Genomic DNA, 54,535 nt, shown 5'->3' on the forward strand with positions numbered 1-54,535 from the left:
CTCCAGAGAGGGACATCCATTCAGTGGCAGCAGCAACCCAAATCCAGCCAGCGGCAACCTCAGCTCCAGAGGACCGGACAGCACCGACTGCCCACCAAACCCAGTCTCACATCAAAGTCATCCAAAACCAGCTTGGTCTGAGTGCTTGGTCAAAGACTTCTGGCATCAGGCATCGTCAAAAAAGCAAATTTTTGTTGGTTGCCGTTATTGTTTAACGGCAACCAGCGGCGTCGGCGGGAAATTGTTGGTACAACAACGGTACTGGAAAAACCTAACCAAATCTATCCAGGATCGACATGGAAAAAAGGAGGGAATATGGATTCAAAGCAGGAATTTGTGACAGAAAAATGCTATGATTCTTACTCTTTGTGAGTGGACAGCTTACTTATTAGCATAGCCTTCGACTTAGCAAGCTAGCTCGCTAATATTCCTGTGTATTGGCAAGTTTGCTCATGAACATAGCCAACCTAGTTAGCAACCTAACTTGCTAAAAATGCAGTAGCTTATAAGGTTTTTGTTCAATGCTACTGATGTGTTCCAACCAGTTTGATGTACTTTGTCAGACAAAAATGTCAAGAGATAATTTGACTTGGCAATGGCACTAAAGGTGTCATTAAAATCATTACCATCATCTTGGGGGTTATAAATATCCATTGCAAATTTTAGGGCAATCTGGCCAGTAGTTGAATAAAATATCATCAAAAAGAAATCATACTCTTCTATAAATTTATTTCTGAGTTTCAGTATATTTGTCCTATAAGCAGTAAGCTATATGCCTGTTGACCACACAGAATGCCAAATCAAAATATCAAAGTTCTGTATTTGACCTTGTCAAACCACTACCTACCATTCCTAACAGAGCATGGCCTCATTCCCAGCCCTTCCACCAGTGTCCTGAAGCCAACCCTCTCTCACGAGTTTTCCATCAAATCCCACATTTTCCCCCCAAAAGCTCACATCCCCTTCCCTCCACAATTAATTCACTCATTTATCCTCTGTGCCAGTCAAGGTCAATGCCTGTGATATCTTAATTAAAGAAGAAAAGGAAGAAGAAAGTTTTCTGTCTTCAAATGAAGCCTCAAATTTGTGAGCTGTTCAATCAGATCTTTTAAACTCACTTAACCCCTGATTAATCCCCAGTGCTCTTCAGTTGGCCAAGCTTCCCGCTAATGAAATTAAGAGCAAAGGAAGCCCCCATAACAGATTCAGCGCACATCGCTGGGACAGACTTGACAAGCATCTGTGGAATCACACAGGCAGCATGAAGCAGAGGGTCCATGGATGTGATGGAAGCTCTACGGTTCTCAGGATGTCTGTCTGTGCTACTGTCTTTCAAGGGTCCTCATTTACCAACACTGAACAGGAACAGAAAAGGAGACCATCTGTACTATCCCAGTTTATATACTGGTTCTCATAACTAGAAAAATTAAAGTGTGTCAATTTGAGCCACCATCAACCAATTAAAAGAAAGACTGATGTCATGGAACAAATGGGCAAACTGACAACATGAAGAGTAAATACACTAATAGCCTCACAATCACAAGATTTCATTTAAAGCACTTAGGCTACTAATCCCAGTGGGCACTGGTAAAATGACAGAAAGATGTTGGATTTTTACATCGCACAGATGTTAAATTTTAGCTGACATGAAAATTGGGTTGGCTGTATTTAAATGTCTGATGTCAAAATTTTACATTGTGTAACAATATGACATTTTGCAAACGCTGGGTTTTGTTCTCTATACCTTACGACTAAATGCTGGTATTCTTCATCAAGATGATGATGATATGAGACATTTGGAAGACATTGGATTTGGGGTACAACAACACCAACTTAGAGTCAACATAACATCAACATTATCTGTCACCAGTATTCTAAATCAAATTAACGTTGGCATCAAATGTTGTCTTGACATTGAATTTTGGTCACCAATGTCTTAACCTAAATTCAACCAAATATCAATGTCTAATGACATTGGTGGCCAGCTGGGATAGGTTTTATACAGTCATTAAAGTATGTCTGAATAACTGACAGTTATACCATTATACCAGTTAAAACATGTAGAAGCCAACAGTGACAATGTTTACGTTCACAAAATATTCCAATTTTGGCCGTTATTACAAAAAAGCAATATTCTGTCTCAGCTGTGTACATGGCTGATGAAAATATTCCACTTCCTGTTTACACGCAGCACACTCCAAACACGTCAAAATGTGGAAAAGTGGAATAGATGTACCTTTTGCCAGGATTTCCTCAGTTTCCTACTATTGGCAGAGTTGGTCGGGCATGGTGTTATATGTGTGTGCATCCAAATACCTGTTGATATACAAGTCTTCCATAATGTTAAAAAGTAGGTGTGTTTCTCCTTTAGACCAGAAATGTGGGTTTTTCTTTTCTGGCATGCATCTGTACTGCAGTTTTGGAGTAGAGATGCAGCTGTTGGTGAGTTAGTTTATGTACAATGTATCCATAACAACGCATGGGGTCGACTAAATGTATATTAAACATATAATCCACATTACTGTGCATGTTTGTTGTTTATTGTTATTGTTTTTGTTATATTGATGTATATATTGTAGTGACCATTATAGCATAATACATATTTTATATTTCTGAATGTAACTGTGTACTGTAATAAAAAATTAATTTGAGCCAGAACGTACTGGAACGCATACCAGGATCTTTTCAGAAAAGGCCCTGGTGCGTTCCGGAACTAATTTGCATAGGTCTAGAACTTTTCACATCTAAAAACTACATACAGTATTGGCTGATGTCACTAGTGTTGCAGGGTGGAGTACCGTAGTACTACAGTGCCTCATGTACCACTACTGTGGGATAAGTTCAAAGTCCAATAGCAAGAGGGTGAGTGTCCATGCGCGCACTGGCCACCTGGCACTCAATATGCTGCTGTAGTGGTTTGTTTTCCAGACATGTGAGTATCTTTGAGCAGTGAAAGTTATTATTTATTTCTTTTTACTTGTCTGCAGTGATTTGTCTTCCACAGAGCTCTACGTGCGAGCATTTTACTCGCATTTGCGACTAAAAATAGTTTTGTGCCAGCAAAATAAATCATTCAGCACGCTGTGTGAGTACAGATTTCAACCAGCAGCAGAAACGAAAGGCCAATCCTGCTGGTTGTGGGTTGAACGGGGGTCACAGACAGGAATACGGCGGTCAAATAGCCTGCGGCAGCGCAAGATAACGGCTTACCGGCGACAGAGAAGTCCGACTCCAGGTTCAGTAGCCTACTTTTCTCTTTCGTTGGTGTCATGACTGCCCAGTAGTACCTGGACAACCGAGCTGTGGTGGCACATAGGTATGTGGCGTGTCAGAGGAAGAACGAGCCATTCACATTTCTCTCTTTGTGGCAGGTAACAGCCCACAAACCTCACCGCACTTAAGGGACTGTTCTTTACTTGTCAGGGGAGGAGGGTTGATTTTTTTTTTTTTTTTTTGATCCCCCCATGTTAATCACTTATTGATGCTGTTTTTGAAGTATGAATAAGTCAATAAGTAATTTATTCCATTGAAATATCATTGATGTATTATAGAAAAGTGATTTATCTTTTTATAAATGACAAAAGGCACATCTGCCTCATTTTTGCTGTGGTCTCATGATACTACTCAGAACCGTGATACTTTCACTGGTATCGTACCGTGGGTCCCAATTTTGGTACCGTGACAACACTAGATGTCACAACCATTTCATTCGGAGTTGCGCAGTGAGGCGGCTCGGGTGCCGCTTAAAAAAGTGTTCCCCCACTTTTGGGAGTGGGGGAACACTGCTCTCTCAGAGGCCCAAAGTGTTCCCCTACTTCTATTTTATAAATTAAGCACTGTGAGTGAGTATATGTGTGTATCTGCTCTGCAATATAATTCTATGTTAAAGACTGTAACACTGGGTAGTGATAAAAGCAGGGATCATTTATCTTTCCACATTAATATTTTCATTTGTAAAAGATCAGCAAGGATCAGAGTTAGAATTTAAGACTTTCAGAATTTGCAGAACAAACTGCTAAATTGATTTTCTTAACTGTAAATCACTTCCTGCTTCACATGAAACAATGACTGCCGGGCACGATATGCAGTCTTTAATGTCTGTTACAAAATACTGTGACAAGGTTTATTCACCTGTTTCTTCATAGGTACACTGTGTGTATGAGCACATTAGAGTACAAGTACAGTAAAACTCATTGGTCCCAGTCTTCAGTCAAAGCACTGAATGTTGAGTATGGCTAATAGAAGAGGTAAGTGCTGCCTGGATGAGCACTGAAAGGCTCTTGTGGTGAGTCTGAGTTTCTGATTGGTCATTAAAACAGGAAGTCCACAGCTTCAGGCCAGAGGCAGCTCATGATAGGCTGCATACTGTCCAGTCACATGATGGTAGATCTGTACAAATGACAACAAAAGAAAAAACTCTCACTTACACATAGAAAAGTAAAAAAAAATGGGTGCTTGTGTGTGTGTGTGTGTGTGTGTGTGTGTGTATGTGTGAGAGAGAGAGAGTGTGTGTGTGTGTGTGTTGAGTCCCCACCTGCCTCTCGATGTCAGCCAACAGGCTGCTGGCTCCCAGGCGGAACAGGAGCGGGCAGAGCCAGTCGTTGCCCAGTTCCTCTTTGATCAGAGTGAGCCACACCAGAGACTCCTGAGCCGTCCGGATGCCCCCTGCTGGCTTAAAGCCCACCTAAGGGAACACACACACCTCTATCAACAGGACACACACCTCACTGAAAGCATGGTTTAAGTTGCTGCTAACTCCTAACAGCTAACTGTTGACTGGAGGCTTCAAGTTCACTTCAAAAAAATCAACATTATCGGCCGAGATGAGCCGGGTGCTTCAGAATAAAAGCACCAGTAGTTGTTATTTGATTTATTTCATTATTACAATACTTAACTTTATTATAAATGTGCATTGTTTAATTTTATTATGTAGTACTTTATTTAACTTTATTATAACAGTAGTTTGTTTAACTTTACTGACAGTACATTATTTAACTTTATTATGAAAGTATGTTATTTAGCTAACAGTACGTTATTCAACTTTAATGTAACAATGCATTATTTCTTTATTGTAACAATGTTTTCTAACTTTGTAATAACAGTATGTTATTTAACTTTATTATATCAGCAGGTTATTTAACTTATTTTACTTATTTCATCAATACGTTAACTTTATTTAGAAATTTGACTGTATAATAGCAGTGTTTTATTACACAAGTTTTTGCCAAATGTATAAATGATGTGCAAGCAAAAAAGAAATAAGGTAATCTTTTTTATGTAACATGGTAAGGTACACCTCCATGGATGCTTTACAGCATGTGTTCAGCTGGCCTGGCTGTGTTTGACACCACCGGTGTGATCAAACAGTTAACTGTCTAACCGTGTGCACAGATTACAGGATCATTAAATCAATTTCAGAGAAAATTGGTGATGATTGACATTTATGCTTAAATCAGGTTTAATAAGAGCATGTCCGTGTTGGGCAAGAATTATCTTGAGTTGCTATGACAAACATTATATACTAAAATAAAATACACATGACAGAAACACAACAGGCTACTAAAAGGCCTCATTGTCTAATGTGTGACAGTCATCCTGATGTGTCTTTGTCTTTGGCTGCTGGTCTACAGTAGAAAAGAGAGAAAATAAGAAAACATTGGTGAATCCCAGAAATCAAAATAAGAACCAATAGTGGATACAGACAAAAATAAGGAAAATACGTTCGTACGTCACTAGGGCTGGGTACTGAACAAAACCTGATGTTAAACGGGCCCCAGGGCCAAATCATTAAAGACCATAGTATCAGTAAGCTCCTATGTCAATGGTTCTGCTATTGGGATTGGAAAAATTCAAAAGACATATTTATTTAGGTTACATAAACATTATCTTGTATATTTTTTTTAATCTCATAACTCCATTTCTAATTTGCAATAAGATTAAGACGTTCGTCACTGATTTAATTTGCTATTTAATGCAGAGGAGAGCTCTCTGCGTCGGAGCCTGCTGCATGTGTGAGGGGTGGGGCCAGCTCTGCCACTCTGTGACACACACACACACACACACACACACACACACACACACACACACACACAGGCCCTGCTCTTAGTGACAAGGGCAGAGAGAGCAAAATTTGTTGATGCCAACACTGCTTGTTGCCACAAGTTCAGCAAATCGTAGTCCACCTGAGGTATGTAACAGTCTATAACAGTACTTTATAGAGGTTTCTGAGATTTCTACCATTGTTTCCCTTAAAAAGGTTTTTTTGGGGGGAGTTTTTTTCTTACAGGCTTATAGGACAGAGGGATGTCGTATGTTGTGAAGCCCTCTAAGACAAATTGTGATTTGTGATATTGGGCTTTATAAATAAAATTGAAAACTGAAATTCAATTCAAAAGAATGTTAATTTATACACTGTGCTTACATACATGGAAAGCATTGTTAACTGTTTAAGTTTTTCTCTCAAAAAAAAAAACAAAAAACCCAAAAGAACTGGTAAGAGTATGGTTAAAGCACCGGATCCATAAGCAGTATCGGTAAGTGTAGTAGTATCGTTAAAATCTTAAAGATACCCAAATTCGGGACCTGAGAGTGCATCTGAGTGAGAGTCCTGAAGCCTGGAGCCCAGCCACAGAGCTCAGAGGCCGCCAACAGCGCCAATCCGCTGTGATAGTTTTGGCTTCTGGTCTGTTCTCTTTACTACGTTATTTTAGAAATAGTATAACTTCTAAACGAGCACAAAAACAAAACTGATAGAATATTAGCTCTGTGTATGATTAGAAAAAAGCAGAGGGGTAGAACTGCATTTTAGTCTACTCCATCACCCTTAGAGCTTGTTGAAAAATTTTATTACAGAGGAAGTACAGAAAAAGGTACCGTTGGATACCAGTACCCAACCACAGGTACCAGAAATGTTTCAAATGTTAATAGTACCCAACCCTAAATGTTGCTTCCTGCACGAGGCCCTACAGTATGTGAAATATGTAGACAACAGTGTATACACTTGTTTTCAGGTTTGTGCAGACTTACAGGGCTCTAGTTTCGCAGACCGGGCAAGGTGGGGGTGCAGCACACCTGCGCTTCACCAACTGGGTGTGGCCAGGCGGATTTTGCAAGTTTGGCACACCGTGCGCCTGGCACAGCTACTCCTCTTTCCCACCTCCGTCCCTCCTGCCTGCGCAAGTCGGAAAGAGGGAGGAGAGAAGGCGTGGAGTGGGTTTTACACACATCACACCAATCAAATGCGGAACTGCGAGCAGACCTCCACGGGCTGATGATGCAAAGGTAGCCTGGGAGGAGGTCACCACAATTGTAAATCAATGTTGCGTTTCTCTCGTGCTCGTGCGCTCTCTCTTTCTCTCTCGCAGTCTCACTCGGTTTCTTTTCTTTTGACTTTTCTAAGATGACAGATGCTGAATATATACTCCCTATCTGATGCTGTGGCTGTTTGTGGTTGGCTGAGAGGGATGTGAACTCATTAGTTTGCAGCTGTGTTAATTAAATCAGGTTGGGTTTCCATTACACGTGCCGAACGTGCCATACGGTGCCAATCCCCTTTGATCTGACATCAGATGTGACAGTAGACCTGGTTTCAGCTGGCGAGCTTTTAGCGCACCTTCAGCAAAGCCTTTTGGCAGGAAACTGTCACTGCGCCAAGCTGGATCTGTCAACACCTCCCCCTGCTGTGCCGCCACACCCATCTCAGCGCACCTCGGTCTGCCAAACTACCAAACTGAGCGCGCATCGGGTTGCGCTGCTCGAAACTAGCTCTGCGCAGGGTTCGCCACCCTACGCTGTGCCGGGAAACTAGAGCCCATAGTGTTGATCTCCACAAACATTGGTGAATCTTTTTTACAAGTTCCTGCCCTTTAAAATCCTTTGGCTAGTTGTGGCACTGATAAATAAGAAAATTCTGCTTGTAAAGAGGACGACCTCCATGCAGCTGATCTACAGCATAACTTCACAAGAAAATATTTAAACCAACAGCAAAGCAAAAGTAGATACTGTACCTTGTGGCCTGTACACAAGTAGTAGTCACGGATGGCCCTCACCATCACTATGGCGACAGGGTAAGTGGCGTTGACAGACTCTTTTCCTGTGGATGTCTTGATGAAGTCCGAACCTGTCGGGTATAAACAGGTGACATGTAGTCTTCAACACAGAGTGGAGCATGGAGCACGGTCCAGCAGATACTGTCATCATTTATCTACCAGTGTGTTTCTATTCAGCTGCTCCACATTCAGCCCTGTGCAGGAAGATTCAACATAAGATGAGCTGCTAAAGTAGTGAAGCAACATAGTGTAGGTGTGAGGGTGCACAGACAGGATGGACAGGGCATTACTCTGACAGTCTGGCCTGGCCAGACAAGAACATATGCTGCTGATGATGGCTAACAGAGGGCAGCTGCACACTCATCAATAAAAGCCTTCATTTTTCCTTCCCTTCCTTCACAGCCAATTATGTTTTATCAGCTTTCCTGATAAAAATAGAAGATGAAATGACACTCTTTAATAGATTACCCACAAACTGCGGGCTGCAGGAAAGAAAAAAAAAATCATCCCTTCTGCCTCCCTGGTGTATAATGACGGTTCATTACTGAACAGAACAAGATGAACATTTTCCAGTTCATTAAAGACATGTTCTATGTATTTTTCCAGTCAGGTCTTTCTTTCAGCCTCTCTCCCCTCTTCCTCAAACTGGCATAATCCTTAAGATTCGTTATGGGGAGTCTTAATTACCAGATAATGGATAACGGTTATTAAATGCGGGTGGCGGTAATGAAGCTCTATTCATTTGCGTGGGCAGGGGGATACTAGCGGGGAACAGCAGAGTAAAATAGCCTGCATCAGAGATTAATAGGTGAAATTATCATTCAATTTCAGGAATCTCATACGCAATTCATAGGAACAAGGGGAGATTAAGGAGCGAGTGTGGCGACAAAAGCAATGCATTTTAATAATGATCTCTATCAGAGCCCCTGACAATTTGGTTCTGTAATCGGCTTATTATGTGATGGCTAGTTAAGCATATTGTGTGTGTGTGTGTGTGTGTGTGTGTGTGGGTATTAGAGAGATGGAGAGCTCCACTCATCAGGTTCGCCTTTTCAAAAGGCAAAAGAAAATGCTAAGCAACAGTGCCACAAGCCGGATGACCACAGGAATTACACCAGGCCTTCAGCTTTTTTTAGACTTTAAACTTTTTAAAACCTATTTAGTGCCACATAAAAATCATGTCATCACATGAAATGAAAAAAAAAAAGAAAAGACTTTCAGTAACTTAAGTTTCAACTTTCAGCGCGGACTGTATTTTCCCATGTTTTTGTGTCTGAGAGAAGAATGGGAACAACAATTTTTGAAATTGCTCCAGTATTGAGCAAGATGCTAAAAAGGCTACAATGGGCTGTAAAAGTGTGGTTTCTGCAACTGACAAGCTCAGATTGTTATTGTAACTGTCTGACAACATAATGGAAAGGATCCCTACAGTGATAGACCTTTTTGATAAAAAAAAAAAAAATAAGATCCTTTTTGTTAAGGCAGAAACAGCCCTGAAATTGCTTTTGCCAACCACACCAGACTCCATTTAAATAAACAGTAATTCTAGCATGTATGGAGCCAGTCTATTTTCAGATCTAACTGGGTGAATTAAAGGTTTAATTTAACTAACCAGAGTTGTGATCACTGGAACACTAGAATGATGAACAAAGGCGTTTTTTGTGAGTCTTACTTTGTTTATACCGACTGTGAATGAAGGGTGTTTTATGATGATAAAATCACTGTTTATTTTAACAGAGTCTGGTGGGTTTGGCGACAGCAATTTGCAGGCTGTTTCTAGTTAAACAAAAAGCATCTTACGCTTTAACAAAAAGGTCTATCTCTATAGGGATCCTTTCCATAAAGTTGTCAGACACTCATAATAAGTCTAACCCTGTTGGTAGGGCTGGGCAATATGGTTTAAAATAATATCACAATATTTTTAGGCTATATCGCGATAAAGGATATATATCTCGATATTCTGAAATCTTCTCTAAACTACTGTGAACTACTAAAATACAAAAAAATGAACTTCAGTTACTGTTTTAATAAAGTTACATAAAGAAGCTACTAACATACTTAAGCTAAATAAAGTAGTGTTATAACAAAGTTAAATCAAGTACTGTTATAATAAAGTTGAAAAAAAAAAAGTATTGCCACAATTAAATAAATCAAAGCAGAACCACTGGTGCTTTTATTTTGAAGCACCTGCATCACATACAAGTGCTGATGTTTTCGCTGATAACTTGAAGCCTCTGGGTCAACCGTTAGCTGTGAGCAGATAGCACAAAGTTAAATTGTTGCTGTGTCTTTAAACGTGTGGGTTTCTTTACTGTGAGCTGGAAACAAACTAATGGCTCTCCAGTTCATACGACTATGAACTGGAGAGCATGGTCATGGTCCATGGTCACAAAATATGACTATTTAGTCATATTTTGTGACCATGGAGCACCAGTGCAACTTGCCAATATGACTAAATAGTCATGGTCTAAAGCCCTGCAGATACAAAAACACACAATTCGTCTGCTCACACTACTGTTAAACTGCGGCGCCTTCAAATGTGATGATTTATTCACTGTAAGCTGTGAACAAACGTCACTTTGTCACACACTGTCACTCAGGTTACACTGCAGACTGTTTCACAGCTGCCAGCTACAATTTCAAAAACTGTTGTCTGCATCAGTCATGTAGACACAAAAACACGGGAAAATGGGGTCCAGGTTGAAAAATACCAAAGTTACCCTTTTACAGCTGAAACACATGCAGAGTGACTTCTTCAAGACTGCAGCATCTTTATTCGCAGTGGTGTGATACAGTTCAATGCTCAGAGCCAACGGTAACAAGACTGAAAAGGTGGAGTTATTTGAAAATAGTGAGCTGTGAGGGTTGTCGCTGTATGACCCATCCCAGCCACTGACTGATGTCATGAACCTCATTACAGTTTAGCACAAGTTTATTTGTGCTATTTCAGCTCACCTCAGGGATCCATCAGCCTGAAGACAAACTAACATTTCCCTCCAGCTGCTGATTGAGGAGCACCATCAGCTGAGAACAAGAACTGTACAGTTTTACACTGTGTCTACAAAGGAGGCGTAGGGTGAGCAGCAGCTGCAGCTTACATCCTCCGTCTGTGTCTACTCAGGATGCGTTCAGGCACAGCTTTGAGTGTAGGTTGCCCGTGTTTTGGCAGCAATCAGAACCCAATACACAATCACTGTAGTTACACAAGCAAAAGCGAAGAAACTTAAAGTGTAAAATTACACTTCAGGTTGCATTTACACACATATGGTATGATTAAAATGTGAGCCAGTACACATAACACAGATGACTGGATAATGCCTGATGTGTAGCATCTCATTCACTAATGCTGGCCTTCAACCAAATACCCTGACAAATTTTCAATGTTGTACTAAAATCATGAGAGTTTTATCTTAGTCGTTGCGAGCTCATCCGTTTAGTGTAAGGTGGTCATAAAACCCGAGCTGTCTTAAGTCAGTCTTTTTCTGAGTTTGACAATCCAACAAAATCAAACATGTTTAATATTAGCCTATGTTTTTAGTCTTGGCTCACGCAAACACTGAAGTTCAGTGATGTGAACATTGCAAACAACCAGTGGGTGAGCTTTCTCCAGCACCAAACAGGAAGCAGCAAACCAGGTAGACAGTAAACATGGAGGGGACTCCAGGGTCTCCGTTGTCTCAGACTGTGGAAAAGAAGGAGAAACTGGTGGAGCTGTGGAGGAAACAAGAGTCCGTTTTTCTGATTCCACCAACCAGCACTTATTTTACTGCGAATATAGGGCTGGGTATCGCCACTGATTTCCTGAATCGATTCAATTTCTATGGCTATAGTCGACTGGACGATTATTTGGTCAATATGCTCTCGTCCGACCAAATTGTCATTGGTCAAATCGCCGTGTTACTTTCATAAGGAGAAAAGTGCTACATCAATAGCTCTAATCTATAATTTCCTGCGGTGGGAGGGACAGGCTAAGTTACTTGTAAAAATGGGGGTGTTCTCAAAACACCCCCTTTGTTTACACAACGTTGAACTCGCCCCCCCCAATGTGCAGCGTCACGGTGATGCAGACCTCCTATCTGTTTCTGTATACTGACACCTTTTCCCTAAGTGGAAATTAAGCTTGTATTTACTTGTATTTCACAGAGAAGAAACAAATTGTGAAGACAGTAAAGCCTCCACTAAAATAGCATTTTAAGTCTTGTGTGTGATTTATCCTGGCTTCATATGAGCAAAGCACATCTCCGCTCGTCGCTAGGCTAATTTATACAGGGTATCTGCAGGTTTCAGTAAGTTAAATTTAAGACTTTTTAAGACCTTTTAATGCCACCTTGAATGGAATTTAAGACCGAAAAAACTATAAATATAAGCGATGGTTGGGGGATCCCGCTGTACTATAACCAGTGCTTAATTTGTAAAATTAGAAGTAGGAGAACACTTTTTTAAGCAGCACCCGAGCCCCCTCACTGCGCAACTCCGAATGGAATGGTTGTGACATCTAGTGTTGTCACGGTACCAAAATTGGGACCCATGGTACGATACCAGTGAAAGTATCACAGTTCTGAGTAGTATCATGATACCACAGCAAAAATGAGGCAGATGTGCCTTTTGTCATTTATAAAAAGATAAATCACTTTTCTGTAATACATCAATGATATTTCAGTGGAATAAATTACTTACTGACTTATTCATAGGAAAACAGCATCAATATGTGATTAACATGGGGGGATTGAAATAAAATAAATAAATAAAATAAAAATCAACCAGCCACCCTCCTCCCCTGACAAGTAAAGAACAGTCCCTTCATAAGTTAAGAACAGTCCCTAAAGTGCGGTGAGGTTTGTGGACTGTTACCTGCCACAGACAGAAATGTGAACGGCAGTCATGACTCCAACAAAAGAGGAAATTAGGCTACTGGACCTGGGGTCGGATTTCTCTGTCGCCGCTGGTAAGACGTTATTTTGCGCCGCAGAATCGCTGTAGGCTATTTGACCACCATATTCCTGTCTGTGACCCCCGTTCAACCCACAACCAGCAGGATTCGCATTTTGTTTCTGCTGCTGGTTGAAATCTGTACTCGCACAGCGTGCTGAATGATTTATTTTGCTGGCACAAAACTATTTTTAGTCGCAAATGCGAATAAAATGCTCACATGTAGAGCTCTGTGGAAAACAAATCACTGTCGACAAGTAAAAAGTCATAAATAATCATTTTCACTGCTCCAAGATACTCACATGTCTGGAAAACAAACCACTACAGCAGCATATTGAGTGCCAGGTGGCCAGCGCGCCCCGTTAAGCCCTTTTCACGCGGAGCGCGCAAAGCGCAGACCTCCGCAGACAAACCCATTCATTGTCTATGTGCTAACGCCAGCATGCGCCATTATTGGACGGCGCATAGACACTCACAGAAAAGTGCCGCGAGAATAAAGAAAAGAAAAGAAAGAAAGTCAGATTAAAAATTCCTTCCGCAACAATTTTAAGACCTTTGAGTAATGAATTTAAGGCCAATTTAAGACATGTCTAATGAATTTAAGACATTTTCAGGCCTTACTTTTAGATACATGAATTTAAGACTTTTTAAGGATTCGCGGGTACCCTGATATACAACGTAAAATGCCACAGGCTTTTGCTAATAACATTAGCATGTTGTATTTGTTTGGAAAACGTGTTTAGTGTGACAGTTGTTATGTCGGTGAATCTTGTGAGTTGTAATGGAGCCAAATTATGTGCCGTTACCTTTGTAAAATGTTGCTGTTGTCTCTGGTTTTATATGAGAAGAGAAAAAGATCACTAGCCACTAGGCTAGTTTATACAATATAAAATGCCATAGACTTGCTAATAACGTTAGCATGTTGTAGTGTTTCTGTGTCTGTCAATGCTGCGATTTATAGTGAAGCCAATTTGTGTACTTGTGTTTGAAATGGTCTCTATTAAGGCATGTTTAATGTGTGTTTTGAATCAACTAAACTTAAAGCACTTAACAGAGTCCTCCACCGCCAACTAGTGTTTTGGAGGTGTAACTGCAGAGTGACACAGACACAGAAGTAAAAATGCTCACAACTAATTGCTTAGTTGAAGAGTATGTATGACTTCAGTCGACAAAAAAATTTTTTTGGTTGACTACAGCCCTATCAATTTTGATTCACAAGGTCCCAATTTGATTCAATTTTCAATTCGATTTGATAATGATTTGATTGGGATATTTACGTTACAATATCAATTTCTGCTAAACCTTGACAGAGAATTCTCAGAGAACTAATACTGTAAATTTTACAAGTCATTATTTAAAAAAAAATAATAAATTCAGAACAGGATTTATAACACTTACATTAAAACAACAAAGTCACAATACAAACGCAATACCTCACTCATATTCCCGACATCACAATACTGAGTGAAAATTAGAAAGAATTAAGAACACAGACATCAGTCAATATCAGTCCCCCTGTCCTCTCTGCTCCTCCCTCTGCTGCTGAGGAAATTCACTGCCTGCTGGTAAAATTACGGCTGCTAAATTTTAAGACACATGGCAAACTGACATAACCAGGTGTTGTTGTTTTAGCTTGTTAATAACAATTTGCTATTAGCCGGAAAGCGCTGTGTGTTTATAGCACTGTGTGTCTTGTTTATAGCATATTAGTGGTAGTGGATGAGAGACTGTGAACAGAGCAAATTACAATATCACTTTTCTACATGTTCGACATGTTGCTGATCAGGTGTATTGATAAGTATTGACCTTTCCTTAAGGTGGTTTTATTGCACTCACAGTAACAAGCTTAGCTGTCATCACCTCACGTTATCTTCACCTCTCTGTCTCCAACGCGGCATCTCTACTCAGTAATTGTGTGTCTGTGTGTGTGCATAAAAGTGGACGCAGCAGCCCTGATGCACAGACAGCAGGAGAGGCTGATGCAGCATGATAATGAATTACACCCAAACATAGAAACAGTAAGCTAACACTTTCAGGTAAAAGAACCAGTAAAGTCACAGCTTCTCAACACTACGGTCATTAATAATTTAGCACTGTGGCCCGTTTACTCCCAGCAAGATTAACAAGGTTAAAGCTTCACACATCTGTGGGGAAGAGCATATATTAAAAGATCGGTCTCTGATTTTATGAATTGCTATCGGGTCATTCAAATGGAGATTGATTTGAATCTGATAAATTGATTATTTTAACCCAGCCCTAGAGAAGTCTTAATCTTTGAAACTGTTTGCCTCCCATTCCCACATTCTCCTCCTACCACAATAGCACCACTAACCAGCGGAGGCAGGTAGTGAGTTGAGGCTACAAAATCCAAAATGTCAAGTTTTTCCACAAACACATTTTACGTTTATGGATTATATTGATGCTGTATTGGAAAAAAATACTGTCAACATATGACACCTTTTATCTTGTATTTGTAGAGTCTTGTGTTGTATTGTTAATATGTCATATTTCTTAAAGTGAGTTTGGTGTAATATTTTCTACATGAGCAGGGTGGGAAATAATCTCAAAGGAATCTAGCTGTAGTTCTGCAGATAGTGATGCTGCAAGACCTTCAGTCTTTGCAGAATCTTGTAGTGTGTGACTAAAAACTCACATCGTCTTTTGATGTGAGTCTTCTAGTCTATGGTAGGCATAAATAGCTTTTAAATTCTTATTTTGTGCACATATATATAACAAGCCTGAATATGAAATTTGTTAAGATTATACACATATACAAACATATTTCATAAAGGCAGCAGAAGATGTGTTCTGTTATTTACATTTGTATGACAGGAGCTACTGCTGCAGTGGTATAGGTCTTTACTGCCAGTTTACTGCTGTGAAACTAGAGGTTTTCCAGCAGACCACTCAGCAATAGGACCCAGTAAAGTATTTCCAACCGACCTATCAGAGAACATTTGGCATTACTGGTTTCATTTAAAGACTTGAACTTACTTAAGATAAATTCAGAACTGTTGGGACTTGTCAGGACTTGCAGACACCCTGCTGTTACCCAGAGGTACAGTCACAGCAGGTGTTCTCCAGCCTCTCTCTGCTCTCCTCACTCCCTCATTCTACAGTTAACACACACATTCAGGTGCCACTCGCACATCTGCAGCGTGTCACCATGAGATGGCTCACAGCCACACGCACCAGACCAATGTGTGACTGGCCTTGTTATTAGGATCCGGGCAGCTAAGCTGCCAGGACACTATTGTAATCCTAGGTATTCTTCTTCTTTCTTCTTCCGAGGAAATCATACTTCCCATGGGTGAAAACTCACCAAACTTTGTACAAAGGTCCAATCTCATGCCAGATATACTCAGCTGTAAACTCAAGCCAACAGTCCTGATAGTGGCGCTACAGCAAGCGTCTAAAGTCCAAAACTTTGAAAATTCATAACAAATCAACCATACGTGCTACAACTTCACAACTTTCATTAAACTGTAGCCCCAATACTGAAGAAACTTTTGTACACTTAAACCTATTAAAAATTATGAAGTTCATCACTGTTTTTTTCAAAAACTGTAAAACTTCTTAAACCTATCTCCTCCCACAATTTTTGCTCTATTGACACCAAACTTGCTACATAGCATCTTCAGACTGTCCTACAAAAACTGTGTTTCTCAGATTTTTGATTTATCAAAAATTGAGCCTACAGCGCATCAAAATGTTTGACTGTAAACGGTACTGTAAACATATACATGCAAATTCTTGCTAAATAAATCTTCAATGTTCATGAAAAAATGACAAAATTCTAGAGTCATGGTAGATGATGTGTGGCAAATTTCAGAATTTTATCTCAAAAACTGAATTTATGACAGCATTTTGAATTTTGCTCTAATGGGAACAATTGTAAAAATGGCAATTTAAATTTTTCACTTATGGAGCAAATCAATCATTGTTACAAACAAAGTACCAACATCTCCATGCTGTCTAGATGCAATATGTGTATTTTCAGATGTTTGTCTTAATAACTGAATTTTTTACAGTGGTTTGAAATCTGCCTTTCCATGCACGGATGGCTGCTTTCCTACACAACAGTGAATGGCTTACTCAATTTGTGAAGCCACTGTTGAGTTGCTACTTGTCAATTAACTCAGAGTGGTAGATGACCATCTTAGGTTCCAGAGGTTGCTCAGAATTGCCTAAAAATGTCCGGACCCGACCCATCGCTGCGCAGCAGCTATAATTATTACTATTTTTTCTATAAATATTTATTGTTGCATCAAAATATCTCTACACAGCGCACCAACAAATAATCTGTATTTCATACAGACACCTTACTCTTGTAAGAGAGGATGACCCTATTTCCCAAAATCTTGACTTAACATTCACTGAAGAATGCCAAATGTTTCTTTAACTGAACATTTTCTTTCAAGAGACACACTGTCACAATGACAGACACTGAAACCTGTCAGAACAGGGTGCTGACTTACCAGCCATCATGGCCACCAGGCTGGCCTTGTAGACATTGGTGAAGGTGCCCAGCTCTCCAATAGCCAGGATGGTCTTCATGTGGGCGTCTCCGCAGGCCTCCCGAAACTGACGGATCTCATCATACATGGCTGTAGGGGGAGAGAGCAAACACTTACTAAACATGCTTTATCCACATCAACAAAAGGTTACCCAATCAGCAAAAGTCAAAACACTGGACTAAACCTGCTATAATTTCTAAAATGACTGTCAAGTGTTTAAATACACAGAATACAAAAAATTTTTTTAGTTGTGATCAGTTGAGAAATACAAAAAAAAGAGTAAAGTGGAGATTAGTTTTTATTCTATAATTTCACCTAGAACTATACACTGTACACTGCACTACATATTTGGTTAAAAATCACAAAACTTAAAAAAATATATTTTTTTCTTTTAAATGGCAGAAATTGTTTTCATGTTTTTATGTTTGAAGCTATTTGGGAGAAAACGATTCACTTTTACAGCTCAAACCTTTTCACAGTCTGATCTTGACAATTCTCTTGACTTTGGAAACGGCAGCTGCCAACAGGATCTCTACTTAAGGTCCACCACTATCTTGTGTTTATTACATCTGCTGATGAAGACCATATGGTGCGATCGAAAGCTCTAAGGACTAATCTAAGGACTTTCAAGTCCTTTTTTCAAGCATTATTTTGTCATTTTCAAGGATTTTACTCAAAACAATTAATTAATTTTCAAATAGAATTTTTATCAAATAGAAATAAATAACGTGATCAGTGCTCCTATTTTGAGTGAAGAGCTGCTTGTCACACTATTTTTTTTAATCACAATCTGACTGCCTGCACGTGACACAGGAAGACAGGGAGAGACCCCGTCACGCCTACCTGACAATTGTCAACTTGTTACCGTGCATAAGAATAAAAAATAAAAGATTGAATTACTGCCCAGCCGTTGTATGCCTCTGTGCACCAGTCAAATTTCTCTACAGTTTATATCCATTTCTGTGAAAACATGGATGCTTCACACACATCTTCCCCCCGACAGCACAGAAGACCTATACAATCAGCACAGTTTCAAGGGCACCCAAGATTCATGTCACCAATTCAGTATCTGACCAAATGTCTCCCCTTCTGTTCCTGAGATATGACATTAAATATTGGCCAGAAAAGTGTTTTATGCAGGACATAATGTTGTCACAGTGAATCTGACCTTTGGCCTGTTGGATATAAAATGTCATCACTTCATTGTTTTACCCTCTTAGACATTTGTGTGAGATTTTGTTATAACAACTGTATGTATTCTTAAGTTACAGCCAAAAACATGTTTTGTAAGGTCACAGTGGCCTTGACCTTTGACCAAAAAATTCTAATCAGTTTATTGTTAAGTCCACGTAAACATTTATGCCAAATTTGAAGAAATGCCCTTAAGGTGTTCATGAGATATTGTGTTTACAAGAATTAGACAGACAAGGTCACAGTGACCTTGACCCTCGACCACCAACCTCTCAACAATTCATTGTTGAGTCCAAGTGAACTTTCTTGCCAAAGTTTAAGAAACTTCCTCAAGGTGTTCTTGAGATATCACGGCCATGAGAATAAGGTTGAGGCAAGGTCACAGTGACCTTGACCTTTGACCACCAAAATCAAAATCAGTTCATTGTTGCTACCAAGTGGATGTTTGTGCCAAATTTGAATAAATTACCTCAAGGGGTTCATGAGATATCGCATTCACCAGAATGGGACCGATGGACAACAGACAATCCTAAAACACAGCAGTACCTCAGCCCATAGAGACTTGGCTTGGGAACCGGAGGGTCGCCAGTTCAAGTCCCTGTGTGGACCAAGTATGGACAGGTGGAGAGGTGTCAGTCCATGCTCCTGCCTTTGAGCAAGGTACTGAGCCCCCACCTGCTCTGGGTAGCTGCCCATGTGCAGCTTCCTCACTCTGACATCTCTCCATTTAATACATGTGCATAGGTCCTGTTGGTGCATGTGTTTGTTTTGGACCTCTGTGTATGTAACATAATTAACAACAGATTAAAAAAATTGAATTTTCCCTCAGGGATTGACAAAGTATGTTGTCTTCTTCTTTGAATTTCTAGGACTTTTTAAGCACTTTGTTAAAAAATGGGGCGACTTCCAAAGTATTTCAGTACTTCATTTTTTTTCCCCCTAATTCAATTATTTCAAGCACTACAAGAACCTTGTGCCAACCCTGTCGAGTGTATATCGCTTTGTTAACTACCATTTACAAGGTCAAGCATGAATAGACACAGTCAAGCTAAACTTTAAACTTTCATCCACCATACAAAAAGTCAATAGTTTAAACATCCACAGTTCCATGACAACTGGGCAACGCCATCTGCTAATGAGGACTGTGTGATACAATTAGAAGCCCCAAGAAAAGCAGTGAATGGACCTTGAACAAAAATGAATGTCAGTTTTCACTGTCCTCTGTAATGATGGACCATTCATATGAAAAGACAGAAATTCCAACAGCAAAGCACAGATAGAAATAAATCAAAAGTAAGTTCTGAATTTAAAACAGACGGGTTCGAGAGGACCTTCATTGTGGACCTTTCTCACCACGGAGTCACAGCGTACCTTCCCACTTTCCTGTGAGGGCAAGCGTCCTGTTGATAACGATGTCGATCTCAGTGGCACCATCAGCCACTGCCAAGCGGACTTCCTGCAGGCGGGTCTCCAATGGTGTCTGGCCTGCTGGGAAACCAGTGGCCACTGGAAAAGGAGGGACAATACAAGTCTTGTTCTTTCTCTATAGGTACACTCCACACACACACACAGTCATACAGTACTGAGCTCACCATTCATGTCAAACAGTTACTCTCAGGGTAACTCAGTTTCAGGTGACTCACCTGAAGCAACAGGAAGGCTGGAGTTGGCTGCTTTTAGTGTTTTGACGGCATCGGCCACACGAGATGGATACACACACACTGCTGCTGTTGTCACTCCTGACACACACAACACAATACAGGAAGCAAAGCAGTGAAGAGGAAACAAGGTGATAAACTGGTCTGTGTTGCCCTCTGCAGGTTGAATTAGGTCTAAACATACAGTCAAACATGCTGATCAGACTCCAGAGCTGCTGAAGGTCAAAGTTTACTGTTCATCATCATTGTCACGTCTAAATAAGTTTGATTAACCATGAAAAACCACAACCTGTGTGATCATCTGACAGGTAACTGATGGTCTAAAGGCTAGTGTTTCCTGAGCTGCCTGCCCTCACTTTAGTGATGTCACCACATTCCCAGAGCTTTTAACTCGGTGAGTCCAGTGTTATTATTACTGATAGAAGTGGTTGGACAAGGCTGTAAAAATAAGACTCAAATAAACCTGTATTATTCATTCATTCATCTTCTAACCGCTTCATCCTCTTGAGGGTCGCGGGTAAACCTGTATTATGCCTTTGTGTTTTATGTACAGCTGATAATTGATCAATTGTTAGTTTAATTTCTCAAGCAAAAGTTATTTTATGCTTTCCTTTGTTTAAAATTCTAGTAAACCAAATATATTTGAATAGATATGAATATATCTAGGTTTTGAACTGTTGGTGGAATAAAATGTGGCATTTTGGAGGAAACTGGGATCAGCATCTCAGTATCTCCCACACCAAAATATTTACTGATTAATCAAAAAAAAAAAAGCAACAATTAGATGATTAATCAATAATAAACAGTATGTTTGTAGTGAAATAAGGATCAGCTGATATGGTTTTCAGAGCCAGTTCCGATTACAGGGTATATGCAGGAATTCTGAGGTTAATTTCAATACCTTTTTAAGACTTTTTTAAGACCTTCCAAAAAAACCTTAAGACCTCATCGCCACTTCAAGCTGTCATTAGCAGCAACGCAACTTTAACTCACTAAGCAGTTGGAGTTTGCAATTAAATCTATGGAGCACAAACATACAACAGAACTCAGATAAGTTGAGAAAGATTTTTTATTGTCTTTTGCTCCTCTGTTTGGCGCCTGGACGTGTGCCGTTGCGTGATGACACACAGGTACGTGCACGGCCCTGAGTGGCAGTCCAAGTGTGCCTAGCTACTCATCGTTGTTTGAAATAGTCGCGAGGAGGAAAATAAATTATACATTCATGGATACTTTTTTTCAAAGCTTGAATGCCAAGAAAATTTAATACTTCATAAAATCACGATTAAGACTTTTTAATACATTTTAAGGGCCTTAATTTTCCGACAGTTGATTTATCAACTTTTAATACTTTTTAAGACCCCGCGGACACCCTGGATTATTAGTAATAAAGGAGACCAATAACTGATTATAGTTAAACTACATTTGCAGTATAAATGAAAATCTTAGTGTTGAAATTGCAAATAACAAAAATTTCCAGAGATATACTGATTTTAAGGGATACCGTGATATAAAACTTGACAATTATACCATGTACATTTGCTTATCTACCATATTCAAAAGAACTGCAACTGGCTGTTACAACTCCTTTTTACTTTAGTTATTTTCAAAGGGGAGACTTTTTACACATACTTCCATTAACAAAACAGTTTCAAGTTTCAATCACAGTAATAAAACATTTGTTCAACCAACACGAAACCCTTCTGTTTTCATTCCTTTAAGGGTCATTCTGACTGATAATACCATAGATTCTGTAATACCGTGATATCGTAAAACCAGGATATTTTCTGAGATGGTTATCGTACCATGAAAATCTCATACTGTTGCAACCCTAATGCCTTTAAACATATATTAAATTAAATAGCGCAAAAGAGAAGTTTTCAACATTATTTAAAAGAAAAAATCCTTGCTCTTTCACCATCTTTGCACGTATGGCAGCCTGCCTTTCCTGGTGTTGGTTCGTGTAATACTCCAATAAGCCTAGTGCACTTTAGGACCTTTGATTTAGTGCATCCATATCAACTGTACCTTTTTGTTTTTAATGTTATTATTACTTGACGCTTTGGCAATATCAGCTTTGTTACACTCATGCCAATAAAGCACCTTGAATTGAAATTTGAAATTGAATTGAGAGGGAGAAGTAAGAGTATGGACTGAAGTTTTGACGTAATACAAAATCTTTCTGTGTAACTGTATAATTATCTGGTTTATTAGTGAAGTTAATGGAATACACTGGCAAACAGAGTGCCAGTCGACTGATATGAAAGGGCCCCCCACAGGTTAAATAAGCATTGGCAGGTCTGCATTACATAAGTCTTGTGTATGAAATGTCTGCAATGTCAGTGATCAACTGTTTGAATAACTTGTCACATCTCCTGCCCGCATCCAGGCTCAGTCTTAGGTCACATTTATACTTTCTTTACATATGTAAATAGATATGTCAGTTTCAATTGAAGTAAACGTCACTGCCCTCATAATTCCCTGCGTTATTAATGACAGCATAGACACAGCCAGTAGATGGCATGAGAAGGTGGAGTCAAAGTTTCACACAACAACAATCGAGGCGCAGGGGAGGAGGTCATAATATTGCACCTTTAAACTGAGGCATCGTTGTAGACAGTGGTGGTCTGTGAGGCCATTAAATACACCATGACATGTGGACAGTGAATTCTTTTCACTACATTAGCGAGTCATTCCATTCCGCCATTATTTACAGGTATTTGTTGTCTCCTACAGTCGTCTCACGCTTTAACTACGCTAGTGAACATAGAACACGAACAGAAGGCTCAGGCTGTCTCTGTCTCCGTATCTAATGTTGATGGCTGCTTTGTCAGTGGACCTATACGATATGACATGCCAGGTAACCTCCTGTGGCAGTTTTGGACGGTCAGGGACAGTGTATCACATTTACGCTTGTTACATGCATTGTGTCTTTTCAAAAACACTTCCCTTTTTACAGGAAATATCCAGTTTCTGCTTGTTAAATTCATACAGTCTTTTTCTCAATAAGCTTACAATGTAGGAAAAAACACATTGTTTTTAGGTTTACTTCCTGAGAGTGGTGACAACAGACAGACTTCCGATAAATTTAAGAATTCTGAATATCGCAGTCAATCATCAGCCTTAGAGTAGAGTGAACCCTGGTCTATATGTGGTGTGTCTGGCAGCAGACCTTTGTTGTGCATATCCATCTCTTTGAGCAGGTCGTAACGGACCGGCTGGATGGCTTTCAGACACAGCCGATGGACATTAGACGGTGTATCATCTCCAGCAAGAGTTGTCAGGTCGATACATGTGACAGCCTTCAGCAGCCAGGCAGCCTGCAGGACAAACACACAGACATGGCACCAAACATCACAGAAAATACTTTTACACTGTCTGCATCTTCAGAGCTCAGTCTCATTATGGATAGTTGTGTGACTTTGGTTTTCTTAAATTATCTGTAGAGTTGGGTGCTTAAATAACATACATGGTGAGACAATATCAAATGATAAAGCATTAGAGATTTTGTCTCTATCCATGAGGGAAAGAGTTTATTACCTGCCACTGTTTCTTGGGGGTCTTCAGTCCTTGGATGTGCTGAGCTCTCTTCAGGATGGCCTGTGTATTCACCCTCACTTTTGATATCTGCTCAAGGTCTGACGCCCATGAACAGGGAACGTAGAAGAAATAAACTGAGTCACTGTTTTACATTAAACTATTTTTGCCCTTTTTTTCACATTTATGACGTTCTAGAACTTTCCACTGACTCATTACAATTGCTAAACTACTTTATAATAAGCACCTTTTTAAAACAGCTGTCCAACATTATGGAAAATGTAGTGCAATGAGAAAATTTTATTATTTTTACTTTGGTGCATCTGATATAGACACACCCACAGTGTGTTTGGCCTAACCTAGTACAAATATACAACGCTTGACATGTAAATAAAAGAGTTTAGGAGCAGTTGGAACTTGAGTTCAATTTTGCTTCCAGTCTGTGCTAAGCTAATCTAAGGGACTGTTCATTATTTATGAGAGGGGAGTGGGTGCTGCAAAAAGGGGAAGGAATGTTACATAATTTTTTAAGCACTGGGAAGGGTCTTATATTTTTTTTATTGTGGCTTAGGGGAGTGGCATACAACTTTAAAAGCCGATTTTTAAAGAAACCAACCAGCAGGCAGATTTGTAAGGCATGTTTTCTTTTAAAATCGCCAAAATTACAACATTTATCATAGCCAGTAGGGATGGGTACCAAAACCTGGTATTAAATGAGCCCCAGGGCTAAATTATCAAAGTTCGTAGTTTTGATAAGCTCTGACGTAATCGGTTCTTTTATTAATACTTTTAAACATTTTGGTTTAATTCATTATCATCCTGCAGCCTCTCACCTGTTCTCTCTGCGGGGGCTGACCTTCTCCACATACACACACACACACAAACACACACAGACACACACACGGACACGCACGCACACGCACACACACACACACACACACACACACACACACACACACACAGAGGACAGGAGTAAAGTCAGTGAACAGAAGAGAGGCCTTGATGGAGACAAAGTGAAGATAACTCAAAAATGTATTCGGGTTAATGACAACTATGCTTGTTACTGCAAGTGTTGTTAAACCTTTGTGAGTAAAAAGCCAATACTTTATCAATACACGTATTCAGCAAGTATAAACATTTAAACATGTAGACATAGATAATTTAATATGCTCTGCCAGTAGTCTCTCACCCACCTACACCAACGTTATGTCTCACACAAGGACAGCACATTAGGTTGGCAAATAGTGAATTGTTACAAATAAGCTAAAAAGAGCTGTCTGTATGGAGTCTGCTACGTAGATTAAAACTGGGCAAATGCTTTTAATCTAAGCTGCTGGCTGTTGAAATATATATTTTCTAAAACGCAATTATTTAGTAATGTAAAAGAACTGATAAGAGTATCAATAAAGTGCCATATTGATAACGAGTATCGATGGGAGTAGCAGTATCAATAAAATCTTAACGATACCCATTCCTAATAGCCATTATATGGGGCAAACGCATCCATCAGAAAAAAAACTAAATCTGAGTTTAAAATAGTGATAGTTCATCAAAATCACTATAGTCAACATATCTTATTTTAAGTTTTGTCAAAAATAAACCGCTTGTACTAACTAACCTACATGCATGAGAAGAATGAAAAACCAGGGCTATTTTTGACTCCAGGATTTCATTTTCAACTTTTATTTTTCGAACAACGAAGGGTAAGTTTTTAAAATATATGCATTTTCTGCCAGTCACCCAGGGAGGCTCAAGGAAAAAATTGTAAAGAAAAGAAGAAAACAAAAGTCACACCTCCGCCAACCCCTCCTCTGATAAGTAAAGAACAGTCCCTAATAATGATCCAGACATATCTCTCTGCTGGACACACAAACACGAATTACGTTGAATTTCTCATGTGACTCTGGGTTACTCAAAGGCAAACAGGATTTTGAAGTTAAATAAGCGTAAAGAGAAGCCGGGCTGAAGTAGCTACAGGAGGGTTTTTGGTCAGCGGAGCAGGAAGAGCTAGGCTGTCAGGAGTTCTTAATTACAATGCTACTGGCAGCACTGTAGTCACAGCAGCCATATCACACAATACTGAACAGCAGTTTATGTTGTCTCAATGTATGTTACAGAAGGAAAAAGAGAACTTAACAAATGAAATACAATGATATAAATGATTTGTAACTTCCACCCAACGGGGCCTATCTGACAGTGTTTCTACTGACGACATGTCTTTGTTACAATATGTTTGTTACAGTGAGTTACACAGTAACATTTCCATGTTCAGTAGGTCACTTACCTCCACAGTGTTACTTATTAAGCTGCCAGGAGCTAAAGCTGAAGTTAGCTAATTTTCTTGACTGCTCTGATTTTGATAAAACGGCACATTTCTACAAAACAGGGCAAGGTATTATTATTTTATGAATTATCAATTTAACTTTAAATAATGCTAGTAAAATGAAAAGTTAGACACTGTAAAAAGTAGACGAGCACATGTGTGTTCATAAGTACCTGATATTATTACAGCTAACTAACGTTAACGCTGCAATTTAGCGGGGCTAGATTTAGCTTTCAGCCTCTACTCACCGAGCTCCATCCCCGGGTTTCTGTCCGACATGTCGAGGGACAGATAATATTTATTCAAGTGCAGATATTGAAAGTGACAGCAGAAGCCAGCGTTAGCCAAAGTGACCTGTCAACACTCCACTTCCTGTCTACAGCGAAGAGCTTTGGTGTGTACAGGAAGGGGAATCCCATGTCTATGAGGGAATCCCTCCGCAATAAAACACAATCAAAAAAAAAATGCTCGAGTTTACTACTTCCGGGATACCTTGTATTGTATTCAGTCATTCTCATTTCTAAAAAAAAAAAAAAAAAAAAAACATGAGTAGCCTTTGAATAAGACTATACATAAATAGTATAAATAAAACTATACTGGTAGGAACTGCTTTACCTTACTGTGCCAGACACAGGGCCGTAAATATAGACGGTGCAGGCAGTGTGATTGCACTGGGGCTCATCGAGAGTGCGGGACCTCCAGGAAGGTGTTGGGTGGAGAATAGGCCCTTATGAAGGAATGCGGCCTTTAGAATATATTTTCAAAGAACTCTCATTAAATAAAAAACAGTACCATTTGCCCTTTAAGAAGGCAAACCCATCTTCATCATGTTTATGTTTTCTTTTTTGTAAAATAGTCAGAAACATCTTGAACAAAATGATTTGCTTATTCCAAATAAACTATAATAAAGTATTTGAGCTGTTAAATTCATCATTTCTAATTTTCTTTGGGATTTTTTTGTGATATACAGATATGCAATGATGATTGCTGGGTAATATGTAGCTACGTTAATGTTATCCAATGTCAAGTCTCTGATCATGTGACGAGATGAAATGTGCATGATAGAGTACACAATCAGGCTTATTATGATAGCGTGCACTGGGGCACAATGCATCTCATGCCACTGGTCAGACATGTAATAAACTCCCAGCAGTGGAATAAGTAGCCTTCTCAGATGGTTAACTTGAGTAAAACTAGTAGCCTACCACAGTATAGAAATACTCTGATGATAATACTTTTATTTTACTTCAGTAAAATTTTGAATGCAGAAATTTCACTTATAACAAAGTATCAAAGCCACTGGCTCAGAATATTGTTTGTTAATGGATTATACAACTCCAATTCCAAAAAAAACTGAGAAGCAGTGTAAACCTCGAATAAAAAGAGAATGCTATGATTTGTAAATTGTTTGTAACCTATATGCAATTGAATACAGTACAAAGAAAAGATATTTAATGTTCAAACTGATAAACTACACTCATTCTAAATTTGATGCCTACAACACATTCCAAAAAAACTGGGAGAGGAGCATGTTTACCACTGTGTGACATCACCTTTTCTACTGATAACACTCAGTAAGTGTTTGGGAACTGAGGACACAAAGAGTTCAAGGTTTGAAAGTGAAATACTTTCCCATTCTTGCTTGATGTTCAACATCAGTGTCTCAACAGTCCCTAAAGTGCCTATTTTGCACTTTATAATGCGTCACACATTTTCATTGGGAGAAAGGTCTGGACTGCAGGTAGGCCAGGCTGTTACCTGCACTCCTTTACTTCCATGCTGGTGTAACACATGCAGAATGTGTCTCATTGGCTTGCTGGAATAAGCAGGGACGTCCCCCAAAAAAATCATGATCCAGTTGTCAGCATGTGTTAGAGCGTGTGCATTTGCGAAACAGATCGTGTGCATTTCCAAATTTATATTACAAGTTTGCATAAACATTATATTTGTGAACCAGAGTGTGTGCATTTGCGAAACAGATTGTGTGCATTAGTGAGTCCGAAATACAACTGTGAACCAGAGCATGTGCATTCGTGAAAAACCCTGCGTTTGTTCATTCAGTATGAGACTGGTCTGACCCCATAGTATAGTTTTATTTGAGTTTTAATCAATATTATCCCTAGAGACAGCATATGTGCACTTTGAGCTTTGAGCTGAGTTTTTTGTCCAATTGTAGGAGGTTAACAGGTCACTTCTACCCAGAGGCTCTTAGAAACTAATTTCTACATTAGAATCATTCAAAACCGGGTGAATATAAAGGACAACATGGTTTTATTTGAGTGTCTTTTGTTTTATCATCTGGACACAGTATATGTCCATTTTGAGCTCATATAGCTGAGAAAGTCTAAGGAAGCCTGGACATGGCATGTACAACAGTAATGTTAAATACAATAAAAATTATTTTGTGGATTCACTTTGTTTTCATAGTGTAATGAGATGAATAAAAACAAATGTAGGCTACATAAATCAAAACATTTAAAAAAAAGTATGGTATCAGTATGGTATGCTCTGGTGAATGTTTGGTGGTTTAGTCAGTTCTACAGCATTATGTAATAAATGAGCTAAAACATGCAGAAACACTGGTTAGTGCCTGACTGCTTTGAGCTGCACAAGCACAGCAGTTGGTATGATTCAATTGTGGCTTTGGCCAGAACCACAGACTACCACACAGAGAAGTGCACAGTAGACTTTTCCATTAGCCACCCAGGACCATTCTTTGGTCCTTTCATCACTTACCCAGAAGCAATGGGCAACATCTGGACAGATTAAAATATAACCAGATAATAATCGGATGTTGATTTAGGTTTGCTGTCATACAGAAAGTAGTGAAAGCAGTAACTACTGTCACCAATGTCAAGGAAGTCTCAGCTAAATCACTGTTTAAGTACTATCCAAAATTATATTAGTTTGTTTTTTGCATTAAATCCAAGGACCAATAGGAAGATGAAAGGCCACACATTTAAGTTAAAGGGTCAAGACTTGCCCTCACCCTGCAAGCAGTTACCAAGCCTACAAGTTTTACATGCTTGAGTAATTGTTACATACCAGATGTATGCAGAGGCACATATAGGATCTGTTACAGGGAGAGCCCAGGCCTGAGCCAAACCCTGCCTGGTTACCATGGAGCTGCTGCATAATATTATGGAAACATATGTTAGTGAGGCCTTGTATTGTTACAGTATATAGACCTTGTGGAAAGAACCTCAATACAATATTCAGTTTCAGCTTTGCCTGGTGGTGAACATCAGTTGTACAGGAAAGGAGGTGTGACATACAGAAACAACCTGTTTGTGTATATTCAACACATCTAACCAGCTGGTGCACTGCAAAAATACATCATACAGTTACAGTGCAAAAATCCTATATAAGAGTGAGTGTGGTCTGTTGGGACACATGTATTGACACGAAATAATCTTCCATTACTCATAGATTTCTTGAACACTAATGAAGACATTTTGATCCCTGAACAGATACAGATACAATTCATCAATTTTTTTTTAGAGCCAACCCAAACCTGAAAGGCACAACTTAGGAAAATTGTGCCTTCCAGGTTTGGGTTGGCTTAAAATAAATTTCCTACATATACAACACTCTACGTTTAAAACATCACTTGTTTAAACATTTTTTATAGAAAAAGAAAACATTTGTAAACTCATTATATTTTCATAGATTACTGAGAAATTTCTTCATTTTAGCTGCACCTATCAAGTAAATGTGGTTATTATAGGCTACATGTAGCCTACCTGTTTATGTAGGCTAAAAAAAAATTAAAATAGTTGAACTCTACATATTCAATATGGTTGACATGGGCCTATGTGAAGGTTATGGATTTTTATACATGGCCAATAAATTTAGCTTGGCAGTATAAATCTCTTAATAGGCAAAACATAGTTTAAAACAGAGAGCATTGGCTATAACCAGAAGCAAGTTTGTTTAAAAAAATAAATAAATAAATAAAGCAAGTTTATTAAAAACATTTAATAAATATATTAATTAATCTTAGCAGAGTAAATCTCTTGATAGGCTGAACATACCGTAAAACAGAGGCCATGGACTATGACCTAAATCTAGTTTATTAAAAACATTTCAGCAAACTACATCTCAGGCTAAACATGACTCAAGCATAAAATAGGAGGTTAAACCAATTTATTGAAATTATTTGGTTAGGCAAAGCCTTTTCTTGTTTTTGACTACTTTTGTTGTAACAAAGAAGAAACTATAAGCAATACTGTAATACTAACTTCCACAAAATTTAGATAGCTAACGTTAGCTTGAACTGACAGGCCATGCATGTGGCATAAGTAAAACCAGTATGGTAGAAGAAAAGTTACAAAAGGACCAAAAATTTACTCACACGGCATGTGAGGAAGAGTCAGAGGATGAAAGTGAAAAAGGTGTGGTTGAATATAATCATGGTGAATGACGTAACTGTAGTTGCCCTCTAACTTTCTAAAAAGGCACTGTCCTAACTGTTTTTTCAATATTTTAAACATCCATACATGGTATTCCTATGGTCTAAGACCGTCCAAAAATATTAGTAAATGGGAACAAGTCAACCCAAATCCAAAAACTAGATTGCTAAAACTTAAAATTGTGACGTCATAAGGTATAAAGTATGGAGCTGCTCCACAGATAATGAAAGATGAAAGATTACACTGAAAGCACCCAAGGGCATATTCTGACTTGATTCACAACTGTGAACTCTACAATAGAATAAAGCTCATTTTGGTATAAGAAAAAAGAAAACAAACATTCTGGGGATCCACAGAATCAGACTCCTATTTATTGTCTATGGAGCAGCTCCAGGCATTATCCGCTATGACATCACAAGTTTGAGACTTACTTCTCTGGTTTCTGGCTTTGAGAGAGTCACTCATATTCACAAATATTATTTGAACTTTCAACGGCCATGGAAATAACATCTTGGAGTTTTTATTTTAGGAGGTGCTCCCCTTTGAAGTTGATGAGCTAGATGTGAGTCACGGGTCAAAAGTGGAAGGTGTATTCTAAAAAATGATGTAAGACTATTCTATATTTATGTCTCTTGAGTTTTGCGAAACTTGCTTTATCATTAATGCCATTTTTTCCTCATAAGTTTGCATTATGCACCAATACTCCAAAGCAAATTCCTTGTATGTGAAAACCTCCTTGGCAATAAACAAGATTTTGATTCTGACAAGGTTTTCTTTCAGCATTGGTGGTGACATATATGAAAATGAGGGTTTGGGGTTTCATTTCATTTATTTCATTTATTTGGATCTCCATTAGCTGTGACTAAAGCCACAGCTATTCTTCCTGGAGTCCACCCCAGGAAGAATAACTGGAGGTTCTCCCCCAGTGACCTTTGAGCATCAAACACTTAAATTGCTGCATTCTGGGTAATTTCTATTCATCAATTTTTGCCTTGTATGTATCAATTTGTGGTGGAAATGTCTTTAATTTCATTAAAATAAAAGTTTTCTGCTATTTATTTTGTCTTTTTGGTGGGGGGTGACCCTGCGTTCCCTTAGCCTATGGATTCTGGTGTCATCATTCTTTCTACAGAGCTACATTAGCTGCTTTAGATATTGCCTTCAAAAACTAAACATACCCAACACTCTGTAGACTTTTTTTTATAATACAGCACTGAGGCAAGGTGACGGATTTTAGTTGCTTCAATTGCTTTATTTGCATTGTTTACTGTTGTACTAAGTGATGGTGACTTCATAATCATGTCACCTTTTTTGCAATGAGGTAAACAAGAAGCTGTGGGAGAATTCTTGATGTCTCTGAGCTTCCACTAGATGTCAGTACAGTGCAAAAGTTCAGCAAAAACTGCACCTTTCATTGCTGTTTGAACTCTAGCAAAGGAGACATAAACATAATATTTTTGTCTTTACATATTTGAATCATACAGCCTTATTCAAACCCTCAAATCCATATTATAAATTCCAGTGGAAACATAAACAAATATAGCAAGTATGTCGGTCTGAATCTTGGGAAAATGTGTTCAAAATGAAGCCCAAAAATATTTCCACATATTTTACTATGTCAAACTCTTGCTGTACATTTATGTTTCATACTTGTACTTTTGTGCTTTGTTCTGTTGTGTTTCCAGGCACTGGGAGTTCCTAGAAAACTTTGCAACAAGCTTTGGGAATGAGTTAACTCTTCTCATCCAGTAATCACAATTCCTTGGCATTTGAAAAAAAAAAAAAAATTGGTTCAAATGTGAGTGCCTTGCACATAAACAATTTCACCATGCAGACAGTGATCACCCTGTGCCAAATGCTAAACACCTCAGTATGCCTGGCTCCTGGGTGAGCTGCATTCTTGAACTCTGGTGTCCCATGTGTTTTGTCATGAGACACACGAGGTGGAATTCCCCTAAACCCAGCTTCAGGTTACCACTGCAGTTTTTTGCCAACAAAACTCTTTCTCTGCCACCTCTAAACATCTTGGTCTTCTAGGTGCATAGTGATCTCATTTTTCACAAATCCACAAAGGATGTGTTTTCCCTCCAAGTCTTGTTGACTCATCTTACTCTTCAGCTGCCAAAGAATTTGCAGATGCATCTCTAAATAGCAGCGTATGTCTTTGATCCTTGCGGAAATGTGAATGGTGCACAGTTATGCCACTTAGGAGTGGTTTCGAGCAAGTGGAAAGGGAGGCTCCTTGCCGTTGTGGTTCGGTCAGCCTTCCAAGTCTGTGCTTCATTAAACTGAGATCATGCTCAAGGCCGAGGAGGAGGAGAGGGAGGGCCACTATAAGAAGTGAAAGAGGGGGCAAGCTGAGGCCCAAATGAATCACAGAAAGAGTAAGAGGAGAGGAGGATACGGGGGAAATTGTTCCTCGATGACTGGGCTCTGGTGAAAGTGACAGGGCACTGAGTCACTGAGGGACAGAGCGGACTGGAAGTGAGTCAGTGGGCTCCTGTCACTGAGTTGCATACCATCCTTGTTTTATACCTAGAGTCCACTCACTCCTCTGAGACTGGAGACAGTCGCCTTTCTACTGTACATAAACAGTTACTCACCAAGAGCCTTGTAACCACATGTGTTACCTGCAGCAGAGCTAAAAATATCACAGCTTTGATTCCTTTATTACTCCGGGTTTACTCTGAATGTCAAGTGGACTAAAAGTATATTCTGTGAGCATATTAGAGCCGTGCATATTAAAAAAAGACCTGTTTTGCTTGTCTTAGTTGGACAGAAATGACCTGATACTGGTATGTGGCAAGCTCCGAGCTGATAAGTAAAGCTAACGAGTAAGTGCCAAAAACTGCAGTTACACTAATGACCACTTGAGGCTGGTTCCAGGAACGAGTCAATCCCCATAGACCCCCATTTTAAAATGCCCAACTTTACAGCAAAAATAACAGCCTGGAACAAAAAACAGTGTTGGTCTCTATGGCTTATTTCCCCATTCATGACAACTGTATGGGGGATTCATTTTTATGTAATGTACCCTGTTAAATGTTATTAAAGCTTGAAGTTATGCAGGCCACTTAAGGGCAAGCCGCTTTGAGTGACAGATGGGTGCTGTCTGACAACAAGTGTTGGGGAAAAACTGGCTGCATGTAATTAGTTACATGTTAGTAAATTATTAAATAAATGTAATTGTAATCAGTAACAGTTACTGAGAAAGAATAACTGTTGCCAATCAAAATTGGTGATTGGTGATTTAAAAAGGGGTTACAGCGGAAGACACTTTCCATTCAATTCATGTCAATTGACATGAATTGAATGGAACTGAATTGAACTGAATTGAATTGAAATTAATTGAATTGAATTGTTGCTTTGCATCATTTGTCATACCAGAATGCTTTATTTAGCATAGCATATTTTTGGATATTTTTCAGCTATATTTCCCAGTATAAAACATTTCTTAGAAAAGTTTTCAAAACGAACAAAATGTAATAAAATACATTACTTTCATTAAAATAGTTATATTATTATTACATTATTATTATAACATTTTTATTATATTGGTATCACTACTACTATTTATTACTACATTACTAAACTATTATTATTACATTTTTAACAAGGTAACTATTTGTAACCTATTAGATTTCAAAAGTAACTTTGGTTAGGTAATGTAACCATGGCATAACTTGATTTCACAGAGTAAAGGTTTAGCCATTGCTTTTGCTAATTCAGTGTGTTCTCATTTCATGAGAGTTATCTTAATTGTAACATTTTGGTTGCCTAAAAAAGTTTTTTTTCAGCATTTGGTTGATCTAAAAGACTGTCTAAGGAGGGTCTTTATTTGCCTGTTTTTCACAAGAAAAAGTTAGCATTATCATTATCACATTTAACCACAGACTGTAAATACACCGTGCTAACCAAGCTAGCAGGTAGCATTAGGGCTAGCTCAACCCTCATCCAAATATGGTCACTTATGGCTCCAAAGATCCAAGGGGGTGACGGTCAACACGCCAAATTTGAGGCTTCAAAACAGCAGTCCAAAAACCAATGGGTGTCATCACGGTGGCTACATCCATTATTTTGATACAGTCTGTGGATGCTGGTTTATGGGCTGGATCAAAGGAGGTGCAGGCTGCCCCTCTTGCGGCAGCTGTATTAAATGCCAAACAATTTCAATAGTAAAAAAGGGCAGGCTAATCTGGGTGTAATATATGGGAGTGCATGATGTAGTGCTAGAGTAAGTTCCATTTGGCTAACGTTACCTCAGTGTCTTTAGTAAAGCTAGCTTTTTGTTATGAATCACGTTTTAATTAGCAACTGCTAAAACCAGTACTCTCCCTGATGGTTCTTCTGAAGTTGGAGAACCCATCGGTGCTCTTGTGCACCAGCCCAGCGGACTTTCACCTGGGAGCCCGGTGTCCTGTGTGAATGAAGAGCCTAACCATGATGTTTATTTCTAAATCTAACCATGTGCTTTGTTACCTAACTATGTGCTTTTGTTGATATCCTGGCATTGGTTGCGGCATCCTGTAACATTAACAGCAGCCGCAGGAAGATACCTAGCTGGTAATATGTAGATGTGAAAGGCCACTGACAAAGCAGCGATATGTGACAACTTGGGATGAGAATGTGCCCTATGTTTACAACATGAGGTTTTGCTAGCATGCATGTGTTTGCTGCAAGAGAGTGAACTGATAAATTTGTAACCCACGTGCTAGGACAAAACCAGATCGAGAAGAAATGACTGTTGAGGTGATGTAATAAAAAAAAAATCATAAAAGCTTATTGTGGAGGGTTTAAAGTTCATGGTATATATGTGGTGTTAAAAAGTCAACTGAGAAAAGTTCACATGTAGTCTGGGGTGGCTAAGTCACTTTGTTTTTACCATTCTCTGTTAAAAAATGAAAATAAAAAACACTATTCTCAATGTCAGTAAGGGAATAAATTAAACTCACATTCAGTTAAATCATACATAGGCTAGTGTTTTGTTCCAGTATGTTCAAGTTCCTGCTATTGCACTTCGATAAATCTACACAGGTAGTGACATAGAGCTATCAGTGACAAACATAGCGTTTAAAAACATCAAATGTGCATGCACATTAAACCACAAGCACACTATAGTGTGTATTGGCTGTAACATTAAGACCCCTTACATTTTCTACTGCACCACCAAGACAGACAGGCTACATCCGGCCCTGCTGGTTAAGATGATGAATGAGATCACTAATGTTAATGTGCATTGTACTGAAAATAACCTAAACTTGTGACCACCAAGATGCCTGTATATCAAAAGGGCTACGAGTGACCAATATCAGCTGGATTTTGAAGCAGGATTGTGATGGGAGTGTAACTGCAAGGTTTCAATGGAGTCAACTGTTAGCCCCCTTAATAAACACCTTCAGAAATAGAACCAGACGTGTTCACAGTGTGTATCCATGTGTCTGCATGGACAGATATCACAGTACGGGAGACAGAAAGTATGTTTGTGCATTATTTGGGTGAATTTACCTTGATGTGATTTAAAAAAACATTGGAGGACCTAATATACAAACCTGCTGAACTAAAACAAAAGGTTGTTTTAATTTAAACACGACTGTGTTTGTCTCCTGCTCTCGGCTCATTCTCACACAAAGACCTCTGGAAAGACATTTTAAGCTCAACCCAACACGTACTTAAGACACCACAAATCCTCCCACCAGTGTAGCCTCAGTGCTTTCACACACACACACACACACCTTGCAGCCACCCACACTGAGCGGAGAAAGGTTGCTTTGGTCAGTTCTGACTGTGGAAACCAGAGATGAGAACATCCACCCAGTTTCAGGGTGTAGGAAGGAAGCAGGCAGGAGACTCTTTCATGACACCTGACTCATACCTTTAAACAGCTACTCCCAGCAATCACACTGGATCCAGTTACTGCAGTGGACAATGGCATACTGGCAGAAGGCACGGCATCTTGTTCATTACCAATACGTTTTATTTGTCATGCTGCTGTTGCAGTCCATGTCCATTTGAGATTGCGTTTGTTTTCTGCATTAAAGCAACGCTTACCTTTCTGGAAATTTTACACTTTTCTTTGTTTAGGTTAAAATGATATTAACAAGCTGATGGCACACTAAAATGAAAGTGAATTCCACCAGAAATAAAAATTCATCATTATACCATTCTCATATGGTTCTAAGAGAACTCCAACCAATCATTGCGTTCGGACCGAATGCAATGATTGGTGGGAGTTTTCTCCTGTCCTGTCGGTCTTCCCAACGTGGAGGCCTCCGACTGACGTAACCGCTCGTGTAACATCAACCACCCCACCTCACGGCATAGTCTGTGAGACAACAAATACGCTAGTAACAGGGACGCTTGTGGATATAAACTATAAACACAGTGCAACAAGAAGAAACAACAACAACAAGAAACAGACATTAGAAACCGCTGCAGAGATCTAACGCTACAACTGAGAGAGATGTGTAGCAAACTCGGCCTGCTACGTCGAGCTAGCCCTGAGATGACCGTGGATTCGACTGGAGCTGTCCCGACGGGGAGATGCCAGCAGCGCTGTGATGGGATGCGGGAACAGGAGCAGGGGAAGCACGGAGAGGTTAGCTCTAGGCTAAGAGGTTAGCCCATCGCCTTCTGGTGAACGTCCGCTCGCTGGACACGAAAATGGATTATATCTGACTGTGGAGATGCACTCACCGAGGAGCGAGGGACTGCGGCGTCCTTGTGTTCACTGAGACATGGATGAATGGTAACATATCAGACTCCGGTGTTGAGCTAACGGGGCTAACACTACATAGAGCAGACAGGGAGGCTGCATCATCTGGTAAGATCCGTGGTGACAGTCTGGCAATATACACAATTCATGGTGCTGTGATGTGAAGAGGATCTCCCAGTTCTGCTCTCAGGATGTGGAGTTTTTGACTGTGAAATGTCGACCCTTTTCATCTTACTATTGCACTATATGTTCTTTCTTGTATGTTGCACAAATTGTTTTTAAATGTTATGTTATGTTTCTTTTTGCTTGGGGTATGTGAAATGTCATTTCATTTTTGTGCTGTGCATAAAAGTTCAGTTCAGTTCATAACGTTATATATGACAACACAGCATCCAGTTGCTAATGGCTAACGTTAGCCTGCTGTAATGTAGCCTCTGAAACATTAACGTTATCTTCCTTGTGCGTTTACAATTACAATTATGTTAACGCTACTATCTAACATTAGCACTGTAACCTTATTCTAAAACTCATCAGTCCTCACTGACTCCAGTTGAGTTTTAAAACTCCGGGGTTGCATTTGACTGTTTTGGCTGTAATGTTAAACTCGCTCTCCTCTTCCGTGTATCTAACATTACCTCGCCAACGCCTATGTCCATCATAGACATAATGAGGAAGTAATGGAGGAGGGGGGAGTAGGCCTTTGGAGGGAGGTGGAGTTGCAGGAGGAGAGGGATGGGACTTTGGAGGGAGGCAGGAGTTGTGGATGTTCAAATTAAGTGCTGTGTGAAATGCAAGGAAGGTAAAAGTTCCTTTAATGCTCAGATTTCATTTGAACTATTTCTCCATTAAAAAGTTGTCATAATGAAGACTGCTGTCCGTGGCATTAATTGAAAGCTCTGAGGACCTGGGAAGAACTGGGAATTTTCTTTTTTGGAAAACAAGAGAAAAGGAGAAAAAGAGAAAAAAACATGCAAGCCAGGGCTCCCTCAGCATATCATAATATTGAAATTAGCCGTCCCATATGTATGTATCAGTCGTGCAGACCTGGAGCCAATCCCAGCTGACATTAGGCAATAGGTGAGGTACACCTTATCCAGGTCCCCAATCACAGGGCATACATCATATGAGTCTGTCAGGACATTCAGTGTGACAGTGACATTCCTGTAATATAGTAAAAAAAAAATACAAGTTAGCCCTACAGGCTAATGTGTGCTAACTATGCTAACAATGGAGTGGAAATGTGCAACAACATTTTTTGTTGACTTCAGATGTCATACAAAAGTAAGTAACTAAATAAGTAAAATTTATTCATAAAGCGCTCTTCATAGACATAGTGCTTCACAACAAGAAAGAAAATATAGAAGACAAAGTGGCTACATGAGCCTAGTAGTTAGAAGTGCACAACTAGCAACACTATTTGCACAGAAAAAATAATTCACACATACACAGCAGTACACAAACTATGAATAAAATACAGACCTGGTGCATACAGGGTACCAAACGCATGTCTAAACAGGTGCATCTTCAGCTGGCTTTTAAAAGAAACCACAGACTCAGTAGACCGTAAGGGAGCAGATAGAGCATTCCAAAATGTAGGTGTTACAGCCGAAAAAGCTTGATTACTATGGGTCTTAAGGAACGTGCAAGGGACTGACAACAAATTTAGCATATTTGATTGAAGAGAGCGAGCTGAAGAATACTGATGAAGTAGTAGATTTGGTACCTATACCCAACAGGGAGCCAGTGAAGGGATTTTTGTATAGAGGTACTATGAGACAGTCTATTTGATCTAGTTAGTAGTCTTGCTGTAGCATTCTGGATTACTTGTGGTCGAGCAAGAGCAGTCATACTCAGCAAGGAGAAAAGTGCTTTACAGTAGTCAATGGGAGTTTAGATTAAGGTATGTACAATCATTTGGAGTGGAAAAAAGTGGAAAAAACAAGATTTGGTCAGGTGCTTCACATGGGTATCAAATGATGTCGATTGATCAAATATTACCACTAAATTACGCAGGTTTGAGTGAGCAGTTGAGGAAAGAGGCCCAATAGTTTGCAGAAGGAGGGGGAATGACCTTTTCTGGAGCAACAATTAGAACCTCCGTCCAAATTTGAACAGTCCAGACCCCTTCACAAGTGAAGCTGGATATCATCTGCATATAAATGATATGCAATGTTGTATCTGTTTATAATTTGTTTTCTTTCTTGGTGTATAATGCCCTTGTGAAGCACTTTATGACCTACATCTATGAAAAGTGCTATATAAATAACTTTTACTTACTTACTTACTCCAGAAGGGTAGCAAATATAGAGAGAATAACAGAGGCCCAAGAACCAAGCCCTGCTGGACACCACAGAACAGTGGAGAGGTATCAGATACAAGGTCACCAACAGAGATGAAGAAACTCCTGTCAGAGAGATATGAAGAAAACCGGTTTAATACTATGCTGTGTATGCCAACGTATCACACAACCTGCTAATGAGGATTTGATGGCTCTGCTGTGCTGAACGCAAAAGCCAGAAACTGTATCATATTCAGTTGTTGTTAGCTGTAAATGTACCACTTCTAAGCAGGAGATAACGTTGTCTCAGAGCCGGATATAGCCTCTCTTCTGCTGGACAGCTTCCTCCAATTCACTCAGACTCACCCTGGGTTGGGGTCCAAGGTTGCCTGTACCGTAGAACAGCGCATCCTCGTACAGCTTGTATAATATCCTACAAAAATGCACACACAATAGTCCCTATGATAGACCAACAAATTAGTGCCCAATAAATGATGTTATGCGTTTGACGTAAAAGTACGCACTCAACGTAAGTTAAGTTTAAGGTTAGGTTTAAGCTAGTAAAGTTATTATGGTTAGGTTTAGGAAAAGAAACACGGTTGGGCATCTGTTTAGGCTAGTAAAGTTACTGTGCTTAGGTTTAGAAGCAAGATACATAGTGATGACATACCCTAAAATGATTCAAAGTTCACATGGTTCCAAACACCAGTCTCTGGGGAAAGTCCCAGTAATAAGTCCCGTGTTTTGTGTTTTATTTTTTGTGTTTTCACTGAACCCTTAGCAGCAGTGGTTTGTCAAAACATCTATATATAAGCAATCCAAGCACCCAACACACGTCATATGATAAGTCTCTACGCAGATGATATATTGCTGTTCCTGCAAAACCCTTACTCATCACCACAAAAAATAAATAATAATAATTCTAATACAGGAACAAAAAAAACTACTCAATCCACCTTCACCTGGTTTAAGTCTCCAAGTTCAATCATTCCCAAATTCTGCTGAAAAACAAAAAGGACAGGGAACTAAATTTACTACAAAAACCAAAAACTCAAGAATCCCAGAATTTTTACCATTACTTTCTGGTAAATGAGCTACAATACGTTTTCAGTTGGATCCACCCCAATCAACAGGATAACTGATGGATATATAACAAACAGTTTATAAAGACATTCAGATTTTACTTTTGGAGTTCAATTTACTGGACAAAAAAATGCACAAAATGGGCGTCGCTATCCTTCTTGGGGTGCCCCTCACCTGTAATCCATTATCTCTCCTGTTTATCATATCTTGGTAAAAAGCAGCTACTTTAAAACACCTTCTGGTGGTAATATCCCACTAAACACAGCAACAGGTTGCTAAAAACTCCCGTTTGGTGGATAAAAAGATGCTGAAAACACAGCAATGACCCAAACAGTTTCAAACAGTGGTCTGCAGCTTTGCAGGTGTTTCTAGGTGACAAACCATATACCATCCCCTCCACCCCTGATGACAAGGTCAGTTCATATACTATGTCACTTTAGAAACACTGATATGATACATGAAATGTACAAAATGTAACATATCTGTGGTTTGCAGAAACATACAATGCTAATATATGCTTCCAGTGACTGGGCTGAGAAATATGATAGTAATAGTGCAGAGATGATGTTCATACTAATAATTACAATAGGTAACAATAACAACTCTGTTCTTTTAACCCTGTAAGATTACAAGAAGGTATTTTATGTGGATCAACTTGCTGCTAACCCCTGAATGTTAGTGTTGTTACTGATTCTTGGGCAGAATAAAATGAGACAACTGAAGAAATTATTTTATTTTATTTATTATTTCTGGGTTTATTGCAGGAGTTTTGCAATATTTTTGAGTAATGTGTACAATGTGATATTCACAAATGTAATATTCTATCAACCTTTGTTAGTCTTTTTACAGCCTCCCTCCACCCTTCTCCATCCTCCAGGCCATTGGTAAATCTTTGGAAAAAAATATATCCCATTATGGTACCTTTTGCTTTCAGACATCCTTTTTCCACCATTTGTACTTCCTCTAGGAAGTAAGAATGCATAGATAGGCAGTCTGTGACTGATGACAGGAGATGAAGAAGGAAGCAGTTATATCCTCTCACGGTGAAAGGAAACTAATCAGTGCCCAGCAAATGTTTACACTGTGAATACCCTCATATCAAGCTTGGACATGTACAGGTATATATATATATATATATATATATATACATATATATATATATATATATTATGCATGTATAATGTGATGTAAAAATGACATATTCATTTGGGCTGGTCAATGAAATGCTTTCTGGCTAACTGCATGTGCAGCCTGGTGATAAGGCACTTAAATGGACAGATATGTAACCTTAACCCCTTTCCAATGATCCTGGGCTTTCTTAGAGACCCAGACACCTCCTAGGACGAAAAACATCCGTAACACACACTCCTCTGAGTCCAGAAGGGTTAATAGAATTAACAGCTTCTTGCTCTAAGCAAAAATGTTTTGGATCTTAGGTTAAGATGTGAAGTGTACAACAAGGGTACCAGACATGAAAGCTCCGGAAACTTAAAATCACACTTTATTTAGAAGAGGACAACATTGCCAACAAATACTTTGAAGCCATTATAGCACTAACTTTATTAATAATAAGCCGTGTGTAATTTATTAATTATTATTATTAAATTACTGAAACATTTCAACAACACCAAAAGTGGAATTACCCATGACTGTTCCCAAGAGGCTACAGTACTGAAGGTTTTCACTTTCCTAAATTCCTAATATTGGGACCTGAGTCGAGCTTTTGCAAGCTGCATCGAAATTATATTCAATGTAGACGGGTAGAGGTAGAGTGGAGGGTTTAATCTTTTCCAGAAGCACACTATTCCAGGAATCCCAGTAAAATGACTTGCTTTTATGGTAACTTCAGCTACAGTCAAAATACGTTGCTCATATTTCAAGCAGCAGGGAGAAAATATGCATAAACCTATGGGTTCCCAAAATGACCAACATGAGATAGATATTGGGTTATTAATATTATATAATTACATAGATTATTTTTGTGTGAGACAGTTAAATGGTAATAAAAACTGTATAATTAGAAAAGTCTAAGGTATAGGTTTATCTATATTAGGAGGCTGTCTTTTTCTTTTCATTCAGTGGTATTTAATGAGTTCATATTATGCTTTTTATTATTTGTAAATAATATTCTCTTTCTGTCTGTCTGCTTGTTGTATGTTCATGTCATTTTCTTTTTACATTTTCAAAATGAATGAATATCAAATTAAAGTAAATGAACTTGGTGGGCCAAAAGGAAGTTACTGAGTTTTGCATGCCTGCTGACTCAGAACATTGCATCAACAGAGGAGGACATAAAGGACTTATGTAAAGAACTAATGTAGTTCTGTAGTGATACGTATATTTTTTAAAATTTTGCCGAGAACATCATATTTTTTTCCCATTTTCCTTTATTTCCTGGGAAATGGGAAATAGGTTGGATGTGTATTCCTGCAAACCCCAAGATTAACCCATTGCATGGTCCCATTGTATCATCAACAATCTTTTGTCTGCATGTCAGTATGTTTATTACCAGAGATGGGACCAAGTCACACATGTGCAAGTCTCAAGTAAGTCTCAAGTCTTAACCTTCAAGTCTCAAGTAAGTCCCAAGTCATTTTTTCTTGGGCAAGTCAAGTCAAGTCACAGGTTATGTCAAGTCAAGTCAAGTCAAGTCAAGTCCTGTAATAGGTCAAGTCAAGTCCAAGTCAAGTCATCTTTTTATTGTAATTTTACCTGCAGAATCTGATCTTAATAAAGTGAAAAGACAAGATATAAGTAACTGTCAGTAAACATTGACTTCATCGCTGCAATGTTTACTTTGCAGGGACGACCCCATGTGTACGTGCGCGCACACACACACACACACACACACACACACAAACCAAGGCAGCGGCCAAAATAACCCATTTGGCTCATTTAACCCTGTGTTGCTCGTTCATAAAACGTACAGCCGGTCTTGTGATGAACCGGTCGGACTGTTCGCTCACGTTTTCTGGGGTTAATGTTAGCAAATAAATTAAAAAAGAAGTTCCACCAAACCGACCCACCCCCCCACCCCCATATCATATCAAGCTAATGTTAGCTAACTACCGACTAACCAGATAATATTAGCTACTTGACAAGCACTTACTGGGCAGAATGGCTCTTCAAATGACGAACAAAGTTTGAAGTTGTCGCCTGGCTGTCCGAGATGTTTATGCCGCATGTCTTGCACTGTGCTGTTTGTCTTTTGCCGTAATAATGGTAATTCCGAAAGCCGAAGACGATGACTCTCAGTACCCCTCCCGCTGACATGTTGATGCCTATCTGATATAAGAGGGCCTGTTTCTCCAATAAACACGTAAGGTACGTAGAGAGGGCATGACTGATTGACAGGGTAGTGATCCAGTCATGACACCGCCATTCTCAGCCTGTGCTCCTACCGGGTAATCGACATTATTTTTTAAATTAATTTGTTAATTTTATATTCTAACCGAAAACATGATGCGAATAACACTCAAGTCATTCAAGTCATCGTGTCTCAAGTGAAGTCAAGTCCCGAGTCTTTAACTTCCAAGTCCGAGTCAAGTCTCAAGTCTTTTATTTTTTGTCAAGTCAAGTCACAAGTCATCAAAACAGCGACTCGAGTCGACTCGAGTCCAAGTCACAATGACTCGAGTCCCCATCTCTGTTTATTACCCAAATGGATCTGGGAGGACTCACTGTGAAGTAAAAGATGGTGTACTGCTGCACTTTTCCACTGCACCTGCTTGTTAGTGGAGTATCATACTAGTGATGGTGTTCTCTCTGTCTTTGGGTCTGTTCAGGTTGACCGCATTCTGAAAAGGATTTAATCCTTGATCCACTTGGATAGGGTCTGAGGTTTAACAGGTCCCTTTTTTGATTAAGTCTTTAAAAAAACATAGATTTTCCATTGGTCTGTTTGGGATGGGGTCCAAAGAGTAGACCCCTAGTTAATATACACATCAAACATCAAATAGTACAAACACTTTTATGAGCCACAGGTGTAGTGGCGGGTGGTTGGGATGGTTCGTTGGACGTACAAAGAGCAGAACCTTGACATGGGATAATGGAATACACAACCTAATCTGTGTCAAATGGGTTTGCTTGAGGTAGAAAAACTCTTTGGTTAAATTTGAGGAAAGATATTGTTGTTGTTTTGGTCTTCAGATATGCTGACACTTTCTCTTACACTTTACCAAATGCTCTGAGTTGCCTGGACAACATCTTCATCAAGCCTATATTCAAAAGTGCATATGGTAGGAAAGTAATTTTGAAGTTTTTGCAGATATGTTATTTAATGTATAAAACATATTTACTCCTGCACATTGACTGTATATGATATATAACTAATAATAATTTTCAGGAGACAGGGTTGTTCCTTTAGGACATAAATTTGCTTTTCAAAGCATTTTACCTTTTAGCTTATTAAGATGTATTAAGCATTTTGATCTCTTCAGACAGTCCATTGTATTTGTTTGTTTGTTTGTTTTTGTGCACAAGAATCAAATGATGTAGTAAATGAAAAGCCATAGGATCACAAAAACATTACGGGTTCATCCTCTCAGGATGTTTCATGTTCTGGTCATGAGTCTGGGATGTTTTTGTCTTATAAATTAAACAGTTTGACAGATGACAGCAGGACAGCTCATTGCACATCCAAAGTGTTAGTCTTTGGACAGGCTACCAAGCTAAGCTGTGTTGCATATGCATACCCAACTGACATACCATCAGAGATCAAGAGTTTCATAGTGATTAAAACAGCCAGTACTTTATTATGAATTTAGATAATTAGAGAATTGCTGGAGGTGTTAAATATACAGCTTATGACTGCCTACTGCAATTATGTATAGTCATTAAATATACAGTATCGGTCAGTAGTTTGGTGGTTGTGAATGTGGGAGATAAGAGGAAGAGAAAAGCCGGGGGAGTGATTGTCTCACTGCCTCTTCTCTGGAGATGTCCGGAAGTAGCACTTCCTGACACAAGAAGTGGGATATTTAGGTTATTTACTCAAGAGGTCTGGGGAAGTGCCTGTCTGGAGTGAGTGTATGGTGTGTGTTAGGGGCGGTGCATGGGATGGTGGTGTGGTATATATCCTACTTTTACAAAGTTTGTTTATCAAGGGGTGCCACTGCAAATCCTTCTCAGTGTTCTGCTCATCTGCTAGAAACAGAAAGTCATGCTGTGATAGGGCTCACAGTCTGTACAGATTTTCTCTTTCAAACACCACAACTTACATCTTAAGTACAAACACCACCCACAGATTCCACTGCACTTGCCTTTAATCATAATGTGTAATCAGTAAAGGGCATCTGTACTTTATAATGTAAACTCTGACAAGTTGATCTTCAAAAAAACAGCTACTGGTATTAAGTTATTTTTTACTTTATATCTAATTATGGTTAATGAAAATTGTGTTAAATTTTGTTAATTTGTGAACTTGTTGCAACTTAAAAATTACAAGTGAAATTAACTGAGTCTGACAAATAATAAATAATAAAGGTCTCCTCACCATACCAAGAATAAATACTAAATCAGCTCATGGTGCCTTCAGCCATTGTGGTCCTACTCTTTGGAATTCTCTACCACATGAACTAAGGTCTGTTACATCAGTGTCTTCCTTTAAAAGCAGACTAAAAACATAGATCAATGGGTAAAACCTTCTTTTTAGAAACAGTATTATTATTGTTATTTCTTTTAACAATGATAATAATAATACGTTCTTACCCTACTCTCTTATTGTAATACCTTCTCACCGTCTTATTTTTATGCTGTCTTATATGTTTCTATATATGAAACATCTTATTTTATGTTTTATCATATTTGTTTGACATTTGTAATGTTAATGTAATGTTATATATTTTGTCTTATATGATTTGTACTTGCTTTTAAGCACATTGAGTTTACGCCTGCCATATGAAATGTGCTATATAAATAAATTTGACTTCACTTGACATGACTTGACTTAACTTGATCATAACAAAGAGGATTTTGCATGTGGTGGACTAAGAACATCTCCAAGTTCTGTTTAGTTAACATGTTTAAGAATATTCAGATATGAATAACTAGTTTGCTACCAGCAAAATTCAAATATATAGCACAATTTTTACATCTAAAGCATTGCATCACTGCATTATTATTATTATTTTTTTTTTTTTACATATTTTGATGGAATATTTCATTTAGCTTGTAAGTGCAATTGTTGTTGAAATCCTAAGCAAATTGAAAGAGAAAGAACTTAGTCTGAATATTTAGTCTGAACAAGGCTTAAAAATGTATTTGCTTTGATTGTATAATTTCATTCATTTCCAGAAACACTAACCTTGTTGAGAGACGCTCAAAATGGCATTTTTATCAGATCAAATAATCAAGATATAATCCTTTGAACTACTCATTCTTTGTTGTACCTATTGTATTAATCAGTGGTGATCAGTTTCCTAAATTTTAGGCTACTTCATAAACCAATGTCATTTGGTTGGCCATTCAGTCCACAATTCTAGTCCAAAGTGAAATATATTTTTTAAGAAAATTAATAAGTTGCCATGAACATTTGTACAGATATTAATGCCCCCAAAGGGGAACTCCTCGCAATCCCCAGAGGATCTGGCAAACTGGCAGGGACTATTTATAGCAGGGGAGTAGGACTGTTGACCCAGCCTGGGGTGGAAGTAACACTTTGAGAGAAAACACGTCCTGAACCTAACTCAAGTTTTCCCCAGAAGAGACAGAGCTGGACGGTTCTGGGGAACCCATTTCTCTAGAAGATGTCACTGAGTTAGTGAAAGAGCATGGTGAAAGGGATTTACTGCACATTTTCAGCAATGTTCAGCTGAATTGGGTGCTTCCTAGAACAATAGTACGTAGGTAAAAAGGCTGGAGAGAGATAGGCTGTGAGTTAATGGGGTGTGGCATTTGGTCATTGACCCCTTGAAATTATCCATTAGATTTGAAATACTGTTCAGCCTATCCAGTGACAACAGTACACATACTATTGGTTATCTATGTATTTATCTTGTGCTTTTTTTGCCCATTTTGACATCAATGAAGGCGCAGTGAACCATTCAGCCATGTGGCAACCTCTGAGGCTGAAAAATGCCTATGCCGAAGTGTAAAAAACTGCTGTTCCTTGAATGGCCACTTGAGGCTGGCTCCAAGAGTGAGTCAATCCCTATAGACCCCCATGTTAAAATGCTCAACTTTACATCAGACATAAACATGTTTACAGCCTGGTTCAAAAATTGGTTTTGGTCTCTTATAATTTCAACATTCATGACAGCTGCACAGGGGCTGGGTTTTTTTGTGTAACTCACCCATTTATGTTTTATTAAGGCTTAAAGTTGCGCATATGTAAGGGCAGGCCACCTGAGTGATAGGTTGTCTGGAAGGCATTACTACAGTCTGTAAATCAGATCCATCCCTCGAACTCCACAGCTCCTACTTCTCGTCTACATATGGTCACTTAAGACTAAAAAAAACCAAGATGGTGACAGCCAAAATGTTGTCCAAAAACCAATGGGTGACGTCACAGAAGCTACATCCATTACTTAAACAGTCTATGCATTAAGCTCATGATTTATTGGTCAATTTTGACTTAAATCAGTTTCCCTTACAGGGTCAATCAATCAATCAATCTTTGTTTATGGAGCACTTTTCATACAATGAAATGTAGCACAAAGTGTTTTACATGTTAAAAGCAGATAAATTAAAACATATACAGTAGATGAAAGTAGAGTATGCTAAAAGTAAATACAATAATAAATAGCATCTAAGCAATAATAAATAGTAGACTAAAAGTAGTACATTAGTAAAATTAGGAAGATAAAAGGGACATTTGTTAAAAGGCAGATTAAAAAGGTGGGTCTTGAGCCTGTTTTTAAAAATTTCAACATTCTCTGCGGCCCTCGGATTCTCTGGCAGGCAGGAAGGCTTCACAACCATGTTAATGCATGTGTGTATCAAGCCCATTCCCATTCTGAAATTGTTGAACACAGCCGCTTTGTCAGTGATGTCGGTGTTAGATACCTGAAGCCACAAGCCACCTTTTGCACCTGCCAGCATCAGTTTGTAATGCAGCTGGATGTAACCTTTCGCTGTGTTATACGGCACTGGTCAGCCGGATGGCACCTGTTGTGGCATTATGACACATGGCTGGGTGGCATCAGTTAATAACACGGCCTGACAGCATCCTTTGTGGCAGTATGATATGCTGCTGGACGGCATCAGGTTTAAATGCTGCATTATGATGTAATATAAGCAGCTGGAAAGTCCTGTAGGATGGGTGGGAAGGGTGGTGGATCCCACACTTTCACCCAAGAACCCAGCGTTCACTTTCTTGATGAATGTACAGCCAAACCATGATGTTTTTTTTTAACCTAACCACGTGCATTTGTTGACTTCCTGACGTTGGTGGTGAACATCAACAGCAGACTGGAGGTGTTGGTGTATCCCCCTGGCTAGCTCATTGCTGCCGCACTGGGCTCATACAGAGGTCGTTTCTGATATTGGGACCATGTCGACATGGAAACGTAGTGCCCACCCTCCAGTTCCCACCTTTTTAACACCATTAGCTCGGTCAGCATTGTTGACATTGTTTAGCGCTGTTTATGGAGTTAGTACCATTACCTGCTAGTCCCTGGCTCAGTCACCTCCATGCTGGGAACTGTGTCTAGACAACTCACACACTTAACATAATTTCACATAAAGCTCCTTTACATTTATTAAGTTGTGAGTGTTACTGTCACACTAACCATGTCAGAGTTGTTATTATGTGTATTAAGACATAAAATGTAATCTGATTCACTTCACTGTGATATAAATGAGCCATTATCATGCTTGTCTGCGGTAAATTATTCGCCATTATCATGAATCAGAGAAGTGAACTTAAGAAAAGGGCAAGGCCTATTAAGCTGCTCCAAATTGCCATACACACACTTGCACACACACCTCCTCCTCTTCATGGGTCAATCGGGAGGAATTAGTACAAGGCTTTATGATGGGCGCTGACACTAACAACGGGAGGTGGGGTGGAGGTGGGGGCAGTCGCTGAGTGACGGAGTCTGTCAGGCAACAGTGAGTCGGCCAGCTTTGATGTGAGGGAGGGAGCCCCTTTTTTCGCAGAAATCCCATTAAGGTCAGAGGTTCGGGGCTCCAAGGTGGTCACACACTCAGAGAGGGGAAGAAGAGAGATGTTATGGAGAGGAGGGAGTGGGTCTGATGGAGAGGGTGCAGCGTGGCATTGGGGGGCCCAATCTTTAAAAGTCTATTTAATCCTATCAAAACCTGTGTTGTCCCCAGATTCAGTGAAGACAATGTGAAAGGCCGCCATACAGCCTGCTTTTGTTCCTGTCTCAATAGGCCTGTATGGTGACATACTGTATTTTCCAGTTACAGATACACACACACACACACACACACACACACACACACACACACACACTTTTCCCCAAATCCACTTCATACTTGCACATTTACGTTCTTTGTACCTGTAAATATCTTCACTGTCAATATGAATATAAGCATGCTGTGTATACTTCCAAATCCACCTACCTCAGTCCCTTTAGGATTTTGCAGACTTTTTTGGGGGGCTGTGGGAGTAAGTAAAAATTGAAAAAAAAAAGAAGCAAAAATGTAAAACGTATCGAAAATTACATGCAGATGCAAAAAAAAGTCTTTGTTCAGCATTTGAAGTTGCACAAAGAAAAGTAAGTTGAGGCTAATATTAACACAGCGAGCTAATGCTTAGCTGACATTATTTATCTGTTGTTAAAATTAGGGAAACAACGCCATGGAAACAATGCCAATGTAAAGTCAATTAGGATCCTTTGACGAATTCCCTGGTTCAACAACGTCACGTCAATGTCGTTTTCCTCAGTGATATCTTTCACATTTCTGTATACACACAAAAACGCAGGTGCTCACGTGGGCAATGATGGAGAAACCTGGAGGGGGGTGCCTGATCTGAACCTGAGTGGTGCTTTGTTATTGGACTTCTGTGCCAGCCATGGACTGGCCATAACTAACACCATGTTCGAACACAGGGAGTTTCATAAGTGTACCTGGTACCAGAACAGCCTAGGCCTAAGATCAATGATCGACTTTGTGGTCGTATCAGCTCGGGTGAAGAAAGGAGCAGAGCTACCACCTGGTGGTAAGTTGGATCAGATGGCGGGGGAGGCTGCCGGAACAGACCTGGTAAACCCAAACGTGTAGTGAGGGTGAACTGGGAATGTCTGGCAGAGAACCCTGTCCATCAGGTCTTCAACTCCCACCTCCAGGAGAACTTCTTGTGCACCCCGGGGGAGGTTGGGGACATGGAGTCTGAGTGGGCCATGTTCAAAGCCTCCATTGTGGAGGCGCCTGCTAGGAGCTGTGGTCAGAAGGTTGTCAGTGCTGGTGGACACCAGCGGTGAGGGAGGCTGTTAGGCTGAAGAAGGTGGCCTTTTGGGTCTGGCTGGCCCAAGGGTCTCCTGAAGCAGCAGACAGGTACTGGTTGGCCAGTAGGGCTGCAGCTGTGGCGGTCGCTGAAGCAAAAACCCTGGTGTGGGAGGAGTTCCAGGAGGCTATGGAGAAGGACTTTCGGTTGGCCTCAAAGAAGTTCTGGCAGACCTTTAACCGACTCAGGAAGGGAAAGCAGGGCTTGTCTCAGGCTGTGCTCAGCAAAGAGGGAGAACTGCTGACCTGAACTGGGGACATCGTTGGGCAGTGGAAGGAGCACTTTGAGGACCTCCTGAACCCAGCCATCATGTCCACTGAGAACGAAGCAGAGCCTGAGGACTCAAGGGAACTCTCACCCATATCCCTAGCAGAGGTCGCTGAGGTAGTTAAAAAGCTCCCCAGGGGCAAGGTGCCTTTCAATTTACTGGTCCATCTACGTCCCAACCCTCACCTATGGTCATGAACTCTGGGTAGTGACCGAGAGAATGAGACTGCGGATACAAGCGGTGGAAAAGAGTTTCCTCCGTGGGGTGGCTGGGCTCAGCCTTAGAGATAGGGTGAGGAGCTCGGACATCCGGAGGGAGCTTGGAGTAGAGCCGCTGCTCCTTCGCGTCGAAAGGGGTCAGTTGAGGTGGCTCGGGCATCTGATCAGGATGCCTCCTGGGCACCTCCCGCTGGAGGTGTTCCGGGCATGTCCCACTGGTAGGAGGCCCCGGGGCAGACCCAGAACACTCTGGAGGGATTACATATCTCATCTGGCCTGGGAAGGCCTTGGGGTCCCCCAGGAGGAGCTGGAAAGTGTTGCCGGGGAGGGGGATGTCAGGGGTGCTTTGCTTGGCCTGCTGCCCCTGCGACCCAGTCCCGGATAAGCAGATGAAAATGGATGGATGGATAGTTCTTCCGGCTTGTAAAGTAGAACTGTAAAATAGGATCGTAAAAAGGTATAAATATATCAAATATCTAGTACAGCTGAACTAGTAATTACACTGTGAGCTATGTTCAGAAAAAGTAAAGATGTTTGTTAATTTGAAATATTTTATCTAGTACTTTGGGTTGGTCGTCCTTCTGGTTGTAGAGTTGTTGAATAGGGTTGTAAAAAAGTAAATCTACTGAATATATCAAATATCTAGTACAGCCAAACTATCATGTTGTTATTAGTATTATTGTTATTGATGGGAAATTATAAAAGAGGAATATATTTGCTGTTGTAATAACATAAGGGGAAGAATTTATCCTCTAATAACTAATCAAACTACCTTATTACATCAAAATGACAGTTATGTCACACATAATTCAACATTTTTAGAGAACAAACAATCATAACTAATGCACTATAATACATTCAGTCAAATGACGATAAAATAAAATAAAGTTTTCTAAACTAGAAAACAACATTAACCACCGCCCATTGTGTGACATTGTTGAACCAGGGAATTTGCGTGTCCACCACGACAAAGGATCCTAATTGACTTTACATTGGCATTGTTTCCATGGTACCGACACATTATTTTAACCCATTACATGCCGCCACCACGGAATGCGGTGTTAAGGGGTTGTGGTCATTTCAAGTATTTCTGTGAGATCAGGTTGTGAGTAGGGGTTACAGAAAAAATCAATACAGCATAGTACCACAATATTTTGCATGGCGATAGTGTATCAATACACGGACGCAAAGTATTGATCTTTCATTACATGATCCATTTTTTGCAAACCACATTTTAATACAACTCAGTCAGCAGCATTTGGCAGGAAGTTCATCAGAACAAAGATAGAGGCACAGGAGAAAGAAATCAGAAATGCACCGTTGGCGTTCAAATCAAATGTCTGGATTTGTTTGGGATTTTTTAACACTGAAGGAAAAGACATATGACGCATGCGAATTGCCAGCAGCGTCATACAAGAGTAAAATACTCTGGAAATACTTCGAACATGAGGGCTCACTTCACACTCCACCATCCAGAGATAGTGTTAGCTGCTGAAGGCCAAACTAACGCTAAACCTGCTCCGCAGACAAATCAACCCACACGCAACACACTTCGTTTGACAAAACAACCATCCAACTCTGAGAGAGTGAGGAAAATAACACAGTCCATCACCTACTTCATGTGCAAAGATCTGTGTCCATAGTGTTGTTGAAAATAAAGGCTTTTGTTACATGGTAAAAACACTGGAACCCAGGTATGTGACTCCATCCTGACATTTTTTCACCAACACAGCTGTACCCAAGCTCTACAAAGAAGTAAAGTATGAAGATGAGGAATCTTTGAGTACAGCAGGAAGGATGGCATCAACTTGTGACGCCTGGACTTCAAGGTCTATTGATTTATTCTCTCATAGAGGACTGGCGACTGCTGTCTCACGTTCTCCAAACTAGAACAATACATGAAAGTCACACCAGAGCAAACATTGTAGGCCTCCTGCAAAATGCAGCACAAGAATGGGGGATTGTGATTTTAACAGACAACGTTTATAATATGGGTGTTGTCATTCAGTTCACAGGATACCTGCATATGAAGTGTTTGACTCACACTTACCCTTACCTCACAGAGGGTATTAAATCTGCCAACAGATCAGTTTGCAGCATTCCTGACAGGTTTTATGATGGTGTTGGTCAGTCTGTTTGCTTTGCATCACATTTTGCTGCAATAAAAATGATAAAACTCAGATAAACAGACTGAAAGCTTTATCATAGGAGGTAAAATTGATATTGACAAAGTTTTCCTTTGTAGAAATCATTTGCAGTTGGGAAAAAAAGGAAATAAATTGCATTATATCTTAATAAATTGTATGGCAATACTCAGCATATCGCAATATCCCAGTACTACCATATCGTGACTTAAGCATCATGATATCATCCTATTGTTGGTCCTCTGGCAATCCGCATCGGTGCATCCCTAGTTAAAATAGCATTACACTTGATGAAGAGTGCATTATGATGTGCTTGGGACTTGAAACTGAAGGATAATTTCCTATACTTATGGAATATGTAATCAGTAATGGGAATAATGGCGTTAAATAAACTGCGTTACTAACGGTGCTGCATTTTTTCAATAACAAGTAATCAAAAAAGTGACTGTCTCCCCTTTTATAATGCTGTTACCATCACAGTAAAATGTGCTGTTACTCAGCTTTACTTGAGTTCACTGATGCGGCTTTCACCCAAGCAAGCTCCTTCTCAGCGGCGCTCTAACGTTTTTTTTCTTTGGTGAGGGCAGGTGAGGGGGAAGGGTGGGAGAGACAACCACATAAGTGATGATGATTGGCTTAGGGAGGGTAAAATTTCATCATAAACCAATCAGAGGCAGAGTAGGGCGGGTATTAACAAGCACACAAGCAGGGTTGCCAGGTCTGCTTATTAGCCGCGACTTTGGGCTTGTTTTTTGTAAAGTCGCTTACAAATATTGGTAGTTGCGGGTTGCTGTTTTTTGGGCTTG

At 39.6% G+C, this 54,535-nt stretch overlaps 1 protein-coding gene across 2 annotated transcripts; it reads right to left on the bottom strand.

Annotated features, from left to right (window-relative positions):
* Nucleotides 1–3,430: 3,430 nt before the first annotated feature.
* Nucleotides 3,431–26,608, bottom strand: dera (deoxyribose-phosphate aldolase (putative)). Of its 2 annotated transcripts, XM_049567112.1 has the most exons (9): nt 26,449–26,608; nt 23,881–23,978; nt 23,513–23,660; nt 20,329–20,424; nt 20,057–20,191; nt 17,456–17,584; nt 8,007–8,119; nt 4,535–4,684; nt 3,431–4,389 (listed from the first exon to the last, which is right to left on the bottom strand). In XM_049567112.1, the coding sequence occupies exons 1-9, from the start codon at nt 26,477–26,479 to the stop codon at nt 4,333–4,335; spliced, it is 957 nt and encodes a 318-aa protein (XP_049423069.1). In that variant the 5' UTR covers nt 26,480–26,608; the 3' UTR covers nt 3,431–4,332. The 2 variants fall into 2 exon arrangements, with proteins under 2 accessions (XP_049423069.1, XP_049423070.1); XM_049567113.1 differs by lacking the exons at nt 3,431–4,389; nt 4,535–4,684 and adding an exon at nt 4,701–5,624.
* Nucleotides 26,609–54,535: the final 27,927 nt, after the last annotated feature.

Source organism: Epinephelus fuscoguttatus, linkage group LG22, assembly GCF_011397635.1.
Source record: "Epinephelus fuscoguttatus linkage group LG22, E.fuscoguttatus.final_Chr_v1".
Lineage (NCBI taxonomy): Eukaryota > Metazoa > Chordata > Actinopteri > Perciformes > Serranidae > Epinephelus > Epinephelus fuscoguttatus.

What these genes read in the sequence shown, in the direction of transcription:
- dera (XM_049567112.1), bottom strand. Translation starts at nt 26,479, where the DNA reads ATGTCGGACAGAAACCCGGGGATGGAGCTCG. An exon ending in AAACCCGGGGATGGAGCTCG is followed by an intron (nt 23,979 to 26,448) that starts GTGAGTAGAGGC and finishes CATGGGCGTCAG; the next exon opens with ACCTTGAGCAGATATCAAAA. An exon ending in CCCCCAAGAAACAGTGGCAG is followed by an intron (nt 23,661 to 23,880) that starts GTAATAAACTCT and finishes TTTGTCCTGCAG; the next exon opens with GCTGCCTGGCTGCTGAAGGC.